We start from the raw sequence: 72,089 nt of genomic DNA, 5'->3' as shown, positions 1-72,089 counted from the left end.
GAGCGGGTCTAAGCTCGAGCGACCTTTCTTGCGCTGGAGCGTCTGTCTGAAGTCTGTAAAAATACTAGAAGCGAGTCTTCTACCCTCGAGCGAGTCTTCTTGCGCTCGAGCAGGTAATGCCTTGTTGTTATGTCTTGGCGCTCGAGCGGGTAGCGCCTTGTTGTTGTGCCTTGGCGCTCGAGCGGGATAAATTTATGTGTCTGACGCTCGAGCAGACTGTTCGTATATCAGATCGCGAAAGTGACTTTCTATATCAATTTTCGATTCTCTCTCTCTCTAAAACTCTTCCAAAACCTAGATTTAGAATTCTCTCTCTAAAACTCTCATTCTCGCTACATTTTGACCTAAATCTATTGATTTCTCCACCCTAGTCCCTTTGATAAAAAGTTGAAGCATCCTAAGATCTACATTTTGATCAGAGTAAAGTCAAGTTTGGGCATCTTTGTGATCTCTTCACTTCTTGTTTGAGCTTCTACACTTGAGGTAGGGAGTTTCTATACTTTAATATGGTTTTTAACTTAGTTATTTGTCTAATGTGTAACAATGGTGGGTTTGGGAGTATTTTGAAACGCCAACCTAGGGTTTGGATAAAATGTGAAAGAGGGGTTTTGGTAAAAATAAAATAAGTGATTATGGGGTTTGAAAATAAAGCCTTGTTGTATCAAAATAGTTGGTTTTGGTGCTCGGTTGAGATTTGGGAAAATGGGGAATTTACCCTAAAATGAGTATTATATTTATCTTGTGTAAATAAATGAGATTGATGTTATAAGTATGGAATTAGACAAGTAGTGAAATGGAGGGTGGAATGAAATAGATGATGTGCCTCATCTTTTGGAATTTGAAATAAATGATCTGTCTTGAAAATATTATACATGTATATCTGTTTAGAAATATCTGTATTGGGCTATCGATGGAGAATGACTTTGAATGTTGTAGACCTTGCATGTGGATTAGGTGAATTGAAATTATCCCATGGTTGATTATCATTGAATGTGATCATATTGTGAATACATTGTATATGTACGTTTATTTGGGAGTAGAAAACGGATATACTCCATGTGTGATTATGTGTTTATATACATTGCATATGTATGTTTGTTTGGAAGGAGAAATAGGACGGACTTCATTATAACTAAGTTGGCCGGAGTGTCCTGGGTGAAAGACCCGAAATTTATACATGGGTGCCGATCCCGCGAACGAAATATCCGTAAAATAGCAAATTGAAATTATACATGGGTGCCAATTCTGCGGACGAAATATCCGTAAAATGGCAATTGTGAGTATCGATGTTTTGATTGTGAGATCGTTGAACCTTTGAGTTGTAATCACATTTGGGTGATTGAAAAATAATGAAATTGACTCATGCATTGAAAAGGAATGAGAAAAAATGAAATGGAGTGTGGAGTTGATGTTTGTGATTATGTATATATACATGAAAGTATGAATGTTTATTCCGATCATTGGTATGCATAAGTACTTATATCTTTGTTAAACCTCATATACTGTGTGAGATTATTCCTACTAGGCTATGGCTCACCCTATTTGGGGAAAACATTTTCAGGTAATGATGGCATGCCTCCACCAAGGCAATATCAGTGGAGGATTATTTGGGAAGCAAGATGGCTTCTTGTTTTGTTTCACATCTTGTATAGACTAGGGCTTTAATTGTAAGGGCTAGTCCCACTTTTGTTGTAACCAAGTTAAGACTTGGAAAGATGTAAGCCCGAAGGGCACTTATTTATATTAAACTCTCTTATAATATTAACTTCGTGTAATGAAAAAACTGTTTACTCTGATGTATGTTGCCTTCTTTATATACGCTTATGGGTTCTATTTATGGTTATATTTTGAGGGTGTTACATTACCAATTATTTAGTCCAATATTATTCTCCCATCCCCAACATAAATTGTGGGCCCTTATGCCTCTCCACCAATCAAAATCTTATGGAGCACCACGTGTCCATACTTCGGGAGTACTGAATAATCACTCATTGTCTCTCTTCTCTCTAATCATTGATAATAAATTATGTGGGTTTTTTTTTTTTTCGTCAACATTGTAGGAAATTAAATTTGTTAGGTTTTGTAACGCTCCGAAATGATCAATAAAACCATTCACAGTATTAATAAATAATGATGCCATTATGAATACAATATCCTTTCCATTTCTTATAATCAGAGTGTGCAAAAGGTAACACATACAGTTATACATTCACAAGTACTAACCCTGAATCTATAGTATATGTTACTAGTTAAAGATATGCAACAAGAGTTAAACAAATAAGAAATGCCCTAAAAGTTTACAACTTTCCAATACAATAATTAGTGGCAACAAAAATGGATTTAAATCCAATACAGTTAATGTCCTTGGCTTGTACAAAAATAAATACAACAATACACAAAACAAAACAAAAAAAAGAAGCCTTCAGCTCCATGTCCTCCCAAACTATTGCCTTGGCGGAGGCATATCATCAACACATTCTAGAACTATGTTATTTTAAACTTTAAGCTTGAACAATTGAATTATTGCAACAAAATCACTATTAACAAATATATATATATATATATATTACAAAGGATCCTGAACCTACAAGAAGATCAAGAGTTTACAGTAGAGTGGGTAGTAGGAATCATCTATTTTTTTCACTAAATTAAGGATGAACTAAATTGATGAACTAAATTGTTTATCAAATTTTTAACAATTATATTTTTACTTAAATATGATGAATTTTTTAGAAGAGTAGGCATTGAAAATGATTTTATTTCATAAAAAAAATGGTTAAAACATATTTTAAAGACACATTTATATTTTTTAACAAGTTTTTATTTGTTTATTTAATTGGGATTTTTTGAAATAATTTGATAAAAATAAATTAGGGTAAATTTCAATTACACCCTCTAAGGTTTGTTTAAAATACAAATTGCTTCCTGTGATTTGGAAAATTACAAATACCCCCTTGTTAGAATTTTTTATTTAACAGAATTAATTAAAAAAATAAAATTCATAATTGTTCTCCTATAGAGTAATAAAATTACGTAAATTATTAATTGAAACATATTTCTAATATTATTAAAAACTGTTAAATTATTAATTGAAACATATTTCTAATATCATTGTGTAGAGATTTTAGGAATTATTTCTTGTGATTGTTTCCTATTTGTAGATTAGGAAATAACTTGATTGTAATTTTGATTATAGGAATAGCTCAATTATGGGACTTGCTACTTACTGACGATCCATCTCTATAAACAAGTAATTGTACAATATATTGAATTAAGATGAATAACCACTAAATAGTAAGTCCTATAATTGAGCTATTCATATAATCAAAGTTACAATCAAGTTATTTCCTAATCTACAAATAGAAAACAATCATAAGAGATAATTTCTAAAATCTCTACACATTAATTACACTAATAATAATTCTCAGTCTTGTCCAATAATTTGTGAGAAAAAATAGTACCTAGAAATGAGTCATACTCTTATATTCCCAGCAGAAATGTAAATGAATCAAATTAGTTAGGTAAATTGACCTTGCAAAATGGACAAAAAGTTTTCTAACACACTTGGTAACTTTTACTCCTGAGCCTATATATAGTATATACTATAGCCTCCAAATCAAACACAATGCAAGCCCAAGTCCTACCTAATAATACCTGATCTTCAGCATTCTATGAAGAAGAATGAAATCCAATATCACTTGGGTTCTCCACACTACATTAATTAACAACTTCTAAAGGTTGATACAGATTGGATAGTGCATTCAAATACATCCGAGAATGCAATGCATAAAAACATGAGTAACAAACCAATTGCTATGCTATATATATATACATATATTAATAATGCAATTTTCATTTCCTAAAAGATAGATATTAAATTATTGCAGAATGGCCATAAATCGCTTACTTCCATATCAATCTTTGATCCCAATGGTGTGTCTTTGGAGATCTAGATCGTGGATTTCCACATTTTGACCAACAAATGAAGAAAAAAAAGAGGTAAAAAAAAAAAAGATTCAAAATTTAAAATAAATTGGACACTTTTTTACCTCTGAATTTAGCATTTCAGCATAAGAAGACGCTTTTATAAGATTCTCCCGCGAGTTGATTTTGTTTTTGTGACGACGACGAATCTACAAGACTCTATTCTGAGTTATTATTTATTAGAGAGACAAGATAGCAATTTGATTTTTTAATTTTTTTTTTAAAATATATATAAAAAATATGAGAAGTGATGCAAGTTAAAATAAATTAAAAAGTTAACTTTTAAATTTTAATTTTAACATGCCAAATTCCAGAGAGAGAGAGAGAGACACTCACTCACACACATGGAGGAGATCGTGAGAAAGGCGCGAAGTAATTTGTTAGGGATGGATTAGGAGTTCCTCATCCGCCCCTTAATTCTCTCCACTCCCTAAAGTTAATAGGAATTATGTTTTGGCCCCTACTTTGAAATAAATGTGAGACTAGTACTCTATTTGGTTTACTTTTTGAATTCAATTTTTCGTTTGGTTTTGGATTTTCAAAAGAAAAATGCTTAGCAACTCGAATTTGTGTGGTCTGAATAGCTCGAATGTATTAAAATGACATTGTTTTATCCCAAAACGTCATTGTTTTAAAACATTCAAACCATTCAAGCCATGAAAATTCAAGGTACCAAGTATAGTTGTTTTCAAAAATACATTTCAAAATCCATTTGAACTCAAAACTTAAAATCCAAAAATTTATTTACTGTATTTGATTTCAATTTTTTGAATTTAATTTTCTAGAAATTGAGTTTTTTGTTTTTTGTTTTTCGTGTTTTTTATTTTTAGTTAATATTTTTAAAATTTTAAGCAATTTTTTTTATTTTTTTAGATGCACCTCACTTAGATATATTTAAAAAGTAAAATATTTGTAAAAAAAATATTTTAAAAAATTAATAAATATACAAGAATACAAAAATATAATAAATTTTTGCATTTTTTTATAAATATTATACTTTTTAAGTGTATTTTATGTTAGATATATCTAAAAATTTTAAAAATTACTTAAAATATTAAGAAAAGTAAAATTTACCTATAAATCTCATTTTGAGGAATAATGATTTATTTAATCCCAAGAATTTTCTTATAAACCAATTAGTCCCATTGATTTTGAAAATGTAGATTTAATATATTATTTAGAAATTAGATTTATGATTATATCATTATTTCTATTATGTTTCCTTCTTTGTTTTTCTTTTGTGCTACAAAGGTAATGTATACAATATATGATAATTAAATTTGGGATGAATTTTTATATAGGAATCTTTTTTATTTGGAAAACAGTTCAAAACAAGAACAAAAATAACTTAAAATATGGGATCCTTCAAACATTCCAAAAAGATGTGAGATTCTTCAAATATTTCAAAAGAGTATAAACATCCCTTAGTAAACTTTGGATAAATGTATAATTTTAAACTATATATAGCGATCCCGGTTTTGCCCCGACCTTCATTGTGTTCCGGACTCAGGTTCCATGGTTGAATATTGTATCCATGTCTTGTTTTCCCCCTTTGACCCTTTGTATTTGAGTTTTGAAACTTGTTGGGTGAGTTTGGAATATGTTGGTTGTTAGTTGGGTTAGATTGTTGTTGCCCAGATTTTGGCCTCTTCGCTCGAACGAGCCTTGTGTAATTTGCTTCTTCGCTCGAACGAGGTTTCTTGCGCTCGAGCGAGAATTGAGAGTCGTCAGGTTTCTTTCCCAGATGCAGAATTTCTGGGAAGGTGAAATGCTTCGCTCGAGCGAGGCTTCTTGCGCTAGAGCGAGCGTGGGCGTCTGTAAAACTTCTGAAGCTGTGCATTCTACGCTCGAGCAAGGTCACTTGTTATGTCTGGTCGCTCGAGCGATAACTCCTTCGTTCAAGCGAAGGTCGCGTATATCAATTCGCAACAACGTTATTTTATATCACTTTTTGGTATCTCTTTCACTCAAAACCCTAGCCCAGCTCCTTCTCTCTCTAAAATACTCTCTCTATAAATACACCTTGATTTGGAGATCTCTCAACCCTTGTCCCTTTATTAAAAAGATAGAACATATTGTGGGCTTCCATTTCATCCGAGCAAAATTGAGTTTGGACATCTTTGAGGTTTCTTCCATTCTTCCTTTAAGCTTCTACACTTGAGGTAGGGATATTCTACTCTTTGATATGGGTTTTAACCTAAGTATTTGTCATTTTGTATAAATGGTGGGATTTGGGAAGATTTGGGTGAAGTTAGAGTTTGGGTTTAAATTTTGAAAGAGGGATTTTAATTTTGGGTTCTAGGAATACATATTTGGAGTATTGAATAGGAGGTTACATGGGTTAAAATGATGAAATTTGGCCTTGGGCTTCATATTTGGAAAAAATGGAAGATTGCTCTAATTTGCATTAAATAATTATTTTGTATAAATAATGAAATTGACATGGGAAATATAAAATTGGAAAGGTGTATAATTGAATGGTGTAGTTGGATTTGTTAAATCACTCACCTATGAAAATTTGATAAATTATCTGTTTGATGGATTGTATATCTGTTTAGAAATATCTGTTTTGGGCTATCGGTGGAGGATAGCTATGATTGTTGTAGAAACTGCATGAGGATTAGGTGAATTGAAACTAATCATTTGAATTATGTCATTGAATATGACGGTTTGATTAAACCATTGAATATGTGATTTGGTTAGTCATTGTATATGACAACGCTTTTAAATACATTGTATATGTATCATTGTTTGGGAGGAGATAAGAAATGTACTCCATTGTTTGGGAGGAAATAAGGGATGGACTCCATTGAAAATTAAGTTGGCCGAAGTGTCCAGGGTGAAAGTCCATAAATGTTATATATATATGGGTGCCGATTTCCTCAGATGTGAATTCCGTAAAATGGCAAGAAAATAGAAGTGTTGGGTTGATAAATATATTGAATTGTGAACCGTTGAGTTGTAATCTCATTTGGTTGATTAGATAATAATGAATTTGGTTAATAGATTAACCCGAAATGGATGAATGGAAATGGATTGAGGTATGGTTATCTATATTGAATGGTCTTGGAAAGAATCTATGTTGGTTATGAATATTGAACATTTATCTGATGCTTATATCTTAGTTAAATCTCATATATTGTTTTATCATATCTCTACTGGACTTTGGCTCACCCTACTTGGGAAACCATTTTCAAGTACAGACGACATGCCGCCTCCAAGGACATAGCTTGGGAGCTTTAGGCCCTGAAGGCTCCATTTTGTTATTTCGTTTTGTGTTAAATGTTTATTCAAGCTGAGGGCTTTATATGTATAGAGTTAGGACTCTTTCTTTTGTTGTAACCAAGAGATATCTTGGGAAGGTGTATGTAACGTCCTCAAAATAATACATATAAACTCACATTCTTTACATGCATAGACAAAAGAGAATAAAGCATATTTCTATTTATCAGAGTATTCATTACAAGAGTATCACATGTTGACAACAAAAGTAAATGCCCTATGGGCTTACAACTTTTCAAGTCAACACTTGGTTACAAAAGAAGAGAACTAACTCATACACATTAAGCCCTTGGCTTGAATTTACATGTAATACCAAAACAACAAAACAACCAAAAGAGTCTTCAACTCCCAAAACCTTCCAAGCTATGTCCTTGGAGGTGGCATGTCACCTGAACTTGAAAATGATGTCCCATATAGGGTGAGCCACAGCCCAGTAGAGATATACTAACCAAATATGAGCAATGACTAAAACAATAGCATTTGATAGATGGTTAACACTTATAAACCAATTTATATCACAATACAGTTCCCTGACAATCAAGTCCATGTTACATCCCACTTTCCTTTACTTATCCAATTTTCCATTTATACAAACATGGCTCAGAACCTGGCCAAACAATTTTCATGAGACAACAGCTCATACAAAAATACTTCCAATATCAACAATTCAAATGAGACTAAAGCTCATATTAAAACACTTCCATTTTAAATGAGATAACAACTCATATTAAACACTTCCATACTTCAAGAGATACATGTATTTGCTATATCAATGGAGTCCATCCCCTATCTCCTCCCAAAACAGGTTTGAGAGTCCATCCCCTATCTCCTCTCAAACTATGGTGTACATCCCCTATCTCCTCTCAAACAATATGCATATATAATGTAATTAAATACTTGTCATATACAATAATCAATCAATACACATTTGCTGTATTGTTCCAACCGTCATACTTAATGACATATTCCAAATGATTAGTTTCAGTTCTCCCTAATCAACATACAGTGTCTACAACAATCAAGACTATCCTCTGCCGATAGCCCAAAGCAATTATTTCTAAACAGATAATAAATGCATCAACAGATAAATCATCAACATTTTCAAAAGTGAACGATTAATCAATCCAACTCCATCATTCATCCTCATAACTTCTCAATTTCATTATTTCCAAATCAATTTCCTTATCTCATAATAAATGTCATTGATTACACAAATGACCCAATTATACCTAACTATGGTATTTTCCCCCTTTTTCCAACATTGACCTCAAGGGTCTAAATATTAACAATAAACATCTTTAGGCTCATTTTAAGACCCAAATACACATATTTAGTTCAAAGGAACAAAAGTCCTCTTTTATAATTTCAAGATCTGAAACCCTAATTCCCAAACTTACCCAACAACACCAACTTATCAAAATGACCAATATTTATGACAAAACTCATAAGATGGAGTAGGGTATCCCTACCTCGAAATTAGAAGCCCAAAGGAGAAGATGGTGAAAACCCAAAGTGCTCCAAATCCATAACTTTTCAGATTAAAGTGAAGCCCTCGCGACCCTCTATCTTTCTTACAAAGAGACTAGGGTAGAAGATCACTAAAAATAGATGAAACCTTAGAGAGAAGGTATATGTAGAGAGAGAGAGAGAGCCAAATCTAGGGTTTGAGATGAAAAGTGTATCCAAAAAGTGAAGAAGAAGCTGCTGTTGTGTGCTGATATAACAGAGGCTCGCTCGAGCGACCAGATACAAAGATACCTCGCTCGAGCGTAGAAAGCCTTGCTCGAACCAACAATTCGAAGCTTCAGGTCTGCAACCCAGAAGCACGCTCGAGCGCAAGAATGCTCGCTCGAGTGAAGAAACCCAAAACATACAGCTCGCTCGCTCGAGCCAAGGCTGCGTCTGAACAAAAACCTGAAGATACATCAGAACTCGCTTGAGCGTACAAACCCTCGCTCGAGCGAAGGAGCAACAACACAAGGCTCGCTCGAGCGACAAAGTCCTGGCTCGAGCGAAGAGACTAAAAACTAGATAGCAACCATTTGCTTCCAATCACGCCCAACCTGTAACAAACCTGCCCAAAACATCCTAAAACTCATATTCAAAGAATTGAAGGACTGACACAAGGTATAAACAACAACCGACATCCACGGAACCAAGTCCGGATACAGTAACCAAAGGAGGAAGAACCGGGATCGCTATAGTGTAAGCCCGTAGGGCATTTATTATCTTGTTAATAATTAGTGTCACATGTTGTGGTTTCAGAATAAATATTTATGAAAGTATAATACACGTAATATCTCTTGTAATATAAACTCTGAAATGAATGAATGTATGATATTTTCCATTATGTTTATGAATCTCATGGGTTGGATTATCCTCTTTATTTTGAGGGCGTTACACTGCAACACTCCAATGGACTTGGGGTGGCTGCTGTGCTCTATGCAGCTAAATGGGCCCACTTTGGGGTCCATTTTGATAATCTAAACCATTCACATTTTAGAGTACATCGAGTAGATTATACCTGCAAAAATTTAAGTTAATCGAATATCGGTAACCCTTTCATCTACTCACATTTGTATTCATTTTAATACTTTAAATCATAATTGTCATTTATTTTTATAGATACAAATGTGAATAGATGAAAGGGTTAACAATATCTGATTAACTTTATTTTTGCAGGTATGTTCTACTCAATGTATTCTAAAATGTCTTCGGATCATCAAAATAGGCCCCGAAATAGGCCCATTTGACTACATAACAGTGGCTGCCGTGCAAGGGGCACAACAGCCACCCCAAGTCTCACTCCAATATAACACTCAAACGTAACACTCCAATGTAACACTCAAAAAAAAAATGTTGTACTTTTTTCGAACGTAGCACTTCAATATAACACTCTAAAAAAGTTTCTTAGTGTAACATTCCAATGTAACATACAAAAAAACTCATTGGTGTACGTTTCCTAAGCGTAACACTCCAATATAACATTTCAAAAAAAGGATATGGGATTCTTCAAACCATTCCAAAAGGATGTGAGATTTTTCAAATCATTCCAAAAGGAGTACAAAAATTCCTTAGTAAGCTTTGAGCAAATGTATAATTTCAAATTATGAGTGTTACGTTTAGAAAAATTACATTAAGACTTTTGTTAATATTTTTGTGTGTGTTACATTGGAGTGTTATGGTTGGGATTACATTGATTGGAGTGTTACGTTCGAAAAAAGTACACTAATGAGTGTTAAGTTTGGAAAAAGTACATTAATGAGTTTTTTTAGAGTGTTACATTGTTACGTTTGGGAAAAAATGCACCAAGGAGTTTGTGTTTTACATTGGATATTACGTTAGTATTATATTAGAGTATTGCGTTATTGGAGTGTTATATTTTTTTCGTAATGTGGGATTTGTTCTAGGAGGGAAAATCCAAAACTTCTATACTGAGAATTGCCTAAATGTGTAATTTTACATTAGAGAAACCCACTTTTATTCTTAGAAAATTAAACCCAAACATGTAAGTGACTACCTTTTTGTGTAATTTTCACTTTAATAGGATCTTTGGGTTCATAAGGAAAAAAAAAAGACTAAATAGTTCACAAGATCACGCTTTGAGATTTATTGATGCCTTTAAAAAAATTCAGTGAAAATAAAAAAAATAAAAAATTTCAATTTTAAGTAAATTTAGAAAACTCAACCCAAAGGTTTTCTTGAATAGCCCTTCCATCTTTCTTTCTTTTATCTCTCTTTCCTCTCTTTTTATGTTTAGATATATATCATTTACATATGCTTAAACATTAAGCAAAATATGATGAATTAAAAATAAATTTAATGAATACATACAACATTAAGACCTTATTTTTCATAACCTAAAAAAGCCAAAAAGTCAAAAAGTCACTATTTTATTTAAATCACATCATCTTATTTAAGTCACATCACCTCTGTGATGACCCATAATTTTTTTTTTAAATAGTCAGTGCATAATTTAATTGAACAAATTTTCGAATTTGACTGCTGTGTAAATTCTGTGTGAAAATAGTTTGGTTTTGTATTTTTTTAAAATAATTCCCGATCTTAGAAAATTATAAAATTTTTATATATTGTTCACATACGAGTCTAGCACGTTGGGTAAAAATTTCAGAATTTATTGATAAGTATTTATTTTATGAAAATTCACGGACTGAGGTGTTCAGTTTAATTTATAGCAGAATTTAGTTATTTAATTTTGAATGTTTAGATCATAATTTGGATAAATTCGTTGGGTATATTTTGGTATATAATTGGACCATGTTTGGCTTATGGGTGGGACCCATGACTTAGATTTAATTTAATTTGAGTTTGTTTAGGTGCCGTTTGGTAGTGACTCATGTTTAACTGTTTGATCCTTTTTAATTATGTAATTGGTAGTAACCACCTTGAGAGTTGTTATTATTTATTATATAGGGGTTATAATAAATATTTGATAGTTGATTTTATGGTGTGTACTATATGGTGAAAAATTATATATTTTATAAAGAATGAAAATATGTGTATTTCGTAATGAGCAAAATATTATATTTTGTGATGAGAAAAATTATATCATTTTATAATTTCTATTATAAAATTTTGAGGTATTATTACAAAAATTATATTGTATTATTTGAAAAACCCATTTTGGGGAAGTGAACCCACATGGGGTTGTTCCCCACTCCTTCTCCCTTATTTCTTTTCCTTTCTTTTTCTTTTCGTTTCTTGGGGCTTGGCAGAGCTCAACGTCTCTCTCTCTCTCTCTCTCCCTCTCTCTCTCTCCCTCTCTATGTTCACCATTTTTGGTTAAACTTCAAGCTTGAAATGGGAGTCTTTAGAGTGAGATTTTACAAAAGTGTTGTAAATGAAAGTTAGAGAGCTCGTCGTGATCTTCGCAATGGTAGTCTCGGATTCATGATTGGGCAAGATTTGCCTTCCAGATCTGCTCTTCTTTGTTATTTGAGGTAGGGACTTTCTTCATATTTTTACATTAAAACTATGTTAAGGTTATTTTGAGAGAATATTTCATTTTAAGAGGTATTGCACATATATATGTATATATAATTTTTAGATTTTTGTTTGGTAATTTTTGGAAGAAAAATTATGATAAAATGTTAAGAATGTTGGCATTTTGAGATTGATTTTGGAAAAATCATTTTGTGTTGTTAATTTTGTAAAAAAAATTCGAAAATAAAATTTAAAGGTTGTATGATTGTATGTACATCATATTATGATTAGATGACTTATTTTGAGAATATAAGGTTGGAATATTTTTTTTTTTATCTTTGATTTGAAATTTATTTTTGAGAAAAATAAATTGAGTTTGAGGAATATTGTGTAGATTGTTAAGTTGGGATTATAGAGTTGTTTTGGGATTAAAAACTTTAAAAGTATTATATTCATGAAACTTTATGGAAGATGATATGTTGATGATTAAGTTGTGTTCGTTTTTTTTTTTTTTTTTTTTGTGAAAATGAAAAATGTGAAATATAGACTTTTGAACTCATAATCTTGAAAATGTTACTCTTGGGCATATTTCATAATTTTTGATGTAAATATCATGTTAATTAGTTAATTTTAGAAAAGTTGTGGAAATTTGTTATTTGTAGAGATTTGAGAGAAAAATGAACTATTTAAGTAGCTTGGCATGGAATGTAGTGATGCTATTTGGGTGGTTGTAGACCGGTTGACTAAGTCGGCGCACTTTATCCCTATGCGCGTGAGAGATTCGGTAGATCATCTTGCCGACTTGTATATTCGGGACATAGTGAGGTTGCACGGGGTCCCAGTGACGATCGTCTCAGATAGAGACCCTCATTTTGCTGCTAGGTTGTGGTAGAGTTTGCAGAGTGCCTTGGGCACTAAGTTGACCTTTAGTACGGCTTATCATCCTCAGACTGACGGGCAGTCCGAGCGTACTATTCAGATCCTTGAGGATATGCTTCGAGGTTGTATCCTTGACATTAGTGGGACGTGGGAGAGGCACTTGTCCTTGGTGGAGTTTGCCTACAACAACAGCTTTCAGTCGAGTATCGGTATGGCACCGTTTGAGGCCTTGTATGGCCGACCGTGTAGGTCTCCAGTTTGTTGGGCCGAGGTGGGTGATGCACCTTTGTTGGGCCCGGAGTTGGTGAGGGAAACGATGGAGAAAGTTGAGCTTATCCGTAGGAGGCTTGTTACAGCCCAGAGTCGCCAAAAGAGTTATGCCGACTGTAGGAGGAGGCCTTTAGCTTTTGAGGCGGGTGATCATGTCTTTCTGAAAATATCACCTAGGCGAGGTTTGATGAGGTTTGGGAAGAGTGGGAAGTTATCCCCTCGGTTTATCGGCCCCTTTGAGATCCTTGAGAGGATTGGGGAGGTTGCTTATCGTTTGGCTTTGCCACCGCAGTTGTCCGGGGTACATGACGTATTTCATGTTAGTATGCTTCGGAAGTACGAGCCAGATCCATCGCACGTGTTGGATTGGACTGACTTAGAGGTAGATGAGGATGCCTCATATGAGGAGAGACCGGTTCGAGTCTTGGATAGGCGGGATCAAGTCTTGCGAGGCAAGACCATTCCCTTGGTAAAGGTTTTGTAGAAGCATCACGGAATGGAGGAAGCCACTTGGGAACGTGAGGCGGATGTTCGTGAGAATTATTCGGACTTATTTGTTGATGTATAATCATGTATTGAGATTTGTAATATTGTTAAACTTTAAGAGCGTTATATATGTCTTAAGTTGTAAAACATGGTATATGTTTTGGTTTATGGAGTTATGTTTTGGAACTTGCCTTAAAATGGAAGTTTAATGTAACATTGTAAATGTTGAATGTATTGTAGAAATAGAAATATATCATGAATAATAAATATGATACAGAATTGTGGAATGTGGTATTGAAATTTGTGAAATTTCAAAGAATGCATAACTATAATGCATGTTGTAGATAATGTTGTAAATTGCCTCTTGAAAAGAGATGAGATGACCGATAATGGGTTGAGTTGTTAAAATTCGCATTGTAATAATGTGGGGAATTGAGAAAATCTTGTTTTTGAAAAACTTGTGTTTAATTTCGGGGACAAAATTCTTTAAGGGGGGAGGGTTATAGCGATTTCGATTTTCCCTTTCTGTATCTGTTGTATTCGGACTTGGGTTCCGTGGTGTTGGTGGTTGTATACCTTGTTGTCATCCTTTAATTCCGTATGTTTGAGTTTTGGGATGTGTTGGGCATGCTACGAACAGGTAGGTTGAGTTTTGGTCTCAAGTGTAGTTGCCCAGGTTTTTGGTGTTATGCTCGAGCGGGTCATTCTACGCTCAAGCGGAGTTCAATTTTTGGTTGTCCGCTCGAGTGGGCCTTCTTGCCCTCGAGCGGAGATTTCATACTTCCAGTATTTCGTGCCCCAGCAAAAACTTCTGCAGGTGTGTTTTTCACGCTCGAGCGGGTCGAGCTCGAGCGGGTATCTTGGCGCTCGAGCGGGTATCTTGGCGCTCGAGCGGGTAGCGCTTTGTCTGTGAAAGTTCTGAGAGGGGGAAATCTACGCTCCAGCGGACTGGTTTTCGTGCTCGAGCGGATGTACTTTATTCTTGTGTCTTGGCGCTCGAGCGGACCTTTTTGAGCTCGAGCGTGTCTAGATTTTTGTGCATAACGCTCGAGCGTTCTATTATCCGCTCGAGCGGGTCATACGTATATCAGTTGGCAGCTGGGCATTTTTGAATCACTTTTTACACTTCCTCTCTCTCTCTTACTTTTCCAAAATCAATTTTGAGAGCTCCTCTCTCTAGAATCTCCCTTCTCTCTAGGGTTTGATCTAGCTAGAGTGTCCCACTACCTTGTTGTCTTTGCAAAAGGTGTGTTGATCGTCGAGGCCTACATTTTGATCCGAAAAGTTTGGATTTTGGAGCACTTTGAATTTCTTCTTCTTCTCCGTTTGAGCTCTAACTTCGAGGTAGGGATATCCTACTCCTCCTTATGAGCTTTGTCTTTAAATTTTTAGCATTTTGATATGTTGGGGATTGTTGGGTAATTTTGAGAAAGTTTGAGTCTTTGTGTAATTTTACAAAAGATGAGGTTTTATTTATATAAGCCTATATGCATGTTTAGCATGGAGAAATGAGATAAATGTTGGGTTATTGATAGAAATGGAACCTTAGGGTTGTTTTGTTAATTATGGGAAATGCCCTAATTACAATGATGAATTAATTTGTGAAATTAATTTTGAGAAATGAGAAGTTGAATTGAGAATGTTGAAATTGGGAACGTATGGGATTAAAGGGTGTAGTTGGATCATTTATCACTCACCTAGTTGAAATGTTGATATTTTATCCATTTGGTGCATTTATTTTCTGTTTAGAAATAACTGCTTTGGGCTATCGGTGGAGGATAGTCTTGATTGTTGTAGACAATGCATGATGATTAGGCAAACTAATACTAATCGATTGAGTATGCTATTGAGTATAGCGGTTGGAATAATACATTAACTGTATGTATTGATTGATTATGTATATGATCTATGTTTATATACATTGTGTGTGGGAGGAGATAGGGGATGTACTCCACGGTTTAGGGGAAGATAGGGGATGGACCTCTAAATCGGATTTTGTGTGACATTGATACAGCACTACAATGTGTATCAAGTGTGGATTATGGAAGTGTTTGAATTGATTTGATATAGTATTAAAATGTATATCGTTATCAATTGTGAAGTATAGAAGTGTTTGTATATGTTATTGATACAGCACCACAATGTGTATCCATCATGAATTTTGAAAGTGTTTTAAAGATGAGTCTTAATCTCATTAAGTTATTTGGCTAGGTTCTAAGCCTTGTTTTCAAACTCAAAGTTGAGAAATAAGTGGGAAATGAAATGTAACATAGACTTAAATGTCATGAAACTGTAACGTGTTATAAGTGGAAATATAAGTGTGGACCATCTATCGAATGCTGTTATTTTAGTCATTGTTTATAGTTGGTTTAGTATATTTCTATTGGGCTGTGACTCACCCTATATGGGACATCATTTTCAGGTACAGGTAGCATGCCACCTCCAAGGACATAGCTTGGGAGGCTTGAGACTGTTAGGCTGTTTTGTGTTTTTTATTGTATTACATGTATATCAAGCCAAGGGCTTTCTGTGTATAGAGTTAGTACTCTCTTTTTGTAACCAAGTGTTGACTTGGAAAATTGTAAGCCCATAGGGCATTTACTTTTGATGTCAACATGTAATACATTTTGTAAAGACTACTCTGATGGAATATATTTATGCTTTATTCACTTATGTTTAAGCATGCTATTGTTTGATGATTTATGAGTTTATTTGAGGGCGTTACAAATGTGATTATGTTTAAAAGATGAGACATATTAAGTTAGGTTTGATATAATTTATTTTGAAAAATTGTGAATATAATGAACTTACTAATTTGATGGATTAAATTAGTTTGGTTAATATTTTGTATCCTTTATGATTAAAAGTGTGTTATTGAGATTACCATAACTTTTAATATAGCAAGATGGAAATGGTAATATTCAATAAGTATGTGATTTGGTAAAAATCATTTTGGTTATCTTGGTTTAGGTGAAACGAAAATTGATTGAAGGTTTTGTGTGAGTCCAAACAATGGGAAGTTTGATATATAGTTTGTTATAGAATTGTCTTGAAATGACTAAATTGGGAATGTTGATTAACTTGTGGAGACTATATGAATGTGGATATTGTTGGATTATCTCTTGAAATTGTATTATGATATTACATTGATAGAGATATGGAATTTGATCACAATGGAGCATTGTGTGGTGGAATTGAAATTGGAGCTATTCTAATGCATTGTTACATATTGCATTGCCATTTCATTTCATTGTTATCATGGATTTTGAATTGCAATTGAAAACTATTGTTTTAAGAAAGGAATTGTTTTTGGTGAAACAAGATCAATTTGAATTGTTTTAGGTAAATACGTTGGTAAGTCCGGTTAGGAGGTGTAGTTTGATATTGGTTAAGTTGGCCTGAGTGTCCATGGTGAAAGACTAGAAACCGCGCGAATAGGTGTCAAGCCTTCCAGTTAATACTGGTAAAAATGATGGATTACAGGTGTCGAGCCTTCCAGTTAATACTGGTAAAAATGACAAATTGGTAGTACTTGTATAGTCTACTTGCAGACACTAGGGATTACCTAAATTGTATTTACTATCTTGGAATTTTATTGAAATTGTTAAATTAATGTGTTTTCATATTGACATTGTGCGTAAGATTTTCAAAAGATGAGAAAAATATTTTAAGCATGACATGGCATATGCATTCATCTCATAAGACTGTATAAAAAGGATTTGATGAATTGTTTAATTATTTGATTCAATTGATAATGAGATAATTAAATGAATTGAAAAGGATGTCATGTTGCTATTGGAACATGTTTATTTATTTAAGTTAACTTGTTGTGGTTAATTAAATAAATTAGATTTAAGAGATTATGTAATAAAATCATATGGTTTTGACATGATATGATTTCACGTATATGTACGAGTATTTTGGTACCCGCATATCTTCTAACGTTTTGATATGAGATTGCTTGGTGAGCTAGTGGTTGCTCAGCCCTTGCCTGTATATGTGTACAGGGAATGCTTTTCGGATTTGAAGATCAAACAATGGGTTTTACCATTTCATAAGTGTAATGTAGTGATGGATTGTATTACTTCATTTGTTGTTTGGCTGAGTGCTATTTTTTTTTTTATAAAGAGTAGTGTCATCTCTTTTATTGTAAGCCTCAAGGCATTTCTTTTATTCGCATGTAAATGTCATTGTTGTATAACGAGAGGAAATATGTATATTTAATTATTCATCATTTCACTCAAGGATGAAATGTTATTTGTAAATGAACTTAATTAATGAATATTGGTAATGTTATCCGAGTGATAAAATATGGGGCGTGACAACCTCCCTACCACATCACTTCAAATCCAATCCATACCTAATCCATATTTCATAAAAAAAATTAAAAAGTGTACTTATTTAAAACATCCCAAGCAACCCCTAAAATTGTATTAATTTTTAAACTGGGTCAAACAATTTTGATGGTGCACACTTTTTTATAAATATGAAACGTTTTAAATGCATATAGATTGAGTGGATATAAATCAGAAAAAGTGTTTTTTTAGATAGTAAGACATAGAATTCAAAAGGAAAATTTAGTCAAAACCTCTCAATTGGAACCTTGTTTAGTAAAAAGGACAATCCAATTTATTTTGTTTCATAAAGCCCCTAAGAATGAGGCGCATAATTGAGTAAGGACAAAATAAAATATATGTTTTTTAAGACAATATTACCAGAGTAATATGTTACTATTTATATCAATTTCGACTGTAATAATTTTTTTAAAAAAGAATTTCATAGCCAATATGAATATTATTTGATAGATCTTGGTAAGAAGATTCAAAAAAAATTAATTTTATTAAAAATCAACATCTAGATCAAAAATTATATTATTTTAAAGTTTAATATTTTGATAATAGTGGTATATGTTGAATTTTTCAATAAAAACTTTTTGTATTTATACTTAATACATTAAAATTTTATTACGAGGGAGTTTTGACAAAATCCACCAATACAAAACAAATTAAACCAACGAAGCTTCCTGATCAACCAAATTAAGAATGTAGTGACGAATGAACCTTTTCCATCCAAACAGTACAACTGCTCAACTCAACTACCATCTAAGCGAGACAATGCGCAATCGAATTACCGCCTTTTAACATGTGCCACTTCCCACGATCGAAACCACCGCAACCCCGACTGAGTGGATGCCACCAAATGGTGGAAGGAAGAAAGCTGCTCTATTAGAGATTGCAGAGCTTGAACTACAGATAAAGAATCACCTTCAAGAATGACAGAATGCAGACCAAAATGGCATGCTAACTGGACCGAGTGCAACGCAACAAGTGCTTCAAAACATTCCACCCCAAGGTTTTAAAAAGCGACCGCAACCATTACGTAACGGTTTTGGCGTTTACCGCCACCCGTTACGGCCGCTTTTGCAGTGTGATTGAGATTCACAGGTGTGTCGGCCGTAGCGACTGCCGTAGCGGTCGTAGCGGTGCCGTAACGGCCTGTTACGCAACGTTACGTAACGGTTCCAAACTGTTTCTTTCGAAAAAACACACAAAAAAAGGCTGAAAATGGGGGAAGAGGGATAGAGAGAAAAGGGAAGATGAATAACATGTTATTGATTTGTTGAAGCTGTAAGACATATGATATTCTATTCAGCTGCTATCACTAAACAATTTTGTTTGTGTGCGTCTATCTATATATTGTTTGAAAATAATAATAATAATAAGTGTGGTCATTATCTATTTGGCTTGATTAAAATATGTATGTATATATATATATATATATATATATTTAGGCTCTTATTTATTCTCTTACTTTTGTCATTATTTATCTTATATATAATAGTTAGTGATTGATTTTTTGTATAATATAAAGTCATTAATTATTAAAATAAAATATAAAAAACTCAGTTTATAGTAATTTAAAAATATGAAATATATTGGATCATACTTAAAAATTTATAAAAATTGATCAATATTTATTTTTAACCCAAAAAATATGATCATGGAAAAAAAAATATGCGTATCGATAAGTTTTTTTCAAATTGTGCGAAAAATAAAAAAATTCACAGTTCCAGTTACCGCAACCGTTACACTACGGCCTTTACACCCCACAACCGCGTCACTGCCACCGTTACGGCAACCACAACCGTTTTTTAGAGCCTTGTCCACCCCCATTTATAGATGTTAATTTCGTCGACATCGCAACAATAATCTCCCCATAATGGTTTGGCACTATTGCTCCAATCAATCCTTTCAATGCAAAGCGTGCACCATCAAAATCTATCTTGAAAATTCCTTCCAGTGGAGGCCACCACCAAACCTGAAACTGCACAACCGATGGCACACTTACTCGACACCGAATCCCAGTTAGCTATTAATAAAAATCAGATGCACATCTAATATGAATGCTCTTATTGCACGGTTTTGGTGGGGACAAATAGAGGAGAAGTGGAAAATCCATTGGTAAAATTGGAATTGGTTCTGCAAAGCTAAACAAGAGTGTGGGATGGGTTCACGTCTTTGTCGGCTTTTAATAGAGCTTTGCTTGCTAAACAATGCTGGAGGCTCTTGAAGTTTCCTAATAGTCTGGTGGCACAACTATTGAAGGCAAAATACTACCCTAAGTCCTTGATTTTGGATGCTCCATTAGGAGCGAACTTTTCTTTACTTGGAGGAGTATTTGGAATGCTCGCAATTTGCTTTCGGAAGGGCTACGGTGGCGTATTGGGAGAAACGTCCAAATTTGGAAAGATAGATAGGTGCCTTGGTATAGCAATCCCGGGTTTACCCTTGTTGTACAGTGATCCGGACATGTGTCCGTGGATGTTGGTAGTTGGTTATTATCGTGTTTACATTCTTTTTTCTTCATATTTGAGTTATAGGATGTGTTGGCCAGGTTTGTTACAGGTTGGTTGTGTTCAGGAGCCTAGTGTTGCTGCCCAGAATTTTGGACCTTCGCTCGAGCGAGGAGTTGGTCGCTCGAGCGAGAGTGGGGTTCGTGTCTGGTGGGTCGAGCCAGAGTGGCTCGCTCGAGCGAGCGGTTGCACCTGGTTCTGGACCTGAGAGCTGTCTTTCTTGGCTCAAGCGAGCTTCCTTAGCTCGAGCGGTCTGGGTTTTTCTTCGCTCGATCGAGAACTTCTTGGCTCGAGCGAGAGTTTTCTGTGTCTGGTAGCTCGAGCGACGAAGCCTTCGCTCGAGCGAGCGTGTTTTATATCAGCGGACAGCAGCGTCTTAAACATCACTTTTTCACTTTCTTTTTGATCCAAAACCCTTAATCCGACACTCTCTCTCCCTAAACTTACACTCTCTCTATGATTTGATCTCCCTAGGGTGTGAATCTAGCCTAGGGCCTTTGTTAAAAAGATAGAGGGTGTTGAGAGCTTCGATTTAATCTGAAAAATATTGGATTTGGAGCACGTTGATCTTCGAGTCTTCATCTCCTTTTTGGCTAAAACTTCAAGGTAGGGATATCCTACTCCTCTCTATGGGTTTTGTCTTTAAATTTTGGTATTTTGAGATGTTGGGCTTGGTTTGGTAATTTGTGAAAGTTTGGGGCTTTTGTGTAATTTTACAAAAGTTGGGGTTTTATTCATAATAAACCTAGATGCATATTTGGCATAGAAAAATGGGATGATTGCTGAATCATTGATGAAAATGGGACCTAAGGGTTGAAATGTTAATTATGGGAATTGACCTAATTACATTGTTTAATTAATTGGGATAATTAATTGAGAAAAGTGAAGAAATGAAATGTTGATTGAATATCCATTGTGCATTTATTTTCTGTTTAGAAATAACTGCTTGGGGCTATCGGTGGAGGATAGTCGTGATTGTTGTAGACAATGCATGAAGATTAGGCAAACTGAAACTAATCAATGAAATGTGTCATGGAACTTGACGGTTGATAGAATACATTAATTGTATGTATTGGGTGATTGTATATAGAACCAATGTGTTTATATACGTTATGTGTAGAGGAGGAGATAGGGGATGTACTCCGCGGTTTAGGGGAAGATAGGGGATGTACCTCTAAACCGGTTAGTGTTGGGAGAAGATAGGGGATGAACTCCGTAGATACAGCTCATATGCTTGTCTAGAAGTGAAGATAGAGCTTATATGCTTATCTTTGTGATGTGTGGATATAGCTCATATGCTTATCTGTGGATATTGTGGTTATACATATCTGTTGAGAATGTGATTAGTGCTTATATGCCTATCCGTTGAAAAAGGGAAAATGAAAGGAAACTTGGACTCATAAGTCGTATGACATAAATATGTAATTTATGTGATTGTATCAGTGTTGGCCATCTATCAATTGCTAATATTTTAGTCATTGTTCATGGTTGGTTTAGTGTATTTCTACTGGGCTGTGGCTCACCCTATATGGGAATATCATTTTCAGGTGCAGGTAGCATGCCACCTCCAAGGACATAGCTGGGAGGCTAGTGGCGGGCATACTTTTGTTGCTTAACTTTTGATGTATTACATGTAACTTCAAGCCAAGGGCTTAATGTGTAAACGAGTTAGTACTCTTTTGTTGTAACCAAGTGTTAACTTGGAAAGCTGTAAGCCCGTAGGGCATTTGTTATGATGTTAACATGTAATACTTATGTAATGGAACTCTAATGAGTAAAAGAATGTGGAACTTTGAGTATCAATGCATGTTTTATTTGTTAGGTTTAATGTTATTATTTTGAGGGCGTTACACTTGGCCATTTTCATTCATGATTTATTCATTGTCGAATGGTTAACTTTTCTTTATGAATGGATAATGGAAGTGATTTTATTTCATAAAAACATGGTTAAAACATATTTTAAAGGTACATTTATATTTTTCAACAAGTTTTTATTTATTTATTTAAAGTTGGGATTTTTTAAAATAATTTGATAAAAATAAAATAGTAAAAAATCCAATGTTCCAAATGAAATTAAGTTAAGAATAAAATTTTCAATCAAATTTAATGGAAAAATAAAAAATAAAAAATAAAAAAAAATAAAGAAGAAAAGAGAAAGTATAAATAGGAGATACTCTAAGGTCAAGTTTGGGAAGACTAAATAAGTGTACTTTTTGACTTTTTATGAAATATGGGTTGAATTTGGGTTGGGTTTGAAGTGATGTGTTAGAGAGCTGATGTGACTTAAATAAGATGATGTGACTTAAATAGGATAGTGACTTTTTGACTTTTTGAATTTTTTGGAGGATGCCAAACTTGGCCTAACTTATGTTTTTTATTTTTTAATTATAAATTTTCAATTGAGGAAAGCTAAGGCCTATTTTGGGAAGTGAGTTATAATCTACTTCCCAGATTATAACCCATTTTCTCTCTCACAAATTTTTTTTTTACCAAAAAGTTAATTATAACCATCTTCCCAAAATAACCCTAACCGCAAAAAGACCCCATACAAGGATAGATATATCCGTGGAGCGTGTAAACCCTAAACTATTTAACCAAACAGTCCTAGGTAAAAATATCCTGTTACCCAAACAAAAATAAATTCACTCTCTCCTCATTACCTATCTATCCTGCTGCCGTCCCAAACCCTAGATTCTCTAGCCATCTGAAAACAAAGAATACATAGAATATACAAGCCTTATCATGGGCTCGTCCGACGTCGGGATCGGAGATGCCGATATATTTCCGGGCAAGGAGAAGTGACGGCGACGACTGGTACGAGATCAAGAGCGATGATTCCACCACTGTTGACGACCAAAAAAGCCAAATAAGGTCTCCAATTTTCCCTCCGCCAAACCACCTCGCTCAATCTTCTACCATAGCTGTGGGTTCTAGGATATATGTCATCGGGGGTTGCGATTTCTCTGGTGAGTACACCCCAATCCCAGAGACCTTCAAAGATGTTTATTACCTGGATACTCTTTGTCCTGAAAATGGTTGGCACAAGGCATTTTCTATGATGAAACCAAGAGAGTTGCCTTACTCTATAGCCTCGAATGGAAAGATGTACGTGATGGGATCATCTGCAATGGGTGAGAAGGACCCATATCCCTGGGCTGAGGTTTTGGATACAGACCTGGGTGGTGGTTGGACTCCGTTGCCTGAAGATAAAAGTATGGATCTTGCCGTAACCGGCCATGCAGTATTGGAGGGTGGGAACCGAATTCGAGTCCATTCTGTGTTCGATCCTTGCCTACACTATTACGACGTTCAAGATAAATGTTGGGGGATATATTCTAGGGATTTTGGCGTCAACAAGAATTCATCAGCCTTTTTGGATGGTGTTCCGTATTATGTTGATTGGACAACGCCGAGGTGATAGATGCTCTGCTTGTCTCTAATGGTGAAACCGTCCCCAAGCAAGTCAAGGGTTTGGAGGATCTCCCCTTTGATAGATACAAGAATATTGCTATTATGAGGTCGTTTGATTATGGTGATAGATATTCTGATGATTTAGATTTTGAGTGGGTACCAGCAGAAAGACCCGAGGGTCCTTCTCCAAGCGTAAATTTGGTCTCGCACGGAAGGGATGAGCTAGCTGTCATCTGGACCGGCTTAGATTTCTGGAATGTTGCTGGTGCTGTGCTTCATGTGTATTTTTCCAAATTGAAGATTTCTAAAGTGGAAAACGCAGCAGGAGTGGTTGATGAGCTGGTGGCTCATCCTTTAGCTCACAAGCATTACCGTGTCAGGGCCTCTATGTTTGTTGACTGCCTTTCAACGTAAGAACTCCTCCTCCTCCTCCTCCTCCTCCTCCCGCATTTCTTCTTCAATCTCTTTATTTCCTCTTGGTCCTGCATTGCATTGCGTTCCATTTCATAGACAAGCTCTTTCCATTAATTAATTGGAGTCTCTGTGCGACTTTTTTTGCTTCATTTTTGCACTCCCCTGTTTTACTTCAAATTTTTCTCCCCCTTCCTTTTAGACAACGATGAAGCCCTCTTCCATCCCTCCAACCTCTTACCAATCTCTTCCAAAACAAGAGAGCCCCAAAAGACACAGCTCTGGGCTGGGGTTACCTCCCAACAACAGACCAAAATCCGTAAAGGAAGACTCAATTGAACACCCTAAAACTCCTGCCAACCCTTTTTTACTTTGCTGAACATTAATTCTAACAATGCTACTCTTTATTACTTAAGTTTATCTTTTAAGTCCAAAAACAAATTTGACAATCCTCAAAAGTGAAAGAAAATTTACTACCATACTTTCGTCCCCTGAAGGAAAAAGACAGCATTATCTGTATATTGTAAGTGAGAAAAACCTACTCCATCCCTCCCAACTAAAAACCTATCAACTAGCCCAATCTCCCTTGCCCTATCAGTCAACCTATCCAACACGTCGGCCACCAGAAAAAAAAAAAGAAAAAAGAAAAAAAAAGTGATAATGGATTCCCTTGTTGTGTAAGCACTCTAGATGCGTTAAAAGGACTAACCATCTTTCCCATATACAATGACTGGCAAATTATAAGTCAAAAGACACCACCTAATCCACTTCCTCTATCTTTCGCCAATCCCTTTCTTTCCATAACAGAATCCCAAAAAAAATTCCTATCCACATGGATGTAAGCCTTCTCAAAATCTACCTTGAAGATGACTTCCTTCTTCAACATTCTATAAGCGTTCTGCATTTCCAACCGATTGCTGCAAACTTATTCCAACATGTGAAAAGCACATTGCTTACTCCAATCCAATCCACCCTTCATACGAAGCAATTACATCTGAGCGTTGGTGCCTTCCTCTCCGACCACCTTTCCAATCTCACTGCAACTCCTCCCTAAGTAATCTGACTCTTTACTCTTACATAAGAAAGAGCTTTATTGACTTGGAATGACTGGAGAACTTACGACCCATCATATTACTTGTTCAGTTTCTTTTCAGTGTGATTCTAGCTGATGAACAAATCAGTCCTCACACACACCACTACTCTTTTCCCAATCCATTCCATGCTCCCCAAATTCAACATTTGATGCCGAAGACTAGAGACCTTCAGCACAAGTAACCGCTTTGATATACCTTTTTATCTGTGCTTGCGCTGCATGTGCCTATCTCTCTCTGTATTCTCTTCCCTGTCCTCGCTGTTTTTGCCCCCAAATAAAATATTCCTTGATATATTATGCATTTCCAACCATCGTTGTCTGTTATTAAACCCTGCCACCCATTTTGAAATCTCACCAAAAACTTCTCTTTTGTTTGAAAATTTCTGAAAAACAAAGAACCGATGAGCTGTTTATGTATCTTTTGAAGAATGACCTTTCGGTGTGCATGTATCGATCTCTTTCAGAGATTGCATTATCCAGTAGATTCCCTCAAATTAACCTTCATGTTAGTAACTCACCATCAACTGTCTGGTTGTTTCATTCACTGTCTGTTTCATTCTGTGATCACCACCAACTCTCCCCTCGATTCTTCATCAACCTGGATAATGAACATCTTATGCTCAATTTTTGGGCTTTGATGAAAGTTCCTCGGCAGGCTTTCTCTTTATTAAGAAAACTAGATTACAGACACTCAAATCTCTAATCCTAAAAAAGGACAGATGAATCGGAGCCTTTTTCTTCCACCCCAGACATCTCATCAAGGAGAGTATAATTGTTCTCACTTCCTTTCACAGCTTTTCTGTTTAATTTTTCTATGAATGATTTTCACTTCGAGTGTAAAGAAACCCGTACTGCTCGCTTTAAAAGGTAAAAATTATGAAAGAGAAAATGAGCAACAAACGAGCAACAATGGAGAGAGGGGAAAAAAATACCAAGTTACAATCGAACTTTTTTCAAGTGAAGGATACGAAACATCAGCACATGCACGTCGCAGAATAGCACAAGCACCATGAAAAATAGCATAAGCAATATGGCTAATATCACTCTTCTCAATCCTCGGCTGTAATTAAAAGAATAAATCAAAATAAAATAAAATATCCAAACTACATGAGGTAAATATAAGGAAGTATACCTGATGGAAGTTTAGATTGTCATTATAGTGCACTATCATTCCCTTATAGAATCGAGTAACTTCAACAGCAGTACTTTCGGGTGGAACACGCCCATGCCTTTGGCCAAACAAATATTTATCTTTCTCAATTTTAGCAAACACCCTTTGCTCAGCATTGCCCGGAGGAGGAATGTTAGAATGCCAATTAGGAATATATTTCATTACACAAGCATCCAAAACGATTCCATCAAACAGTTTACGACCATGCACAATATCCCACAACTTCATTATAATTTTTTTTTTCGGAGTACCGTTCCAAAACGAAGAATCGTCCAACAGCCAACAGATATCTACTTTTTCACTAAAACACAAATGAACAGAAGATTAATTAGTCAAAACTACACAAGGACAAAATATTAAAAAGAAATAACATATTTAACTTACTGATATTTTTTGTCCCGCAAGTCCTTCATAAAAAGGGAAAACTCGTTCGAAAGCCTCTGATCTCTGAAATAACTTTGCAGCCGTCGCCATTGGAAATCATTATCCTCTCTATAAGGCTTAACTATAACTTCAGCCATCAAAGAGTGAAAATCCTCTATGTCTTTGAATTTTGCATTATAAAGCCCTGCAAAAATATTGAAATTTCAGAGATGCATTTCAAAAAACATAACCAAATAAAATGAAAATAAAGAATGAGTTACAATATACCATTACTATGTATGGCCTTTTTTACCCAAATAAGTTTGGCATTTTGGTTCACGACCGAGATTCCATCTAACAATCTAGTAGAGCAGTATCCCAACGAATATATTTTGCGTAATGCCATGCAAATGTCACTAAATAGTGGCATTACTTTGGGTTGAATGTAACTCCACCAATCCTCGATGGGGCAGGACTTTTCAGACCAACTTCTGTATTCAGAATCGACATAGGAGAAAATATCTTGTTCGACTCTTTCAAGTAAAACTCTTTTGTCATCAACAAAATAACCCTATACAATGGAACTCCCTTTGCAAATCCTCAATGCTGCCAGGTAATCCATTGCTTGGCGATTATTTTCGAAGTCAAAGCTACTGATTGGCATTGCAAACTCTTCAATTAGAGGGCTGGAAAAAGAAGTTTTCCCATATTGAAATTCACCTTGCAGTAGATATAAAATTTCAGCTTCTTTACTAGATGGGTCTGGAAATTCTTCCTCAGACCGTGGATGCATTCTAGGCATATATGGCATATCTTGTTGGCCACTAGCAACCAATGTTGCCCACCAAGAAGGTTGTGCCATAACTAATAAAATAAATAAAAAAAAGAATAAAGTGTAAGTAAACTTCATAACAGAGTCAATATACAAATAAAAATAAACATAATAATAGTGGATGAGGAAATAAAATGATCAATATCATTACAAAAAAATAATTACAAACAATATTAAAACAATCTCAACCAGAAACAATATAAACATATAAAAAAGGGCAAAACTACAATGGTAAATAGCTAACAACAAAACACACAATGTAGATGATAACATAATAGACAGAACAGAGCCTTGTTGTTAACTTTGTAATCATCACAGCACCACCATCAGACCATAGAAGAAAAAGCAAAGATAGAGAGAGTAGAGAGAGAGAGCAAATAGAAATAGTGCACAGAAGAAGAGAGTACCGAATCAGCGAGCAAAGGTGAGCGGAGAAGACCGGCAAGGCTATAGGCGGCGATCGGCGAGGCGAGGAGGAGCAAGAGGGGAGACAAACCGTTCTTTATAGACGAACCGTTCTTTATTAAGTTAAGGCTATTTTAGGAAAAACAATAAAAATTTATGAGACGTGTCATAGAACCCACAGTAGAAGATTGAGTGAGGTGGTTTGGCGGAGGGAAAATTGGAGACATTATTTGGTTTTTTTATGTAGGTTTTTTAGTTATAGGATATTATTGGATAAAAAAAAAAACCAATAATGTCTCCAATTTTCCCTCCGCCAAACCACCTCACTCAATCTTCTACCGTAGCTATGGGTTCTAGGACATATGTCTCATAAATTTTTATTGTTTTTCCTAAAATAGCCTTAACTTATAAAGAACGGTTCATCTGTAAAGAACGGTTCGTCTCCCCTCTTGCTCCTCACCTCGCCGATCGCTGCCTATAGCCTTGCCGGTCTTCTCTGCTCACCTTTGCTCGCTGATTCGGTACTCTCTTCTTCCGTGCACTATTTCTGTTTGCTCTCTCTATCTTTGCTTTTTGTTCTATGGTGCTGTGATGATTAAGGTCTCACAAAGTTAACAACAAAGCTCTATTATGTTATCATCTACATTGTGTGTTTTGTTGTTAGCTATTTATCATTGTAGTTTTGCCCTTTTTTATATGTTTATATTGTTTCTGGTTGAGATTGTTTTAATACTGTTTGTAATTATTTTTTTGTAATGATATTGATCATTTTATTTCCTCATCCGCTATTATTATGTTTATTTTTATTTGTATATTGACTCTGTTATGAAGTTTACCTACACTTTGTTCTTTTTTTTATTTATTTTATTAGTTATGGAACAACCGTCTTCGTGGGCAACATTGGTTGCTAGTGGCCAACAAGATATGCCACGTATGTCTAGAATGCATCCACGGTCTGAGGAAGAATTTCCAGACCCATCTAGTAAAGGAGCTGAAATGTTATATCTACTGCAAGGTGAATTTCAATATGGGAAAACTTCTTTTTCCAGCCCTCTAATTGAAGAGTTTGCAACGCCCATCAGTAGCTTTGACTTCGAAAATAATCGCCAAGCAATGGATTCCCTGGCAGCATTGAGGATTTGCAAAGGGAGTTTCATTGTAGAGGGTTATTTTGTTGATGACAAAAGAGTTTTACTTGAAAGAGTCGGACAAGATATTTTCTCCTATGTCGATTCTGAATGCAGAAGTTGGTCTGAAAAGTCCTGCCCCATCGAGGATTGGTGGAGTTACATTCAACCCAAGGCAATGCCACTATTTAGTGACATTAGCATGGCATTACGCAAAATATATTCTTTGGGATACTGCTCTACTAGATTGTTAGATGGAATCTCGGTCGTGAACCAAAATCCCAAACTTATTTGGGTAAAAAAGGCCATACATAGTAATGGTATATTGTAACTCATTCTTTATTTTCATTTTATTTGGTTATGTTTTTTGAAATGCATCTATGAAATTTCAATTTTTTTTGCAGAGCTTTATAATGCAAAATTCAAAGACATAGAGGATTTTCACTCTTTGATGGCTGAAGTTATAGTTAAGCCTTATAGAGAGGATAATGATTTCCAATGGCGACGGTTGCAAAGTTATTTCAGAGACCAGAGACTTTCGAACGAGTTTTCCCTTTTTATGAAGGACTTGCGGGACAAAAAATATCAATCAGTTAAATATGTTATTTCTTTTTAATATTTTGTCCTTATGTAGTTTTGACTAATTAATCTTCTGTTCATTTGTGTTTTAGTGAAAAAGTGGATATTTGTTGGCTGTTGGACGATTCTTCGTTTTGGAACAGTACTCTGAAAAAAAAATTTATAATGAAGGTGTGGGATATTATGCATGGTCGTAAACTGTTTGATGGAATCGTTTTGGATGCTTGTGTAATGAAATATATTCCTAATTGGCGTTCTAACATTCCTCCTCCGGGCAATGCTGAGCAAAGGGTGTTTGCTAAAATTGAGAAAGATAAATATTTTTTTGGCCAAAAGGCATGGGCGTGTTCCACCCGAAAGTATTGCTGTTGAAGTTATTCGATTCTATAGGGGAATGATAGTGCACTATAATGACAATCTAAACTTCTATCAGGTATACTTACTTATATTTACCTCATGTAGTTTGGATATTTTATTTTATTTTGATTTATTCTTTTAATTACAGCCGAGGATTGAGAAGAGTGATATCAGCCATATTGCTTATGCTATTTTTCATGGTGCTTGTGCTATTCTGCGACGTGCATGTGCTGATGTTTCGTATCCTTCACTTGAAAAAAGTTCGATTGTAACTTGGTATTTTTTTTCTCCTCTCTCCATTGTTGCTCATTTTCTCTTTCATAATTTTTGCCTCAAGGTCCTGTCTTTTGTATTTCTTCCCACAAGAGTAAAATCCTCTTCCCATAAATACTGACCTGGATTTTAATCCGCCCTGGATGTCCAGTATATAGATGGAACAACAAATACAAGGAAGATTAAACATTGAGAAATGCTAGCAAAAACTCATAGATGTTGCACAACATTAAGGTACAAGTTAATAACATGAGAATGTGGGGCACCACCATTTAACGTAGTGTTTTTTAAGGCGAAAAGCGAACTGAGGCGACAAGGTCTCCTAATGCCTAAGCGCGAGGCGACGAGGCGAGGCGACGAGGCGAGGCGAGGCGAGGGCTTCATCGAATCGAGGCGAACACAGAGGACATTTTTTAAAAATTAATAGTATAGACAAAATATAAATATTTTCAAGAACCATCGTGCATTTATCATATGCTAAATACTAAATATCCTTAAAAAACACAAAATATCCAACAAATCTGACATTCTAAATACTAAATCTATAACATATATAAAAGCATGTAAGTGTGGTGTAACGAATGGTGTCACAATGGGTTCTTTGTTTGTTACGGATTTGGGCTGCCTACGTGTTGTTCGGTTGGGCCACACACAGAAACAAACAAATTTCATGCTTCAGCCTGTCAAAAGGCCCACCCTCGTTCTGTTGCTGTTTCATTTCCAAGATCATTCATCCTAGAATTCCTCCCAAACGGTGGTCTGCGGGTTCTCTATTTCCCAGGCCTCCTCCCTACCACATTTGGTTGACCGACAAGGAAGAAGAAAATAGAATTTGCCCCTTCGAAGATGGCCTTTCTCACAAGATATATATATATATATATCATATAGATAGCTTCTCGAAGGAGTGCTTTTTGTCCTCTTCTTGCCATAACTGTCGGTCCTCTTCGCGCCGTAACGCTGTGAGAATTTGGGATCCAAAGCTGTGCTCCTGCAGTTGCAAATCCCAGTACGTACACCCGTGATTTCGTATATTTGTAATGTGATTGCTACTATTGAAAACTGTGTTACTATTTTGTATATCTGTTGGTCCTCTTCCTGGTACGCACACCATGTGTTTGTTAATAGGTCTCAAACATTTCTCTTGATTGGATTGGAATGTTCAACCTAGAAAATTGGATGGGTCTTTTTTTTATTCGGAACATTCAACAGCCGAATTCGAAGGTTTCTTTCAGTAAATGGATTAAATTTCTTGGGGAAAATGAACACTCGTTTAAGATAGAGCCTTATATCCGATCCTTTTCCTTGGAGTTAGGTTAGATTAGGTCACACAAATTGTTCAGTACTTTTCCTTGATAAAGTTCATTTGTTTTAAAAATTATACCTATGTCAGTTAAATCAGCAAAGTTTGACTTACAAAATGGAAATTTCTGGTGAACTTTAAAACAGAGCTGTTTCCTCTTGTTTTGTTTCTATTTTGATTATTTTTTTGAAGGCAAGGTTGGAAAATGATTTTCCACTTCTTTTTTCTATGTTCTATATAATATATTATGTCAACTGAAAAATGTAATTGACTATATATTAAGTTCTAATTTATTGTTAAAAATTCCAGAAAATAATGCAAAAATGACTTTCTAGATTTATTTAATGTTTTTTTTTTTTAATAACACACGTCAGCCCCCTACCCGAAATGAATACAAATTGAAATAGTAATTCGGCACAATATGTGGATGTATGGATAGGGAAGTTTTTTTTGGGGAGCACTGGATAGGGAAGTTAAGGACAAGAGAATTGAATTATTTAAAAAAATATTCAATAAAACAGACAATACAATTAATTAAAACAAACTACTACTTGTGATTATAATCAAATTAGACAAATCACATGTAAATACGACATTTTAGAAATATTAATTTCGTTGACGATTTGGGTAAATAAAACATTTCAGGAAGCCAGTTACCAAGGGAATTGATGGTAAATAAAACATCACATTATTTTTTTGGGTCTTCTTGTTCAGAAATATCCAAGTTTAGATTTAGAATAGATGAGTTAAGCGATTGATGCGACACTTTATTATTTAGATGCAAAACAGTCTGTTTAAGTTTATTAAATAGAATAGCAGTATAAGATAATATCCATCATCACCTCGGTTGTGAAGTGTGAAGTTGCTAAAGGCTCCAAGTATTCATTGAATGTCTTCTTGTAGAATTCATTATATTCCTCTGTAGTGACATCCTCGGGGTTCCGAAGACAACAAATCAAGCGCAGTACACAACAAGAAAGAGCATTTGAATTCTTACCCATATAGACTGGGTCTCATTAGTGAGCTCCCGATTCCAGTACTTCTCAACAACTTTCTTGTTTTTCTTCTTCTTCTGCTATAGATAAATTTAAATCAATAACCGTGTAGTGCAGATAGAAATTTACATTGAGAAGCAAATGATGGACCATATGCTTATTAGAATGGGCAATTCAGGAGGGAAAGGAAAGAAAAAAAAGAATGAAACAAAGAAAAATGAAGACGATCATCTCGTTTAACATATGCTTATTAGAGCAGGATATTAGGACAGTGAAAGGCACAGAAGATGTATGGCTTGTAAGACCAAATCGTGTAGAAGATGAATTAATTTGATCTAGAAGATGCAGATCCTAAAACCAGAACGCGTAGTAGATCCTCTTCGAAGATGAACCGGAGAGAAAGAGAGAGAGAAAGAGAGAGCGAGAATTTCGGGTCATATGAAACACATAGGACCAGCCATCACCTCATAATTAGAATTATCTAACTACATAGATTAGATGACGATACGTTGAACAACAACAAAATTTGGCAAAATAACACTATAATATTTGTAAATATAACTCTTACATAATTAACTCTATTATTTACAAGATCTGTCCGACTCTTTATGTTTTGATAATTTTATCACATTTAAGTGGTGAAAAAACTGTTCGAAAATGTGATGAAAATTTTAATTATTCTTCATTTAATGAAAATTTGTTTTCCCTTTAAAAGAATCATACCACCAAAAAAAAAAAATAAGGTGGACATAATTTAAATTTGTCAAAAGTGTTGTCTCTCTTTTTGTCTCATACACACACCTTAACAAAAAGCCTTTAACCAAAAGTGAAAATTCCAGATCAATCTTTAATTCCTTTTGTTTCTATATAACCAGTTCTTGTTGTCTATATATTATTCTTTGTTGTATCAAAAGTGGACATTGAAGATGGAAACTTTTGTGGAAGTAAATCTTATTGCTAATCATAGTTAATTTTGAGTTTCTTTGAAGTCTTAGTTGTGAGGAAATTCACATGATTCTTTTATTATGTAGATGAAGTAACAAGATTGTCGATCTTCTTCCTGCCGTAATGCTGTGAAAAGTAGGCCTCCAACGCTCTGGTCCTGCAGTTGCAAAGCCTGGTACGTACACCCTGACATGTTCAGCAGATGCGCACCGTGTGTTCGTTAATGTGTCTCAATAATTGAGGAGTTAACTAAGTTTGTGTGTGGTGCTTCTAATTGCTCATTCATGAAACTGTACAACTGTTTATGTTTTCATATCTTTATAAAATTTAGATTGTCCACCTGTCCAACTGTTTATGTGCTGATAAGGAAAATATAAGAATGAGACTATAACTTTGATAAAAAACAGCTTGATGTTCAAGTCAGCGAACCACGTGGCTTCACATTACCACCACAATCTCAAAAATGCAGCCACCAAGTCAGCCCCTGCTCCCAATTTTGACCAGGACTCCTTCATTTATTGTTCAAATATGCCCAACGCTAATGTAAAAATGGTACTACAAATGGGCAGTTTCAAGTTGGACAATTTAGTTGAGACCATTGACTTCGAAACATAAATGAGATTTCCTTATTTTTTCTCCTCTTAGGTGAATTTATATATCCAACTCACATCCAAATTTGTCAAGATATAATTAGAATATCTAATTATATATATTAGATAACAATAAGTTGGACAACAACAAAATTTCGCAAAATAACTCTACCAAGCAAACTAATTTATAAAAGTATTATGTGAAATTCCTGCCACCTAAGACATCGAAGCAACAAAAAATTAAGTTTGATTAGCAATAAGATTTCATTCCATAAGAATTTGAGTTTCATCTTGAACCTGCACTTTTGATGCAACAAAGAATAATATATAGACAATAATAATTGCTTACATAAAAACAAATAGAATTATAGATTGATCTTCAGTATTTCCCAAATCTGAAACGAAATCAGTATTTCTAACCAAATCTAAAAATTGCGGGCTAAGAAAGGGTTCCCCAAGTACAAATAGAGAAAACAGTAGTTAAAATTCAAAACACAATTGTTGAAATTATAAAACTGTAGGTTAAGTTTATAGGGTGAATCCATTGTCTGAATTTTAAATACATTTCACTCTTCAAATTCATAAACCGAACACAATTTTTAATATTTATTATATTTGTGGCTTTTATTGTATTTTCCACTACCTTTTTATAAACTTAACTAGGTTTATGTGTGGGGTGTTTCTAATTGCCTATCTATAAAACTCTGTTCAGCTATTGATCTTTTCATAATGTTATGAAGTTTATGTAGCTAAAAACTTACAGAACTGAATAATTCAAAACAGAATCATATATGAAAAATTTTTAGGGCTTCCTTCTTACAAAACAAAATAATTAAAAATATAATTAAAAATATCTAATTATATATATTAGATGATGATAGGTTGGACAACAACAGAATATGGCAAAATAACTCTATGATATTTGTAAATATGAACCTTACATAATTAACTCTATTATATTATTAACTCTATTATTTAAGTGGTGAAAAAAACCGTTGGAAATCTGATGGAAAATTTAATTTGTTCTTGATTTAATGAAAACTTGATCATCTAATTTTCCTGGCAGCTACGCCATTGGAGATACCAAAAAAATAGGTTTCATTAGATAATTTGGACAGCAGCAGACTATTGGAAAATAACTCTATAATGTTTATAAATATGACTCCTAGATAATTAGCTCTATTATTTATAAGATGTGTCTAACTTTTTACGTTTTGATAATGTTATGAAATGTAACTACATCTAAATATAACTACATTTCATTTCTCAAATTCATAAACCCGCCACAATTTCAAATATTTATTATATTTGTGTTTGTCACTGTATATCTACAGGCTTTTTACGAACTTAACTAATTTGATAACGTTATAAAATTTATGTGATCAAAAAATAGGTTTTCTTTTAAAAGAATCATGTATAAAAAATTTATAGTGCTTGCTTAGATAAGTTGGACGAACAAAGTTGGATGACAACAAAATCTGGCAAAATAACACTACAATATTTATAAATACGAGCCTTACATTATTAACTCTATTATTTATAAGATGTGCCCAACTCTTTACGTTTTGATAATGTTAAGAAATTTATATGATGAAAAAATTGGTAGGAAATCTGATAGACAATTCTATTTATTCTTTATTTAATGAAAACTAGGTTTTTTTTTAAAAGAATCATATATAAAAAATGTACAGCAATTCTTTTCTAGCAACCAAACTAATTTATAAAAGAATCATCTAACTTTCCCAACAGCTAAAACATTAAACAACCAGCGAACTAATTATAGTTAGCAATAAGATTTACTTCCATAAAAGAGAGACCACTTATGGGAAATTTAAATTATGAGTATCTATGCAAGTATGTAGATAAAGTAACAACATTTTTATAGCAAAAGAGGCCAATTTTTCCCCCTGCTAAAGTATCTGCTTGCTAGATACCTGAATAGATTCCTTAGGTTCATTGGATTTCCATTTTCTTTATTTATTTGTTTTATAGTTTCAAGGAATATATGATAGCTTATCTCTATTATGGATTTATTTAATGGCTTCCTTTTCTTCTTTATTTTTTTGACTTTTGAACGGGACATAAAATGCCCAAAAAGTAACTAGATGCACAACGATTTCTGTCCTAATTTATTTTTAAATTCCCAAAAATAAATAAATAATTAAAAAAAGAAACACTCATTTCTACCCAAATAAATTAATTCTCTACGTTAAATGATCTCAATTATACTACTATAAATTAGGCTCTAATTCTTAGCGAACGCTTTAATTCTAACTTGTTCAAATTAGCGAACCGAACAGATTTAATTGTTATTCTAATCTATCTGTTCAAATAATACAGGTCAATAAATATTATAACAATCAATAACACTTTCAATCACATAATTACCATCTAGGAACATAATTAATAGTTTCAATCAAGACTCAATTCAATCACATCCAATTTCAATAAACTGAATCAATTTCCGATTAAATTTCCCCAATTGCTCTAAAATTTCCAGAAGCTCATCCATGTACTCAACTTCAATTGGTGCACCCAATAAGATAGGTAATTCTCCAATTTTGATAGATATGCACAAACTAAATTATTAGGCACTTAGTTCAATTAGAATTACGAAATAATTAATTCACTAAAATTACAACCAACAAGTCTGGAACACAATTTGAAAAAATATTGATATTGAAGGGATAGACAAATTGGATACCAAATATAATAGACAAATTGCAAACTATAGCGCAACCCCTACATGTAATAGATATTCCACATTTTCACCAACAAGAAATGTAGAAACAACACAAAGTGGGCTTCGAGAAATTGAAATATACACAAAGTGGGCTTCGAGAAATTGAAATATACACAAAGTGGGCTTCGAGAAATTGAAATATACTATTCTATTTTGATCTACACTAGAAAAGATGGAAATCATGTCATCGATTAGGATGTTTAGCAACATTCATATTCTCAACTTCAAATAGCTATAAAAACATAGAGCATTCCCAAAAAATGAAAACACCTAAGTTCATGTTAAAATCCACCTACTCTCCACCTATTTCACCCACTTAAACCTACTCCACTAAACCTAACCCACTACACCACTACCACCTCACCTACTCCACTAAACCTAACCCACTACACCACTACCACCTCCACTTCACCTACTCCTTACCTACTACACACTCACCCTCTTCTATATATAGGAATCATGAATCATTGTAATATATATCAATATAAATCAATCAATAATACAATTCTCTATTTCTCTTTATACATTAAATTTCTACATGGTATCAGAGCAAGGTTAAGCACTTAGTATTTTTCGTTTCACCGGCGGGCGGCAACCTCGCCTTGGCCGCCCGCCGGACCTCAACCTATTCCGCTTATTTTCTACACATACCTTCCCATCACTGCCTAAATCCTCTCTCTTGAGGCCAATGTGAATTCCTCTTCTTCATAATCTGCACTAACTGTGGCATCTTTTCCTGGGGCAAACTCTGCAACCCAACACTCAATCTATGCTTCTCCTCCATGCTCATTTGCCTCTTGTTAGGATCCTTCGCCTTCGGCTTTGGTTTGGGCTTCGCCACAGCCTTGAGCTTCACTGCAGCTTTCAGCTTCACGGCAGCCTTCGGTTTCACAGCAGCTTTTGGCTTCGCAGCTGGCTTGGCCTTTGCCGCTGGCTTGGGCTTCACAGCGGCTTTAGCTTTTGGCGCAGCAGCTTTTGTCTTAGCCGGAGCCTTCTTTTCCTTTTTCGCTTTTACAGCCTTCGGCTTTGCAGCAGCCTTCGGCTTTGCTTCCCTCTGGTGGCTCCCCAGGTTCCACCTGAGCTGCATGATTCATTTATAGCTGCAATTGATAAGGGAAGTATTAGAACAATGCCCAATAGAAGTATGCCAGCTGCTCCTTACCCTACTCCTGGAGCACTATTAATAGGTGATGCTTTCAACATGCGTCATCCTTTAACTGGTGGAGGAATGACTGGAGCCCTGTATAAGGTGTTTTGTGCATCTCCTGATCAAGCAAGGAAGGAAATGCGTGAAGCATGTTTTGATTATTTGAGCCTTGGAGGTGTGTGTTCAACAGGACCAGTGGCTTTACTCTCTGGTCTAAATCCTAGCCCATTGAGCTTGATACTCCATTTCTTTGCTATAGCCATATATGGTGTTGGCCGTCTCTTGCTACCATTTCCTTCCCCTAAGCGCCTGTGGATAGCAGCTAGATTATTTTTGGGTGCATCGGCTATCATTTTTCCCCTCTTTCTCTCACATGGGCTTGTCCCCTCTCTCTCCTCCGTTTGATTTCAAAATCCATTATTTTTATTTATTTTCTCCAAACCACTTTCCTTATTTCCCCCATCTTTCATTTTGATTTCAAATATATTTTTATTATTTCTTTCTTTATTTTTCTTTCACATTATTTTTTAATCTTTTTCAAATTCCATTCATACCATATAGCTTTGCACACCATACCATCTTTTATTCATCTCAGGGATCAACCCCGATCACAATTTTAACCAAAAAAAAAAAAAAAAAACAACCACAACAACACAAACCACAACACCACAAGATTTGTTTTCTTTTCTGCAGACGGCCACCCACCGACCTCACTTTTTCGCCTATTCCGCCGGTCTTTTCTTCTTGCCTCCGTCCTGGGCGGCCCTTGACGGTGTTGCCTCCGTGTTTCCCACTCCACTGGGCACGATCACTCCACCTTGCTCCTCCACTACAGCATATGGCGGACTTCCAAATCGGAACATAACGGTGGCCTTCCGCTTCAGCTCCTTATTTTCCGCCTTTAGCACACTTATCTCTGCTCGCGCATCCTTATACATGCGTTGGAGCAGAGCCAGTTGGGCGTTTAACTGTTGCACCTCATTTGTCCTACTCTGCAGCCGGTGCGACAAGTTTGTGACCGCAGTCATAGTTTCAACACAGGACTTCAATGTATACTGATTAGCTTCAATATCCGTTTGCACTGCCATTTTTTGCTCCACCGACCGCATCGGAAAGTTCAACGGAGCAAAACCAGCGGTGTTTGGTTGAGGTTCACAGGCCACCGCATCAGTTATCTCTCTTGTTGACTCGTTGAGGTCGGGAAAGAGAGTGAGCAGACCACGGGAAGAAGAAGCCATGTTTTTGGGTTGCTGAGTGTTTCAGAGAAGGGTTGGTTTCAGAATGTTACAGAGAACGAAGAGGTTTCAACTGGTTTGTTATGCTTCCAAGCCTCAGACTTCGCTTTGGTTTATAAAGACAGAGACGACGAGGCCGACACGCGCTCTGTCAATCACGTGCATCGCCGCGTGTCAGGCGCCCCTTTTGATGGTTCGACGCTTTCTGTCGGGCACGTCTTTTGATGAAGTGGGCGCGCCTTTTGATGGAACGCCTTTTGATGGCACGCCTTTTTATGGATTGGGCACGCCTTTTGATGGCACGCCTTTTGAAAGATTGGGCACACCTTTTGAGGGTGCGACTTTTTAAGGGTCCGACAAGACTCTGTAAACTGTCCCGACATTGATTCCGGTTAGCTCCTTCATGGGTCCGACAAGACTCTGTAAATTGTCCCGACATTGATTCCGGTTAGTTTTTACAAGGGTCCAGCAAGACTCCGTAAACTGTCACCACAACTGTCACAACATTGTCTGCTACAACGGTCCGACATGACCCCATAAACTGTCTTCTACATCGGTCTGACACCGCCATCCAGTGTCCTCTACACCGTTATGACACCATCATACAGTGTCCTCTACATGGTTATGACACCCCCATACAGTGTCCTCTACAACGTTATGACACCACCATCCAGTGTCTTCACCAATGGTCTGACACGACCATACAGTGTCTCTTATCCTCTTTTATTTTTATGTATTTTCTTGTTTTGTTACTCTCTCCAAACTCAAGTTGGTTAGTTCCTATCCCCCTTGAGTTTGCGGGGGGCTGTTAAAATCCACCTACTCTCCACCTATTTCACCCACTTAAACCTACTCCACTAAACCTAACCCACTACACCACTACCACCTCACCTACTCCACTAAACCTAACCCACTACACCACTACCACCTCCACTTCACCTACTCCTTACCTACTACACACTCACCCTCTTCTATATATAGGAATCATGAATCATTGTAATATATATCAATATAAATCAATCAATAATACAATTCTCTATTTCTCTTTATACATTAAATTTCTACAGTTCACATTGTAGAATTAACATACAACCCTCTGACTAGCTCTTGTTAAACATACATTTATTTCTTCAATTGAAATTCTACTTCTTCGTTTTGCTTATAATTGTCTACTTGCTAAAAAAATTCATTATTGATTTATTGTAAATCTATGCTACACATTTGATAATTAAATGTAGGTGTATTTGAGATTTTAACTCAAACAATATGAATAACGATTTAGTCAGAACTCGAGAAAGCCTATTGGAAGAACAAGAAGGTATGCTAGATAACTACACCGACATAGTTTGTGTGACCAATACATTCACAATTAACGAATCGATATTTCCCAGCTCGTACACGTGAACAAAATCGCCAACGCCAGCGCGCATACCGTTCAAGACTAACAAATGAACGCAGGCAAGAAATATTACAACAGCGAAGGGAAAATCGTCAACGCGCAAAGGAGCAGCAATTACGCAACAAAATGATTGAAAATGATAAAGGTATACAACATGTTATCAGATGTAATAGAGTTACCAAACCTACAAACCTATTGCCTGACTAGCCTTTGCAAGAAAGAGGCTGACATCTTTGTAAGTTTGCTATATCAATTTTTCCCTCATCCATAACATCTAATTCAAATGTTATATAGATGTGCCTTCAACTGTTGTGGCCCCAACTGAAAATTTCTACTATGGGAGTTGCTCATCTGGTGGTATCGCAGCTTCTTCAGAATCAAATGACTTCCCAATCCGTATGACTCTACGACTTCATATTTCCATACTAATGTTTAGACACTATTTACCATTTGTCAAAATATACCCTACTTGTACATTCCACTTACTATCATGATTTTAGGAATGCTTCCTTCATATGCCGACCATTCAAGCGATTCATTAAACTATCAGGCGAACCAATCTGATAACAACATAACCACAACTTGTACCCAAAAGTGTCAACGTATGTTCCCACAACCAAAAACTTGACGTCTAATGTATTCCACAGCATTTTTACCAACACTTACATACTAACAATTATTGCTGTTGGTAGGCTGTCAACGAACACAGAGAATTGCAAATAGGATGCCTTTTCCTCCAACTTCTGCTTCCTGTCTTCCTCCAACATCTTTGTGTAGATTTTGTGGTGCAAGACTTTTTCCATACAAGTCTAAAGGATTATGCTATTCACAGGGCCAAGTACAACTTGCTTGCAACCCACCACCTCAAGACTTATATCGCCTAATGACATCCAATGATGAGGACAGCCAATATTTCCGTGCAAATATTCGAACATACAATAACTTATTTGCCTCCACATCTATGGGTGTCTTGATAGCAAGGTTGCAATAAGGAAAAACGACATATACACTTTTCAAGCTCAAGGCCAGGTGCATCACTACATCAATAGTTTACAACCACCTGACAGCAAACCCAAATACCTCCAACTATATTTCTATGACACTGAGCATGAATTGCAGCATCGTTCGGAAAATGCACCACAATTACGTGTTGATATCATTGAGTCAATAATGCGCATTTTGTTAGAAAATCCCTATACAAAATTTCTGCGCAACTTAAAAGATGTTGTGATTAACGAGGAATGCAGTATTGCCATCCGAACAGATCCTTGCCTAGATCAAAGAACCTACAATGCACCATCGGCTTCACAAGTTGCATCAATATGGGTTGAAGAAGAGTCCACCAACAATAAGACTTGGGACATTCTTGTCCATAAAAAATCAGGTGGCAGCCAACGAGTTATGCATTACCATGGCTGCCATGACCCTCTTCAATACCCTCTATTATTTCCTTACGGTGAAACAGGGTGGCACCGTAATGTGAAAAAAAAAAAAGGGAAAAAATTCCATCAGACAACACAGGCATTTCTGAAAACACATCAGAATTGTTACCCTTAGAAAATGAAGGTAAAAAATCCTCTACTCATTGAAATTATATTATTGTTCCACTGACCAAAAAACCCCAAAAGCTCACAACCAGCCTACATCCATTCTAACTCTCTTTTTCCTCACAGCTTCACATGCTGTTACGAGTGATGCATCAGGAATTTCATGCTGCCAATTCTACAGCTATCTGCTACAAATTAGGCCTTCACAAATATTGACAACATTACTTTCAGGCAGGTTGCTACAACAATTTCTTGTCGACATGTACATAAAAATTGAAAGCACTCGATTAGACTACATACGAGCTAACCAAGACACTATTCGTGCGGACTTGTACCAAGGAATAGTCGGCAGTGTAACAAGTGGTAAAACAAGAGCATCAAACATTGGTAAACGCATAGTACTTCCAGCATCCTTTATTGGTGGCCCTCAAGATATGAAGCGACGATATCTGGATGCTATGACATTAGTACAACGATATGGAAAGCCTGACATATACCTAACAATGACATGCAACCCTTCTTGGCCTGAAATCAAAGCAGAGGAGCTACATGAAACAGAAGAAGCACAAAATCGACAGATCTTATCGCTCGTGTTTTCCTGCCAAAATTGTGGAGCTAAAGAATGAGTTGGTCAAAAAACAACTCTTCGGCCCTGTAGCAGCTTACACATATGTGATTGAATACCAAAAGCGTGGCCTTCCACATATCCATTTCTTGTTGGTTTTGAAATCTCATGCAAAGATTATCCATCCTGAAGAATATGACACATACATTTCTGCCGAGATCCCAAATAAAGATGACAATCCACATTTTTATATGGCAGTTGTGAAGCATATGATGCATGGCCCTTGTGGTGTACTGAAGCCAACAAACCCTTGCATGACCAAAAAAGGCTAATGCAAGAACAAATACCCTCGAGAATTCTCAGAAGTGACCAAGTGGTGAGAACTCTTACCCAATCTATAGGCGCCGAAATGACGGCAAGTGTGTGAATGTTCGAGGTAGCCTTCTAGACAATAGATGGGTTGTCCCTTATAACCCATACTTACTTGCAAAGTTCGATTGCCACATAAATGTTGAAATCTGTTCCACAATCAAAGCTGTAAAATATTTGTACAAATATGTATACAAAGGGCATGATCGTGTTTCTTTCCATTTTATTGGCAATGATGACGGCTCAATTATTGATGAGATTAGTGCATACCGATCCGCTCATTGGATATCTCCACCTGAAGTTGCATGGCGTATTTACAAATTTACATTTAACGATATTTCTCCAGCAGTTTTAGCTCTCCATTTACACTTGCCAAATATGCAACTTGTAAATTTCAAGGAAGAAGATAATTTGCCCAATGTCCTACAATCTGGGCGTGCTTCTAGAACTATGTTCATTGAATATTTTGCGATGAACAAGACAAACACATTTGCTAGGCAATGGTTATACTCTGAATTCCCTGAACGTTATGTTTGGAATGTTCAAGATCGATATTGGAAACCACGTCAAAGAAGTGGGACAATTGAAAGGGTTGTATCAGCCAACCCTACTGAAGGAGAACGATACTTCCTACGTATACTTCTAACACACATAAGAGGAGCTACAAGTTTCATAAACCTTCGTACTGTTGATGGGCAAATATGCTCCTCATTCAGAGAAGCTGCTGAAAAACGATGCTTGCTTGAGAAAGACAATGCCATTGAAGAATGCCTTGCAGAAGCAAGTGTTTTCCAAATGCCTTTTGCGCTGAGGCGTTTGTTTGCAACACTATTAGTTTTCTGCGAACCTAACAATCCAAGATCATTGTGGGAGAAATTTTATGATGCTCTATCAGAAGACCACAGACAAAATCTACAACTCACAGCAGAACAAGTACAAAACATCACGCTTGACCATATTGCATGTTTCATCGAATCAATGGGCAAGAAAATCACAGACTACAACCTCCCAGCATACAACAAAGATTCCATCATACGAAACAAACCTACCAAGGAAATTGAGGCTGAACTACAAATCCCAATTTCAGAAGAAGACATACATATGAAAGTCCTCATAAACAATGGACAGCGCATTGCCTTTGATCTGATTATGCATTACATAAAGCAACACTTAGGAGGTGGATTTTTCATTGATGGCCCAGGAGGTATAGGTAAAAATTTCTTGTACCGAGCATTGCTAGCTGCTATACGCTCAGAAGGATCTATTGCTATAGCAATAGCTAGCACGGGAATAGCTGCAGCTAACCTACCTGGCGGCCGCACTGCACATTCTCGATTCAAAATACCTTTAGATATCAATAGTTCAACTGGTTGTAATGTTGGGAAACAAAGTTGAGTTGCCATACTCATTCGAAAAGCAAAATTAATCATTTGGGATGAAGCGCCTATGGCAAGAAACAAAATATTGAAGCTTTTGAAGCAATGTTACGTGATGTTTGCTCAGATGAGACCATCTTTGCTGGAAAAGCTGTAGTATTTGGTGTAGTATTTGGTGGTGATTTCCGACAAGTTCTTCCGGTTAGTCCTCGATCCACTCGTGAGGAATGCATTAATAGTTTGGTGGAATCAACACTCTGGCCTCATCTTCACATTCTTCGTCTAACAGAAAACATGCGAGCATTACATGATCCTCAATTTTCTGATTTCTTATTAGACGTCGGGAATGGAACTTACAACAACATAGATGAGGACTTAATCACAATACTTGAATGCATGACTATCAACACAAAAGAGAGTTCAAATCCAATATTAACATTGGTTGAACACATCTATCCAGATTTCACTGAAAATGCATTCAAACCAAATTACTTGACATCTCGAGCCATCTTGACTCCTAAAAATGAATTCGTAGACGAAATCAATAAAGTCTTGATGGACCAATTCCCATGAGGTTCATACACATACACTAGCTTTGACAAAGCGACAAACGACACACGAGAAAACTACCCATAAGAATTCCTTCACAATTTGATTCCCAATGGAATGCCTCCCCACCAACTACAACTCAAACAGTTTTGCCCAATAATGCTTCTCAGAAACATAGACCCTGCTGCAGTAATGTGCAACGGTGTGCGATTACTATGCAAGGCTCTAAAACCTAATGTTATCCACGCTGAAATTGCAACTAGCCATTATCAGGGCAACTCAGTTTTGATCCCCCGGATTCCACTTAAACCAGCCAAAACAGATAACTACCCTTTCTCATTTCAACGCAAACAATTTCCAATCCGACCTTGTTTCACAATGACTATCAACAAGGCTCAAGGACAAACCTTAGAGCAAGTCGGCATTTACCTTCCACAACCTGTGTTCTCCCATGGACAATTATATGTAGCACTTTCAAGAGCACAACGATCATCTGCTGTAAAAATCCTCATAAAACCAGCCAGGCAATCAAAAGACATGTCCAACATGACACGAAATGTTGTCTACAAAGATTTTATCCAAAAAACATCATAGGTAAATCCAACAAACCCTAGAAGAATTTGACAACCCACACTAAATGTAACATATCCTCCAACATAAACCAATCCATATATACTTGCACACATAGTCAATAACACACCAATCAAATTAAAAATATATCCCAATATATAGCAAATCCATGTAGACATGCACACTGATTCACTTATACCCACATTTGCATTTGCAGGAACAATGGAAGAGAAAGCTATAATGATTCGTGAGTTATCTTATAGATCGCACAAATGGAGAGCCAAACTCCGTGTCATTCAAAAACAGCCCCCTCGTACAACCAAGCTTGGAACAACTACTATCCAACAATTCATCCTAACAGACAGTGAGGTATATTCAATACATTACTAACAACATATTACATCATCCTACTTTTAGCAACCCCAAAACACCTCATACACACACACACACACACACACACACACACACACACACACACACACACTAAATATAGAACCCAAATACTCATTATAACTAATATTATGCCATATTAGGGCTCACGAATTCAAGCTACATGTTTTGATGATGACATCCCATGTTTGATGGCCTACTCCATGTATACAAGACATTATTTTTCAAATGGCATCATCAAATACATTGACCCTCGAAATAGAATCATTGACAACACAATTCAACTCATGCTAAACTCTCGTATATCAGTTGAAGAAACTGAATCAACAGAAGAAGCAAATGCATTAGAAACATACTTTTTCATCCAGCTAGCAGATGCTTCCGACTACATTACAACAAATATCAAATTTGGTAAATTCATATGCATACCACAACTAATAGTAGCACAATCACTCTTTTAATTACCTACCATTCACATTCATGTTACATACCTAACAGATATTGCTGCTATTGCAACCAATGTTCTTCCGACAAGAACAATCACAAAGCGAATCGATGGACAACCAGCTAAAGTCAGAGAAATCTTTCTCATTGACCAATCGTTAGTTCCTTACCAATTTCCATGGATATCCTACATATCATATTGACATAATAGCTATTTCGAAGTTCAAATTAACAATTACACAAATTTATTAATAACACATTTTCAAATGTTCCTATCAACAACAATCAACCTATCGGCATGGGATGATTTCACCACAAATGAATGTGAACACATAAGCTCCATCATTACTGAAAAGCCTACATTTGTGGCCACAAACCTTCTACATTCAATGGTAAGTTAACATACCCTTTTCTCCAATAGAAAATACCACATAATTGTCCTATATTTTCCATCATCGAATATCTAGAAGAATAAAATTACGCCTACACTTTAAACTACAATTACAGGATGCTCTTTATCAACTACTCCAACAACTGAATTCATCTTCAATGCCAACATACCTGAAATACAATCGTTGCATGAGTGGTATAAATCATAAACATTATATTCACTTTAAGGCCTTCACATCTAACCTGTATTAATAGCTTCTTCATTACATTAACGCAGGCAACTAGCAAACCCAGAAAAAATTGAAGAAATTGCAAATTCAAAACACTTGTTCCTGTTGCCGTCTCCAACTTCATCTTCAAAAACATTTGAAGTTGTACCTATCAACAATTTGTCGTCGCATGATGTATATACCTTCTTATTCGTTTTCTTAATTGAAGACTACTACATTGACATATATATATATATGCATGCTTACATTCACATACTACTTTCTTTTAAAGCAGGGCAACATATGGATAAAAGGCAAAATAACAGCAGAACCAATAACCCAGCGTCCATGGTATGTTGCTTGTAACAAATGTAACCGCAGTACAATGGGGGACATTGGCACCTCATTTACTTGTATTGAATGCAATACAGAAGAATCTACAGCGACAGCAAGGTACAAAACATATAATTTGTTACAACTAAAGTACATTCTCTTACATTCTCTTTTGGCTTCATGATAATTTCCTATATTACATTCACTTACATCCTATTATACCCACCTTAACTGCCTACAAATCTATCCTCCGAATTCAAATCAAGGACAACAGTGGTTGCTTCCAAACAGCTATTTTTGGACCACATGCAGAGAAGCTGGTAGGCCATTCAGCAGATGCATTGGTGCAATTAAATCTCAGGGCAAGTATCTTCTTGCTATTTAGAATCAAGGCTTAAATTAAAGCATATGCACAATTATTTAATATACATATACTCTTCAATTGTAGGAACGTATGCAGAAAATAGCTGACATCAACATGGCTTCAAAGGAAAAAGAATATTATATTCATCTCGCTCCTACCAAAAATGCAAGTTCAACATGGGCAAACAACAAGTGGACTGTCTGACAAGTAGAAGATGTATAAATTCCCTTGTGTAATACAATATATTATTAGTAGATCTACATATATAGATATATATATATATATATATATTAACATATCTGTCAATATATATCCATATACTTCACTAGAAGTTATGTATAATAGTTAACTTACACTTTTTGCATAACATATAAACAACCTTGGTATGTAATAACTTCCGCGTTTTTGACAACATATAAATAGCTGCCATCAATAGTATAAGATTATGCTTGCTAGCTTTTGGATGCTACCTACAACACTTATTTAATCCTACATTGAATATCTATTTTGGAGCATTCAGTGCTTGGAAGCAAAGTAGCCAATATGAGGCATGCAGATTTGTTATTCGCATTCTCATCTTCTATTAACATATTTTTTTTTCTGCCTTTATTATTAGCGGAATTTATGTTCTCACCAGTTCTAAAAATAGCTGGATATTCTGTCTGCCCGTTTGATGGATTTTATATGGTAGAAACAGTTTGTACACTTTCCACTTGCCCATTAGTGTGTATAAACCTGCTACAATATTGTTTTCAACCGTCTCTTGTTTGTCTAATGTGTTCGACTAGCCTGAGATTTCTTCTTCACAGGATCCAATGAATTCGTGATTTTCGGAGTTACCTTCACCATTGGGTAACCTTTATTAGAAAAGCAAGCTTGATGAGCTGATATAATTTCGCCTCTTATCATGATCTACCTAATGGGTTTATTGTGCCCTCAATACATCAAATCAAGTTTTTACACAACATTTTTTTCTCTTTTACAAATGTTTTTTCAGATCTTGGGTTCAGGGACTAGCCTGTAGCTTTTTGTTTACCTCTCTCCCTCTCTATTAATAATCAACTGAAAAATGATTTGTTTGTTATCCTGCTCTATCTATTTTTTTTATTTTGTGACAGAAAAGAATAAATCTCATTTTGACGTATACAATGATTTTGTTTATAGTTTAGCTTTAGTCCTCATTGTGAGATATACAAATTTTCATTTTTCCTCACATGTTTTATATTATGTTGCAATAAACTTTTCCAACCTCATCTTGAAAAACCGTGAACTATGAATGCATTACCAAGGAATTTCTTTTCTTCATGCAATAACTTCTATTATTATTATTATTATTATTATTATTATTATTATTATTACTCTACTGCAACCTAAAAGTTGAAGCATTAATTGCATAGATAAATTTTTTGTTCACTACAGGAAAAATAGGTTTAGACGGCGTTTTTTTAACGGCGTTTTTTTAAACGCCACTTTTATAAATATTTAACGACGTTTTATAAAAACGTCGCATATTTCGTTAATAAAACGACACCGTTTTGAAATCGGAGGCATTTAAAAACGCCTCCAAATATGTTGGCCCTCACGCGCTATTTTGAATGTGAGAATACTTGTTAAAGCTTTGGAAACCCTTATTTTGAATCTCACGCCTTCACAATCCCCACGCCTCTCTCTTGCTCACCCCCAATTGCTTCTAAACCCTTGACAACAATTTCGATTCAGAGCCATTTTCTTTGAGATTCATACAGATTCAAAATTTGACTTGGTTGGAAACCAGAATTTCGATTTGAAGCTCACATCAGAGCGATTCGATTTGAAGCTCTGAAGCTCTGCTGTCTTGCTCTCTCTCTCTCGATTCATCCTTTGTACTCTGCGATATCGATCTGAAGCTCTGGGAGATTGCAAAGAGAGAAGAGGGGTTGGTTTCGATCGCAGAGGAAGTGATCTCAGGAGAGGCTGTGCTTGATTTCTCAGATCGGTCTCAGAGTGATTTCGATTTTGAGATTCATCTCAGAGCGATTTGGATTTTGAATTTCTCTCTCTCGATTTCGAAGCTTCACTGCGATGTATTGATCTCTCTCTCTCTCTCTCTCTCAAGCTAAAATCTTGTTAAAACAAGTGTTTAATTGTGTTTTTTGCTTGTATTTCACAAGTATTAAGTCTGCATTAAATCAATGTTTCAATTTGTGTTCTGATAATTGACTTTCTCATTCATTTTGTTTGTTAATCTTTGTAATCTATCAAACCAATGTTTCAATTTGTATATATATAATAGATCCGTGTGTTCTTTTTAGATTTCTCTTCTCTGTTTTGAGTTTGTCTAATGTGTAGAATTAGTGAACTCGATTAGGATGAATTGATAGAGACTAACTAGTTACTTCATGGATGCCTATTGTACTTTCAGTTGTGTCTGACTTCCGTGTAATTTCTCCCCTTGTGATTTCAATATAATTTCTGCTAAAAAACACCAGCCATCTCTAACAATCTGCTCAACATGGGTACAATGTTGATTTGGTTGTTGATTTTTTATTTTATTTTTTATGTTGTTATTAAATTTCATCACCTTTGGATACTTTGACCATTTTAATTATTTTCTTGTGTATCAGACTTCAATATAGTAATAATATCCTTCTGAGGTGGTCCACTTATCCTGATGAGCTGAGCTGACCCTTTTTCTTCTCTCTTTTGTGTTGTTGAATAGCTTTGACAATTTTATGCAACTTGTGATTGGTACATTATGAACACCCATGAGCTGAGTTGAGCTAACCTGGAGCTGAGCTGCAGCTTTGGACTCTATTTCTTCTGCGCTTGTCAATTGCTCCTCCTCCAACCACTCATCTTTACCCTAGGTAACATTGTCCCACTTCGTTCTCTTCTTCTTCAACCTCTGAATTGATTTCACTTATATGATTCGACTTGAAGTTCAATCTTGTACAGAATACTTGTGGTTAATCCACTATATTGAGCTCTATACATATATATATATATATATGTGTGTGTGTGTGTGTGTGTACTAGAATGTGTGCACACCTGATGGGTGATATGAAAATAAAAAATATATGTGGGGAAAAAAAACTGAAGAAGTTGCAAAATTTGAAATTTGAAATTTAAACTAGGCCTCAACTATATAGTTGGAGATATGAGTCTTGGCTTTCTGTGATATTATGTTCCACAGAGCAATGATTTTTGTATTTTTGGAATACATTTTGCTATGCGACTTTTTGTTCTCACTTGCTAAATGTTGGCAATACTTTTAGAGATGGTTTTTGTTTATCCTATCAAAGTTATCATTTTACTTACCCAACTTCTACTACATACTCCGATTCATCTATTTATTATTAGGATATAAAAGCATACCTCATCAAGATAACTAAATGTCATTTGTTATCATCACTATCATAGTTCACTCCACTTAGCTCAACACAACAATGCACCAATTTTACTTGTTAGTTTGACTTAATGAATCCTTTTCTAGAAAGATTTCTGAAGAGCAATAACCTCAGTCAAATCCATGGCCATTATGCCCTTTCCTACTAACCCTCACATGCTTAATTTCCTCATCCTCTTATACTCAACTTTGGTTGTGTATTTTTGTTTAACTGTAAGACCCTAACTAAGCACAATAAAGGTGAGTGTTGTCCCATTTTCTCTGTGTAATGGATACTTGAGAGTCAATTTTTGAGCTCGTTAGATGTGTGTCTTCTTACATTTTCATATTCCTTACTTATATTGCTTGCATGTAAATCAGGTGCTCAAGGCCATGCGAGAGTTGGATTCTACTAAACCTGCCATTTTTGCTATGTCAAATCCAACATTGAATGGTTTGTCTTTACAAGACCTCTAAATTAACCATATTTTACTTATAGAGCTCCCAATTTCTCTATTGAACATAGTATTTGCATATACTTTGGTGCAGCTGAATGCACTGCTGTTGATGTTTTCAAGCATGCTAGAGAACATATAGTTTTTGCAAGTGGGAGCCCTTTTAAACATGTTGACCTTGGTATTGTTTCTTTCTCTTGATGATAACTTATTATCAAGTGTTTTGGCACAATCTGCCATCACTTTTTTCCGATCCTGGGTTCGCCGAGAGGGCAGCGAAGTTTTCTTGCTTCGGAAGTCGGAGTTTCAATGGAAGAACGAGCCAATTGGGTTTGAACAATGGTGAATTGCCATACAGATTGAGTCCATTGATGGCAAGTGTGAAGTTGCTGAGAGTTTCAAGTAGTCCTTCTATCAAGAATTCAGTACATAATGCCAAAAGTTGAGAGCTTTGTCTTTTCATTCCCATTTCTTATGAAACTTTTGCTAATATTTGCAAGAGAGCACAAAAGTTTATGATAGTTGTTAATCTACAATCACATAATCAAATCTGCCCAGACCTTGTACTTTTCAGTTGCCCTCATAATTGATTAGAGATAGATGATAGGGTGACTGTTTTCTGCATTTTGTGGTAACCACAATGGTTAAAGCCATGGAGACGTGAGTTCTAGTTTTGGATGTTTGTCTTTGGAACATAGTTATGAACATTAGCGATGAATCTTGATGTGTGTATTTTGCAAAGAATAACTAGAAATAATTTTATTTGGTTGTGCAGAGGTATGAGATGTCTGTTTATTATTTTTACCTTTTACTTCTCTTGTTTTTGTTTCTGAAATGGGATTGGAAACCCCATCAGTTTTTAATACTTAGAATTATTTCTTATTTTAGTCATGGAAAAAGGTGCAGATTTTGGGTCAACCGGGATGGCGTGAATCATGATTTGTTTAATATTCTGACTCTGCAGCAGAATTTATGTCCCATTGTCTATGCAGATGATATTGTCCTTAGTAGTTAGTAGATGAAACTAAAAAACCAAATTACAAACTTGGAGAGCAATCAAGTCCAAAAGAGTTTAAAATAAGTAGGAATAAAACTGAATATATTAAATGTAATTTTAGTAATTGGAGATTATGTGAACAATCGAAGTAAGTTGACTTGAGCAGAGTTGTGCTTCTAACATATTATGTGGTTGATAGATATCAACAAAATTAAAAAGAAATTTTTTATAGAAACAACAATTAGACACAACTCATTAACTGTGCCAACGGAAAAAAATAATTCATGCGTAGTTTCTTCCATTGAATGGGATACGAGACTTGGTTTTACTGTATGTATTCAAATATGAATTTGATTAGATGATCTGATGACTTAAAAATCTTTTGGTATGGAGATGTTTTTGCTGGACCACTCATGGGTGGTAGGAGAGAAGCTCCATACCTTATGCTTGCTTATGTTGTAAAATATCTTGCTCTGTGGTTGAGAGAAATGCCAAAAAGTTCTTATGAGAGTGATTGTACTTTGCAGGAGGTCTCAAAACCTTTGACAGCTTTCAAGTCATTTGACAACCCAAACCGGCTTCAGATTATTCGCGTACCTGTCCGCAGCAAGAGTCTGCTGTCATCTTTCTTCGTAAAACAGAAGAAGACAAAACTGAAGACCATCTCATGAATCCTCACTCAATGAAGCAAGTCGACTATACCATTCAGCAAACCACCCACATTGTGTGGGTGTAACAGCCTATGCTTGTTGGTGATCACTTGATTCATCCATTAATTGCTTATATATCTCCAAACCTTTCGTTTGGTGATCGATAACAAGAAGTGCATCATCGTCTTGGTTCGGATCAGTGTTATGTTGTATTCTGTCTTGTATGTAGGTATAGTTAACTAACTAGCAGTCCTGTTGTGAAGATGGTTTATATTGATCAAGCTTTGATGGTTAACTCTAATTTCTATTTCTTGTCCTAATTATTTGGGATTTCAGATCTGGAAATTTACTTACTGTTTTCTTTGGAAAATTAGAGCAGGTCAAGAATAATAATATTCCTACTTGGTTAATGCTAAATAATAATATTTGCTTGATGTTAGTGCGGCTTATATTATTGATCAATTGTATTTCATATTTGAAGACCATATCAGAAAAATCAGGTCCAAAGGACTCAACAGCAACTGGCTGAACTAGAGCGCAAGAAAGCTGATATTAAAAGAAATGCAGCTCTTTCAACAGCTAAATTTGCAGAGGCTTGTCAAGAGCCAGGATTGCAGGTATGATCCTGCATTGCATGCCACTCTACTGATGATGTATATTCCTTCAAGAACGAACAAATTAAGTGTCAACTTTTGTTTCTTGTCCTAATTATCTGGGATTGCAGCTAAACATTTTTAGGTTGTCTTGCTGGAGTGGACAGATGATTTGGAGCTGTTCATATTAAAGGGTTATGGTAATGCATTAAACTACCAGATGGGAGTGCCATTGCTTGAGGATATTGTTCAGTCCATGGAACAAGCTATTATGGCTAAAGAAGGTTATATAAACTATAACAATTCATATTAAATATCTCATAAGTTTATTAATTCTTTGAATCTTATTATTGTCATATTATTTTTCACTGTGTTTATGGTTATTTGCTATTAATGCTATGGCATGTATTTCAAAACTAGGAGTTAATTCCCACGTTGTGACATTTATTTCAAAACTTATCTAAAATTAATTGCGTTATAAACTTATAATTGAAGTCTTCATGGCTAATGCTGAGGGAAAAAAATAAAGGTATCTTCTGTTTGGCTCATAATTTATACCTTCTGTTACTGTAGAAGAACATGCTCCTGGCTGTTATGAAAAGGCAAGACTGCGGTTTGCTTATGCAGAAACTCTGCTTCCATTCTCATGTCTGATTGGGCTCTTTCTTGAAGAATCCGGTGAGTGCTTTCATTCTCATATTTCTAAGAAGTGCAGACACGACACGGACACGATAACACGTAAATTTTCAAAAAATGTAGGACACAATATGTGGGTGGCACGTACAAAATATATAATTTTATATATTTATTATGTCATATATAAGGATAATTATATATCATATATATGAATATTTCAACCAAAGATAATAATTTTAACAGTCTAAAGAAGGAGAATATGTATAAATTTACATTATTTTTGTTTTATCATTGGATTACAAGTTATTTTATTCAAACTTGTAATATGATTCATTTGTGTCCACGTGTCCGATGAGTGTTGTGTTGTGTCGTGTCGGTTCTTAGAAGTGTCCATCCTTCTTAGTCATATTTGAATCTCTATATATGATGGCACATGTATGCATTTCTTTTTTTCCTTCTGATTTCTTCTCCTTTTTTTTTTTCCCTTTGGATCTGGGCAAATCATATATAAGCATTTGATCCAGTATGCCAGTTGTCCCATTGTGTTTCTACTTTACCTGTTTGATTTCTGCTTTTATGTTGTCTTCTCAGTAAGCAATATATGTTGAATGTTTCAGATTTTGAAAAAATAGAAAAGGAACAACCCTTGCAACTCCCTCCAAAGCCACCTTAGAGAAGAAATTGGAGAGGCAGTGTGGCGGCGCTTTTGGGTGGCAATAATATGATGGTAGTTTATAGTTGTCCAGCTAAGTCTTCAAGCAAGTACTTTGTGCATGTACTGCATAATGAACATCCCGTTCCAATGCCAGTAAGCTTTTGTGGACTAAATTCTTATTCCTCATATTGATATATATTTATTAATTTTTAGTTATTTTTCGATTGATGTTACTGAAGTGGTTGTCTATCATGATTAGCAATTATTATTATTATTATTATTATTATTTTTTAAATTTTTTGGGGGGGTTTTCATTTTGCTTTCAGTTGTCTGAGGAACACCGGTGCTCCTCAGACAACTGAAAGTGAAAGTTTGGAATTTGTAAAGGTTTTAGTGCCTATGGGCCTCATCCGATCAAGTTTTTGGTCAATTTGGGTCTCATTTTATGTCCTTTACAAGTTATTTGATGCTAGTTTAGTTTTATTTATGTGTTATCCGGCTTTAGGGTATGTATTAATAAATTTTAATTTTTTTTTTATTATACGTCTTGTATTATTAAACTTATTTTTAATTTTTGAGTCTTTTCAGATGTTTAATTCAATACTTTATGTTATCATCTTGTCAATGTTATAGGTTTTGTTTGTGAGCTGCATCCTGACAAGAACAGTGATAACAATAAGCATGTGCTTTACACACATAAAAACATTATTGTAATATACAAGGATTAGGTCCTTTGCTTATGAATCATTTGATTTTTTGGTGGAGAATTGTAAATTCAATTTTTGGATGTTATTTTGTGAGTAATGTTAAAACATCATTTGTGTATATGTTATTTTGTGGGTAATGATGATTGGATATTAAATTGAATGGGAAAGTGAATTAATGCTGCATTTACTATTTGAATGCAAGTTATTATTTCATATTAGTGCTATTCAATTTTATTAAAGGTATTTTTTTAGTTTAATCACATAAAATTAGCACAATTTTTACAAAAAAAAAAAATAAAATAAAAAAAAGGGATATCACGGCGTTTTAAGAAATGCCACCTAAATTCTATCAAATGGTCAGTTTTTAAAAAAAGATATGACGGCGTTTTCAAAACGTCGCTAAATCATAGTGATGGCATAGTGCTGTTGGGGTGGGACATTTGGCGGCGTTTTTAAAAACGCCGCCTATACTAAATATAGCGACGCTTTTAAAGTGTCATAAAGCTATGGCGACGGCCGCATCTTCGACGTTTGGTACTAAACGTCACAAAAAAATTTAACGACGTTTTTGATGGTTATAGCGGCGTTTTTTAAACGCCGCTAAAAGCCTAATTTCTAGCGGTGGTTGTTCTTTACACATTGGTGGTTACTCATTCTTCTAGATTAACACATGTTAAATAAGTTGTCATCCAACATAACATCAGAGTCTATGTTTGGCAAGTCTTGGATTTAACTTGTTTTAATTTAATAAACCATCATCTTCCTATTTATATTACCATTTTTTAATCCGACCTTTTCCTCTATTCATTGGATCGGATTTTGAATAATTAAAAAATCGTACTTATTTTATAGCACCAGATTTGTAACGCCCTCGAAATAATAACATTAAACCCATTAAATACGACATGCATTTACATATAAACTAACCACATTCCTTTATTTCATTGAGTTTCATTACATAAGTATTACATGTTAACATCAAAACAAAATGCCCTATGGGCTTACAGCTTTCCAAGTTAACACTTGGTTACAAGAAAAGAGTACTAACTCGTTTACACATTAAGCCCTTGGCTTGAAGTTACATGTAATACATCAAAAGTAAAACAACTACACTATGTCCGCCTCTAGCCTCCCAAGCTATGTCCTTGGAGGTGGCATGCTTCCTGCACCTGAAAATGATATTCCCATATAGGGTGAGCCACAGCCCAGTAGAAATACACTAAACCAACCATGGACAATGACTAAAATATTAGCAATTGATAGATGGTCAACACTGATACATCCACATAAATCACATATTTATGTCAACGACTTACAAGTCCCAATTACTTTTCATTTTCCCTTTAACAACAGATAAGCGTACTAGCTCTATCATCATTTCCACAGATATGTATAAAAACTATATCTCACATTCAGATAAGCATAAAAACTATATCCACATTCTCAACAGATATGTATATCAACAATATCCACAGATAAGCATACAAGCTGTATCCACACTTCACAAAGATAAGCATATGAGCTCTATCTTCACTTCTCTAGACAAGCATATGAGCTGTGTCTACGGAGTTCATCCCCTATCTCCTCCCAATACCTATCCGGTTTAGAGGTACATCCCCTATCTTCCCCTAAACCGCGGAGTGCATCCCCTATCTCCTCCTCTACACATAACGTATATAAACACATTGGTTCTATATACAATCACACAATACACACAATTAATGTATTCTATCAACCGTCAAGTTCCATGACACATTCCATTGATTAGTTTCCGTTTACCTAATCATCATGCATTGTCTACAACAATCTCGACTATCCTCCACCGATAGCCCAAAGCAGTTATCTCTAAACAGAAAATAAATGCACAATGGATATTCAATCAACATTTCATTTCTTCATTCTTTTCAATTAATTATCCCAATTATTTAAACAATGTAATTAGGTCAATTCCCATAATTAACATTTCAACCCTTAGGTCCCATTTCCATCAATGATTCAACAATCATTTCATTTTTCTATGCCAAACATGCATCTAGGTTTATTATGAATAAAACCCCAACTTTTGTTAAATTACACAAAAGCCCCAAACTTTCACAAAATTACCAAACCAAGCCCAACATCTCAAAATACCAAAATTTAAAGACAAAATCCATAGAGAGGAGTAGGACATCCCTACCTCGAAGTTTTAGCCCAAAAGGAGATGAAGACTCGAAGATCAACTTGCTCCAAATCCAAACTTTTTCAGATTAAATCGAAGCTCTCAACATCCTTTATCTTTTTAACAAAGGCCCTAGGCTAGATTCACACCCTAGGCAGATCAAATCTTAGAGAGAGTGCAAGTGTAGAGTGAGAGAGGCTCGGATTAAGGGTTTGCTCAAAGAAAAGAAGTGAAAAAGTGATGTTTTAGACGCTGCTGTGCGCTGATATAAAACACGCTCGCTCGAGCGACCAGACACAGAAAACTCTCGCTCGAGCCAAGAAGTTCTCGATCGAGCGAAGAAAAACCCAGACCGCTCGAGCCACGAAAAGCTCGCTCGAGCCAAGAAAGACAGCTCTCAGGTCCAGAACCGGTGCAACACAACTCTCGCTCGAGCGACAAACTCCTCGCTCGAGCGAAGGACCAAAAATCTGGGCAGCAACACTAGGCTCCCAAACGCAACCAACCTGTAACAAACCTGCCCAACGCATCTTATAACTCAATATACAAAGTAAAGAGGATGCAAACTAGAAAATAAACAACTACCAACATTCACGGACACAAGTCCGGATCACTGTACAACAAGGGTAAGCCTGGGATCACTATAACCTCCCCCCCTTAAAGAATTTCGTCCCCGAAATTAAGCACAAGTTTTCAAAAACAAGTTTTTCTTCATTTTAAACAATGTTACACTTGAACATTCAACAATTCGACCCATTACCGGTCATCCCATCCCTTTAACAAGAGACATATCACAATATGTAAACAACATATGTATTTTCAACATGCATCAACATTATGCACTAACTTTCCAATGTCAACAATATACTTAACACATATAATGTTACATTCAACTTCCATATGAGGCAAGTTCCAAAATATACATCCAATGATCAAAACATTTTCAATGTTTCACAACTTAAGACATATATAAAAGCTCTTAAGTTCAACAAAATGTAAAATTCAAATACAAGATTACATATCAACAAACAAGTCCGGATATTTCTCTCGGACTTCCAACTCACGTTCCCAAGTGGCTTCCTCCACTCCGTGATGTTTCCACAAGACTTTTACCAAAGGAATGGTCTTGCCACGCAGGACCTGATCCCGCCTATCCAAGACCCGAACCGGTCTCTCCTCATACGAGGCATCCTTATCTACCTCTAAATCGCTCCAATCCAGCACATGTGATGGATCTGGTTCATACTTCCGAAGCATACTCACATGAAACACGTCATGCACTCCGGACAACTGCGGCGGTAAGGCTAACCGATAAGCAACCTCACCTATCCTCTCAAGGATCTCAAAAGGACCAATAAACCGAGGGGATAACTTCCCACTCTTCCCAAACCTCATCAGGCCTCGTCTAGGTGATATCTTCAGAAAGACATGATCACCTACCTCAAACGCCAAAGGCCTCCTCCTACGGTCGGCATAACTCTTTTGTCGACTCTGGGCTGTAACAAGCCTCCTACGGATAAGCTCAACTTTCTCCGTCGTCTCCCTAACCAACTCCGGACCCAACAAAGGTGCATCACCCACCTCGGCCCAACAAACTGGAGACCTACACGGTCGGCCATACAAGGCCTCAAACGGTGCCATACCGATGTTAGACTGAAAACTGTTGTTGTAGGCAAACTCTACCAATGGCAAGTGCCTCTCCCACGTCCCACTGAAATCCAGGACACAACCCCGAAGCATATCCTCGAGGATCTGAATAGTACGCTCGGACTGCCCGTCAGTCTGAGGATGATAAGCCGTACTAAAGGTCAACTTAGTGCCCAAGGCACTCTACAAACTCTGCCACAACCTAGCAGTAAAACGAGGATCTCTATCTGAGACGATCGTCACTGGGACCCCGTGCAATCTCACTACGTCCCGAATATACAGGTCGGCAAGATGATCTACCGAATCTCTCACGCGCATAGGAATAAAGTGCGCCGATTTAGTCAACCGGTCTACAACCACCCAAATAGCATCACTACCCCGCTGAGTCCTCGGAAGACCTACAACGAAGTCCATAGTGACATGCTCCCACTTCCACTCGGCAATAGGCAAGGGTTGCAACAAACCCGCTGGCCTCTGATGCTCGACCTTCACTTGCTGGCAAGTAAGGCACTTCGATACGAAAACAACCACATCTCTCTTCATACCCCGCCACCAAAACTGGCGACCCAAATCCTGATACATCTTAGTACCTCCTGGATGCACCGCAAGGCGCGAATGATGAAACTCTCGGAGTACTTCCTCTCGGCAAGACTCCGGTACAAACAAACAGTCTCGGTATCTCACACTCAGGTCGGGATACACCGTCAAACCCTTCTCAACTTTCCCACTGGAGATCTTCTCTCGAAGGGATCCTACCTCAAGGTCACCTCTCTGTGCCTCTAACACTCTAATCACAAGTGTAGGCTGCGCAACAACAGAAAACAAGGCCGCAGCCTCGACAGATTCGCCCAGTAGCAAATCAAACTCGCCAAGTGCTCCCAACATCTCCCATTCCCGGATGGCTATACAAGCTACATTACTAATGGATTTCCTACTAAGGGCATCGGCCACAACATTGGCCTTTCCCGGATGATAATGCAACTCAAAATCATAATCCTCGATGAACTCCATCCATCTCCTCTGCCTCAAATTCAAGTCTCTCTGTGTAAACAGATACTTCAAACTCTTATGATCCGAGAATACCTCGAACTTCTCACCATAAAGGTAGTGCCTCCAAATTTTCAAAGCAAAGATCACAGCTGCTAACTCTAGGTCGTGTGTGGGGTAATTCTTCTCGTGTATTTTCAACTGACGTGAGCCATAAGCTACCACTTTCCCCTTTTGCATCAACACACAACCCAAACCCTCTCGTGAGGCATCACAATAAACCGCATAACCCAACCCTCTCTCCGGAATAATCAACACCGGAGCGGTGGTCAATCTAACTTTCAACTCTTGGAACGACTTTTCACAAGTCTCACTCCACACAAACTTGACTCCCTTCCGAGTCAGCCTAGTCAACGGTGACGCTAACTTGGAGAAATCTTTCACAAATCGACGGTAATACCCAGCTAATCCCAGAAAACTGCGAATCTCAAACACACTCTTAGGCTGTGCCCAATCTTGCACTGCCTCAACCTTGGATGTATCAACAGACACCCCTTGCCCGGATACTACGTGGCCTAAGAATTTGACTTCCCTCAGCCAGAACTCACACTTCCCAAACTTGGCATACAGCCTATGGGCTCTAAGTAACTCAAGCACCACTCTCAAGTGTGCCTCGTGCTCCTCCTCAGAAGACGAATAGATAAGGATGTCGTCCACGAAAACAACCACAAATCGGTCTAAGAACTCCCGGAAAATCCGGTTCATCAAGTCCATAAAGACTGCCGGTGCATTGGTAAGCCCGAATGGCATCACCAAAAACTCATAATGGCCATACCGCGTACGGAATGCCGTCTTAGGAATATCTTCCTCCCTGATCCTCAACTGATGGTAACCCGATCTCAAGTCTATCTTAGAGAAACAACGGGAACCCTTCAACTGGTCGAACAAGTCATCTATACGGGGCATAGGGTACTTATTTTTAACCGTAGCCCGATTCAACTTCCGGTAGTCAATACACAATCTCAAGGCACCATCTTTCTTTTTAACAAAAAGGGCCGGCGCTCCCCACGGTGAAACACTAGGGCGAACAAAGCCCTTATCGAGCAATTCCTGGAGCTGAACTTTCAACTCAACCAACTCTGCTGGAGCAAAACGGTAAGGTGCCATAGAAATCGGCGCCGTGCCGGGCACTAAATCAATAGAGAACTCTATCTCTCGGTGAGGTGGCAAACTAACAAGATCTTCGGGAAAAACATCCGAATACTCACAAACCACCCTCGGCAACAAAAGCTGGGTCTCACCACTCTCACCACTCTCAAAACTAGCAAGTAGACTACTAAGTTCACTCCGCCCTCGCGAATCATACCCCGGTGGCAAAACACTACCAACCCGGTCTCCCAAGAAATGGAACCACTCCCCGCTCAAGGTACATAACGTGACCCTCTGGCGGTAGCAATCAATAACAGCCCGGTATGACGATAGCCAGTCCATACCCAAAATAACATCAAAACCCTTCATGGGCATGACAACAAACGGAAAAGGAAGCCTATAGTCGGCGACCTCTATATCACATCCTCTAACACCCTGTTTCAGGATCAACTCACCACCCAAAGGCGATACCACACAAATAGGAGATGCTAACTGTGCTAACTCCAATTCCAAAACAGATGCAAATGCAGCAGATACAAAAGAATGAGATGCACCCGTGTCTATCAACACACTAGCAACTGAGTTGCAAAACAGAAAAGTACCTCTCACTACTGATGGAGCCGGTACTAAATCCTGCGCGGTAACAGCATACACGCGCCCCGTAGGCCCCTGGTCTACCTGCTCACCTCTCGGAGCAAAAGACTGCTGCACAGACTGGGATGACGAAGCTCCCGGATTGGCCCTCGAGGCCTGCACAGACTGAGCTGGCTGAAAACCCTGCGTCTGCCTAGAACCAGACGCTCCCGAAGTGGCACTCAACTGTGGGCAAAACCTCTTCATGTGCCCAGGTTGTCCACACTGATAACAAGTCAAGGGCTACCCCCTGCCCAAACTCTGACTCTGCGGTCTAGCTGAAGAAGAAGCAGCTTTCTGACCCCCACCCTTCTGCGGGCAAACTGAAACCTTGTGACCCAGCTGGCCACACTTGTAACAAGTGAATTCCCCCTGACTGCCTCTCCCCGAGCCTACACTCGGCACTGGAAAGGTCGATCTAGAGACTGCACCCTGAGACTGCTGAGGGTTATAACCCTTCTGTCTCCTGCCATCACCCTGACTATCCTGGCTCCTCTTGGAGCCTCTCTGACCCTCATCCTCCTCCTGCATCATAAGCTCCATATGAGCTGCAGCGTCCACTAGGTGTCTATACTCTCGAATATAAGACCCACCAATTCTCAACTTGAGGCCCCGCCTCAACTTCCGCTCAAACTCATAGCAACGGCGTTCCTCAGACGCCACCAGTTCAGGTGCAAACCTAGACAGACTAGTAAAAGTAGCCTCAAACTCGGCCACTGACAAGCCCTGCTGATTAAGCCGGCTAAACTGATCCCTCAGCTTCTCCCTAGCTGCTGCTGATAAAAACCTCTCCTGAAAAGCATTCACAAACGCCTCCCAAGTACCACCAACACGAGCTTTCTCGTACTTCCACCATTGACCCGCATCTCCCTTCAGTTGGAAGGATGCCAAGGTCACTTTCAGTGCTCCGTCCTCGATGCCAAGCATCTCAAACGTCTTCGTTGTCTGTTCGAGTCATTCATCTGCCTTAAGCGGCTCTTTAGGATCCCCGATAAACTCGTCCGGATTACACCGGAAGAACTCCCTCTTCAAGAAAGAAGGCCCTGTCTCAGCTGCCTGATTCTCAGCTCTAAGAATACCCAAAGCTCCTGCTATCTCTCTGGCCAAGGCACCCATAGCCTGCTGACCCACTGGCTCGGCCACATTGGCCTGCCCAACTCCCTCCTGAACTACCGGAATCTCTTCTGGCACAGGCACCTCCTGCCTACCCGGCCTACCACGCCTACCGCGTCCTCGTCCTCGTCCTGACATCCTAATAAAGGAAACAAAGCCATTAGCACATTAATAAATGTGCCGAAGCTAAACACTCGTGTCCTAATGCAATGGACAACAATAATTCACTCCACATAAGCACATAAACACATAAGCACTTACGAATTTCATTTCCGGATAATGATAGTCCCAAGGCGTTACTAGAGTTCCGGTTAGAAATAGCATTGATCAAGTGCTTTTCCAACAAGACTCCCAGAAACTCAAGGATCCAATCAACATCCCAGAAATTAAATCACATACCCACATAGTCACATAAGCATGTTATCAATTAAGCACATAGCATATGATACCACATTTAAGTCTCTATCAAGCGAGACAAACCCATTGTGATCCTAATCACTTCCCACGTACCCAAAGTATTCGAACCCGGTACGCTCTGATACCAAGTTGTAACGCCCTCGAAATAATAACATTAAACCCATTAAATACGACATGCATTTACATATAAACTAACCACATTCCTTTATTTCATTGAGTTTCATTACATAAGTATTACATGTTAACATCAAAACAAAATGCCCTATGGGCTTACAGCTTTCCAAGTTAACACTTGGTTACAAGAAAAGAGTACTAACTCGTTTACACATTAAGCCCTTGGCTTGAAGTTATATGTAATACATCAAAAGTAAAACAACTACACTATGTCCGCCTCTAGCCTCCCAAGCTATGTCCTTGGAGGTGGCATGCTTCCTGCACCTGAAAATGATATTCCCATATAGGGTGAGCCACAGCCCAGTAGAAATACACTAAACCAACCATGGACAATGACTAAAATATTAGCAATTGATAGATGGTCAACACTGATACATCCACATAAATCACATATTTATGTCAACGACTTACAAGTCCCAATTACTTTTCATTTTCCCTTTAACAACAGATAAGCGTACTAGCTCTATCATCATTTTCACAGATATGTATAAAAACTATATCTCACATTCAGATAAGCATAAAAACTATATCCACATTCTCAACAGATATGTATATCAACAATATCCACAGATAAGCATACAAGCTGTATCCACACTTCACAAAGATAAGCATATGAGCTCTATCTTCACTTCTCTAGACAAGCATATGAGCTGTGTCTACGGAGTTCATCCCCTATCTCCTCCCAATACCTATCCGGTTTAGAGGTACATCCCCTATCTTCCCCTAAACCGCGGAGTGCATCCCCTATCTCCTCCTCTACACATAACGTATATAAACACATTGGTTCTATATACAATCACACAATACACACAATTAATGTATTCTATCAACCGTCAAGTTCCATGACACATTCCATTGATTAGTTTCCGTTTACCTAATCATCATGCATTGTCTACAACAATCTCGACTATCCTCCACCGATAGCCCAAAGCAGTTATCTCTAAACAGAAAATAAATGCACAATGGATATTCAATCAACATTTCATTTCTTCATTCTTTTCAATTAATTATCCCAATTATTTAAACAATGTAATTAGGTCAATTCCCATAATTAACATTTCAACCCTTAGGTCCCATTTCCATCAATGATTCAACAATCATTTCATTTTTCTATGCCAAACATGCATCTAGGTTTATTATGAATAAAACCCCAACTTTTGTTAAATTACACAAAAGCCCCAAACTTTCACAAAATTACCAAACCAAGCCCAACATCTCAAAATACCAAAATTTAAAGACAAAATCCATAGAGAGGAGTAGGACATCCCTACCTCGAAGTTTTAGCCCAAAAGGAGATGAAGACTCGAAGATCAACTTGCTCCAAATCCAAACTTTTTCAGATTAAATCGAAGCTCTCAACATCCTCTATCTTTTTAACAAAGGCCCTAGGCTAGATTCACACCCTAGGCAGATCAAATCTTAGAGAGAGTGCAAGTGTAGAGTGAGAGAGGCTCGGATTAAGGGTTTGCTCAAAGAAAAGAAGTGAAAAAGTGATGTTTTAGACGCTGCTGTGCGCTGATATAAAACACGCTCGCTCGAGCGACCAGACACAGAAAACTCTCGCTCGAGCCAAGAAGTTCTCGATCGAGCGAAGAAAAACCCAGACCGCTCGAGCCACGAAAAGCTCGCTCGAGCCAAGAAAGACAGCTCTCAGGTCCAGAACCGGTGCAACACAACTCTCGCTCGAGCGACAAACTCCTCGCTCGAGCGAAGGACCAAAAATCTGGGCAGCAACACTAGGCTCCCAAACGCAACCAACCTGTAACAAACCTGCCCAACGCATCTTATAACTCAATATACAAAGTAAAGAGGATGCAAACTAGAAAATAAACAACTACCAACATTCACGGACACAAGTCCGGATCACTGTACAACAAGGGTAAGCCTGGGATCACTATAAGATTTCATTTCCAGAGGAGATAACAAAGCTGGATAACCATTGTCCCACAATCATATATCATACAGTTTTTTGGTATAACAAAAGACAGTCTTTGTTAACACCTTTGTTTCAGATGTGACATGAAAGTGAATTGATTTAGATATTTGTAAAGATTCTGATCATTGTTCTTTACTACACTTATGCTGTGTTTGGTTGGGGGATTTAAGGAGGGATTTGGAAAATGAAATGGAAAAGGTAGGTGAAATCTGAATAAAATATATCTATATTTCATTTAGTTTCACACACTTTTTCTTTTCTCTTTCGAAATCCCTCTTCAAATCTTCCAATCAAACACAACATTATGTAAATAGTATTACTCAACTTACGACATAATAAGTGTTTGCGTTAACACATTTAACTTAAATCATTCAATTCTAAAACACATTAGATACAAATAATATTTCAATTATGTTTTACATTGAAAACCATACTTAATTATTATTTTTTTTAAGATACAATTATAATTTGATAAAGTTATTTTTAAATGATTCAAATTATCAAATTCAGACTAAAAATGAGTTCCATTTGATAAACAACCGTAACTTGTAAGGCACATTGATTTGTACCTGTTTGTTAACCAAAATATGGGCTGTTAAATTTAAGGTTAAATCCAATAATTGAATATTGGTGAACTAAGAAATATTAACAAAATAATTCAACATGACATAAAAACGAAGAACTAATTGTCTATTCACTAGATTTGCGCCTCAACTCTCAGATCCACCAATTTCACATTTTTTCCACACACAAACACAAATAATTGGATCAACTTGAGACAATAAATGTTTTACTCCATAGTTAACTACTTTAACTCACCATATAACAATCTGTTGAACTTCTAATTTTTAGAATAGCAATTCTGAAATCATTAGCAATAATATTCTTTCCAAATAAACATTATAATAATTATTTCTGAATATTTGAAAATTTTGTTTGCTAATTTATGATATAGAATTTGGTAGCACATTTTTACACAATGCAACCCAAATAATATTCTAAAATCACATAACATAATATATAATTAAACATAAAATCATATAATAGAAAATTACATAAAATCAACTACTTGCTGAAAAATACATAAAATCATTCATTAAACATAAATATAATAAAAAAATTAAATGTGATATCAACTACTCTAACTCAAAAAATTCCATAAATAATTATACACCAAAGTTCCAACAAAAATTCAAACCAAAAAAAATCAATAAGAAAGTAATTCTCTAAAATATTTCAATCAAATTAAATTTCATAAAATTGCATTTAGTTTACTAACTTTCGAAATTTTTTTCCAAAATTACCTTTTATCTCCTACTCTCATACTTAAAAACTACTTGTAAAAATTTCCAAAATTCCCTAATGTCTCATACTTAAAAAATATTTTCAAAATATACAACAAAACAAACCCCAAAAATTTCTGAGCTCTTTCCAAAAAATTTCTTCATAAAATTTATCACCCAAAACAAAGCCAAACAAGATCATAACTTCTTTCTTATACACAAATACTAAAAAAAATCCAAATAAATCCACCTATTATAAATGACCCTTAGGGTCTGTTTGGCAAGATGGTTTGTGGCTAAAATAGCCACAAAAAATAAAATAGGCTATTTTAGCCACAATAAACAAAACATCACATTCAACCCATAATCATTACACTCTTCTCTTACAAAAAAATCAAAAAAGTCAAAAAGTCTTTCCCAAATCAAAATTTTTAACCCAGGCTAAAATAGTCAAAATAATCCCAAAAAGTCAAAAAGTCAACTTCCCAAATCAACCCTAAATATTGTCAAAGAATTCAAAATATAAAATACAAACATATCAATATTGTAGACAACCCAAAAAAAAAAGGAAAATGTTTGAGGGCCACAATTTTTGTGGCCGTAATAGCTCAAAACTGTCAAAACGACGTCGTTTTGGGTGTAAAACATGCCAAAACGACATGTACCACAATCCCTGAGACAATCGCTTCCCACCACCCTTCTTCCTAAAATCCTCACCTATTAAGAGACGTAAATTGTTCAATTGGATTGCTGCAAACGACCGACGGTTTCATCAAAGGAACAGAAAACGTACGCTTCACTTCCCGTTCCATTTCCCAGCTTATGTTACTTCTTCTTGCTACTGTATCTGTTGCTGTTTTTTTAATCAAGAGTTATAAATCTTGTTGCTTATGATTCTCTTCCTCTTCTCTACATTGCCCACCATCTGTTCAACGATATGCCGAACTGAAACACACGCATAAATTGACAATAAAAATGACATTCAGAATGCTCTGTTTGTTGAGTAATTTGGTTTCCCAAATTTACAATCAGAATGACATTCAGAATGCCAACTTGTTCACTTGTGGAAAAGGCCTTCTGACTTTTGTATGAAATCTGTACCCTCATGCTCTGTTTGTTGAGTAATTTGGTTTCCTTGAGCTATTTAGCTATCTATTTATTATTAATGGTGTGATTCTTTATGCCAAATAACTTAACCACAACAGCCCAGCTAGAAATCAAAATAACAATCTTTCTCAACAATGAAAACCATTATTTCATACAAAAATCCAAAACACAATGCTATCAAACTGAAAAACACCATGCTTTCAACATTGAATTAGAATCTTTAAATTAGAATCTCTTATTTTTTGGTTTGAATTTTTCCAAAGTATTTTTTTTCAAAAAAAGCCTTCTACAATTGATAAACCTCAAAAATTTTGCTATTTTTTTTTAGAATGTGTTGTTTATTTATCTTTGATTTACTTGATGATGTGCCACAACATTTAACAGTGAATTCTGCCATACTTTAGTGAGACACATATGAATTTGCTCCAAATACAAAACCACTGTACTTTAGTGAGCCACCTATACATGAACTCCAGATACAAAACCACTGAATTAATTATATTGGGTTGGCAGTGGCACATTTTTCCCCTTCATTCTTTCATGTGTTGTGTCAAAAATTATAGCTTTATTGTTATTAGCATAATCTTTTTATCTTATGTTCTGATTGTCATATTTTTTTGTTTCAGCTGAATGCAGAAAAGAGTCCTTTCCAGAGAACTTATGCCACTCAGGTGCATTTTTGTTTCTCCTTTGTAACTACTAAACCCAACTTTGGTTTACTTTACATCATCATGGATTTGTCTCAAGAAGTACCTATGCTTTTTGCATGTAAAAATCAATCAACGTTTTAACGTCTGAATAAGAAAGAATTAAGTTCTTTCGACACCTCTTGCTGCCAATACTTTTGAGAAACTTTATATATATATGTGCACAGAATTTCCATAGTATTACTTCAATTTAATTTTTGTTTGGGTCAATTTGACGATTAAACGGGTAATATGCATTGACACGTGGTAATCTCCAAACGTCATCTATTTTTTCCCAAGAGATGGTTCATGCAGGTTTAACTACCTTTTTATTTTCACAAATCAAGTATAATAGGAGCATTAAGTTAAGTTTTTTCATTGAGTATATAAACTTTATATATATATGTGCACAAAACTTTGATAATAGAAGCATTAAGTCAAGTTTTTTCATTGAGTATATAAACTTTTCCATTCCTTGGTCTCCTCTGGTGATCCAATGGACAATTGAGATGCCTGGCAATACATTTTGGGTCAATTTGAAGATTAAACGGGTACTGTTTAGAATCTGGACTTGGGCACTCGTGCTAACTTCTCTGCAAACAATAATTGCTTCTACTTATTGGTGCTAGAGTGTGGACCATCTTGCCAACCCTTGCACTTTCATACTTGCGTAAATTTTTCTATTCATATAGATTATGGTTTTGCTGACATTTAAGAAGGTTCTGTTAAAGAAAATAATTAATCATTGATTGGTCTAGATTCATATAGAATAAACATAAATTCTGTTATGGTTGATGCCAACATTGTTGTGACCAACAGTATTTAAAGTGCTTTTATCTTTTATTTTATTATTTTGATACCTCTGATTTTTTACGTTGACATACATCATCAATGGTGACACCACCCGTATATTAAATGCTTATAAATGTATTCTTCAGCCTACACAAAAGTACTTCTCTTCAGTTAAATACAGTTTAACTAACACATGGCCATCTCCTGAATGTTGTCCCCCTGATGAATTCAACTTTACAATGCTTATGAAAAAAAAAAATACATATATATATATGTATAAATATAAAATTTATAACTCAATTAAAAAGAACCATTCTTTATACATTTACTCTATGAGGCACATAATTCTAAATTTTCTTTTGTTCTTTGCTTCTTGGATACAGAATAAAATATCACAAATTCATTGCTAAACAAACTTGTGACATCATCTACAGTACCAGCCCCGCAAGCAAGTCAGTCACATTCTTAGCTATAAAAAAAATTCTCTTCCACTATTACCTCTACTGTTTAACTAACACTTTTGCCAATCTTTCACAATTGACGTAACTCCACATATCACAAATCCTCACAAAATAGCCAACGTGCATAACACCCACTCCACAGCCTTCAACACGAATACAATGTATAATTCATTACCAAACTACAACAATGCCCAATGTGACAATCAACACTATATCTTACACAGAATGAAAATCAGCCCACATATCACTCCAACACACATCTCCTCTACACCCAACCAACCACTTATATATCTCCAACCAATTATAAGTATTACTCAAACATACCTGCAACATCTTACTTAAACCCATACTATTATTACAATGCTAAAGCCTACTACACATCTCCAAAGATCACTATCTCTACAGTGGAAAATACTAATAACCAATTATTACCCCAAATTTACTCATCGCACCAAACTTCCACCACATCATCAACCAACTTCACTGAGCAACAACTTGTGTATTGGCAACCCCCAAAAGAAGGATGGCTCAAACTAAATTTTGATGGTGGAATCTATCCAAACAAAGAAGCTCCAAAACAAGTAGATGCTATTCGAGCAGGGATATTTCAAGACCACAAAGGAATTTGCATTTATGCTTTCGGAGACACAATACCAATGACATTTGTAGAATATGCTGAAGCATCAGCTTTATGCCGCGGATTACAAATTGCAGCTGAAAATGAATGGCCAAAGATATGGGCAGAAGGTGATGCAAAATTCTTAATCGAGACAATTCTACACAATACACAAAGAGATTATGGTAGCATCGTATGGAAACTCATAGGCAATATCCGAAGAAGAAAACAAAATTTTCAAGATTGTAAAATCACCTTCATTCGTCGAGAAGGCAACTCTGCAGCTGATGCAATATGCAACCACATCAAAGGAAAATATGGGAATTTCCAATACGATGACAATACTTTACCACGCAAAATTAAAAATATTGTACATCAAGAAAGACAAGGATATATCTATACACATTGTACATAATCACACTAGCATAGAGTACTTCCTCTTCTGCTTATCTTTTGTAGACAAACCCCCACTGTATACCTAATATAATAGTGTTGAATAATTACTAATAATGACATTTGTATGAATCATAATAATTACTTTTTTTATTATGAATATGGTAAAGTTTTGTTATAAATATGCATCGATTCAACAGTTGATTTTTTTTTGGGAGCCTCCCCTTCAATCTAACAACCAAAAATTAAGATGCATACAATATATCCTTCCCCCAAAACAATCTTATTATTTCTCAACAT

General features: G+C 36.1%; 2 protein-coding genes and 2 long non-coding RNA genes across 12 annotated transcripts in view; all 4 read left to right on the top strand.

The window, feature by feature from the left end:
* Positions 1-23,317: 23,317 nt before the first annotated feature.
* LOC114314360 (replication protein A 70 kDa DNA-binding subunit B) lies at positions 23,318-48,649 on the top strand. 6 transcript variants are annotated; one of them, XR_014339313.1, is made up of 11 exons: positions 23,318-24,519; positions 34,047-34,135; positions 41,067-41,219; positions 41,369-41,470; positions 46,268-46,419; positions 46,584-46,851; positions 46,939-47,041; positions 47,222-47,276; positions 47,392-47,470; positions 47,552-47,678; positions 47,779-47,916. XR_014339313.1 is itself a non-coding variant. In XM_082885999.1 (11 exons), the coding sequence occupies exons 3-11, from the start codon at positions 41,201-41,203 to the stop codon at positions 48,382-48,384; spliced, it is 1,137 nt and encodes a 378-aa protein (XP_082742125.1). In that variant the 5' UTR covers positions 23,318-24,519; positions 34,047-34,135; positions 41,067-41,200; the 3' UTR covers positions 48,385-48,649. The 6 variants fall into 6 exon arrangements, 4 of the variants coding, with proteins under 4 accessions (XP_082742125.1, XP_082742127.1, XP_082742124.1 ...); XR_014339314.1 differs by having other exon boundaries at positions 47,776-47,853; XM_082885999.1 differs by lacking the exons at positions 47,222-47,276; positions 47,392-47,470 and adding exons at positions 48,091-48,178; positions 48,265-48,649 and having other exon boundaries at positions 47,779-47,936.
* Positions 23,469-24,523, top strand: LOC145799007 (putative F-box/kelch-repeat protein At4g39756). Its single transcript, XM_082888511.1, has 2 exons — positions 23,469-24,112; positions 24,238-24,523. The coding sequence occupies exons 1-2, from the start codon at positions 23,469-23,471 to the stop codon at positions 24,521-24,523; spliced, it is 930 nt and encodes a 309-aa protein (XP_082744637.1).
* Positions 48,650-50,878: 2,229 nt separating the features above from the next.
* Positions 50,879-56,355, top strand: LOC114314071 (uncharacterized). Of its 4 annotated transcripts, none has more exons than XR_014339318.1 (9): positions 50,879-51,026; positions 51,926-51,998; positions 53,524-53,875; positions 53,983-54,025; positions 54,128-54,263; positions 54,407-54,523; positions 54,813-54,917; positions 55,493-55,683; positions 56,164-56,355. It is a non-coding gene; the product is annotated as an uncharacterized LOC114314071 (long non-coding RNA). The 4 variants fall into 4 exon arrangements; XR_014339316.1 differs by having other exon boundaries at positions 54,371-54,523; XR_014339317.1 differs by lacking the exon at positions 53,983-54,025 and adding an exon at positions 52,094-52,440 and having other exon boundaries at positions 50,882-51,026; positions 54,371-54,523.
* An 11,606-nt stretch (positions 56,356-67,961) lies between these two features.
* Positions 67,962-72,089, top strand: part of LOC145798453 (uncharacterized) — a 7,111-nt gene continuing 2,983 nt past the window's right edge. The window contains exons 1-2 of the long non-coding RNA XR_014339312.1: positions 67,962-68,523; positions 69,468-69,512. This is a non-coding gene — a long non-coding RNA (uncharacterized LOC145798453). The remainder of the gene's footprint in view (positions 68,524-69,467; positions 69,513-72,089) is intronic.

The sequence above is a fragment of the Camellia sinensis genome, chromosome 9 (genome assembly GCF_055761805.1).
Source record: "Camellia sinensis isolate YWXY chromosome 9, ASM5576180v1, whole genome shotgun sequence".
Lineage (NCBI taxonomy): Eukaryota > Viridiplantae > Streptophyta > Magnoliopsida > Ericales > Theaceae > Camellia > Camellia sinensis.
The sequence above is the reverse complement of the archived record's forward strand: the minus strand, read 5'-3'. Positions and strand labels throughout refer to the sequence as shown.

Bases quoted from the DNA above. Each gene is read 5' to 3' on its own strand.
- LOC145799007 (XM_082888511.1), top strand. From the start codon at position 23,469: ATGCCGATATATTTCCGGGCAAGGAGAAGTGACGGCGACGACTGGTAC. The intron at 24,113-24,237 runs GTGATAGATGCT...TTATGGTGATAG, and splicing joins GTTGATTGGACAACGCCGAG to ATATTCTGATGATTTAGATT.
- LOC114314360 (XM_082885998.1), top strand. The intron at 47,042-47,551 runs GTTAGTTCCTTA...ACATTAACGCAG, and splicing joins ATCTTTCTCATTGACCAATC to GCAACTAGCAAACCCAGAAA. The intron at 47,937-48,090 runs GTACAAAACATA...CAAGGACAACAG, and splicing joins GAATCTACAGCGACAGCAAG to TGGTTGCTTCCAAACAGCTA.